The sequence below is a fragment of the Capsicum annuum genome, chromosome 7, assembly GCF_002878395.1.
Source record: "Capsicum annuum cultivar UCD-10X-F1 chromosome 7, UCD10Xv1.1, whole genome shotgun sequence".
Taxonomy (NCBI): domain Eukaryota; kingdom Viridiplantae; phylum Streptophyta; class Magnoliopsida; order Solanales; family Solanaceae; genus Capsicum; species Capsicum annuum.
In genome coordinates this window covers 334,509-396,053 of record NC_061117.1, presented here as the reverse complement: position 1 = coordinate 396,053, position 61,545 = coordinate 334,509, and the positions used below count along the sequence as shown (strand labels likewise).

Here is a 61,545-nt window from a genome sequence, read left to right as displayed (position 1 = left end):
TTGTGCTGATACAGGTAATTAGACCATATGCAACAAAGTGTTGTCCAAATTTTTGGTGACATGTAAGTGAAAGTACAGGTATTTGAACGGGTTCTCCCGGGCCTTCTCGGCTTCGGGTGCCAGTCCGGCCCGATGGGATTTTGGGGCGTGACAATTTTATTATGTTTTTTTAATAATACAACTATCATTAAATGACTACACAAGTATATATACTCAAATTTATATAATCTCAAAGCATAACTAATAAAACTTATTAATAAAATAAATTCCTAATAAATGAAGTTAAGAATGAAGTTAAGTGAACAATGACCAATAGTCAATTATTGACAATGATAGATATTATAGAATTATGAACTTCGTAGTTAACGTCCATAATAACATATAGTGAAGTTTGGTGAACGCCTTCAACTAGCTTCACATTAATTTATATATGAACTTCATAAATATAGTAAACTTTTTTAGCAGACACTTTATCGAAATAACTTTTCTACCTCACGAAAGTAAAGTAAAATTTGTGTAATTTTATGTTTTTTCAAACTCTATTCGTGAGATGTGACATTTCTTGGATATGTTGTTGTTGGTATAAATATTAAAGTTAAAACTTTTGTCTATGTAATTGGGGAGGTCATTAAACTTAAATGTTTAAAATTAGGAAAAATATTAAAAAAATACTTGAACTTTGATCAAATTTGCAGTTGAGCATAATATCTCATTCTGCCATCGAGAGACTTTAATAACTATATTGGAGGTGCATGAAATAAAATAGACATCTACCACTACCTTTATTAGTAGGTTAAGATTAAATAACTAAATTAAATGTTTTAGGATAGCATTTGACAAAGAATAAGGAATGCAATTATTGGATTAAAAATATGTGGTGCCAAATAATATATTAGTAAACTAATTTTCTTTATCCAAACCAAAACCAATAAAGAAAAAGACTATACTCGACGTCATATATTATTTTTCTAACATTATTAAACAATGTTTGTTTCAGTATATTTTTATGTTATTTTATCCTTAAAATTAATTAGTTTTGGAAATAAGCAATATTAATTGAATTGAAAAGAGTAAGATCAATAAACTATATTAGTAAACACAATTCTTATTTATAATTTCTTTAAGAATGTGTACAAGAGATATCCGATAACTAATATGAGACGAATAGAGTACTATTTTTGTAAAATTACAAATTATATAAAAAAAAGGTTTTAATATCGAAATATATAAGTTGACAAAGTAAACATATATATGTAAAATGCACTAATGCCTAAATCTAATCAACCATTTTTAGTATGGAAGTAGGTAAGCTGTACCATTTGCTACAATATTTGTAATCAAGACCATTTCAAAGTTTCTACCTAGATTTTAATTTTCTTTCATAGAAAATGTACATTATTAAATATCTTGGTGTAATTTAAGTTATATTTTTGATTAGTCATTATATTAGGTGAAAATGTACGTGTAAACTTTAGCTAACATAACACCTCATACGAATACGAACCTCTATCTGCAGATTAAATTATATCGATGATATAGAAAATTTTTATACGATCATTTTCTAAATGAATATAATTTAATTTTAATTAATTTTAACATCGGTATTTGCATCCTCCGAAATAGAATTATGAAGAGCAAATCTTATACTTTAATATGGTCAAACAATTTATGTTGGATAAATTTTGATTATGAAAATGTTTCTATATGTTGACATATAGACTTATTATAGTATCATATTTCTCGAAATTATTTTAGATTTACAACTCTAAATTGTAGTCTTTGTGGTTTAACTAAATTTCCAATATTATATTGATTGATATTTGAATATAATTGACTTCAATAATTCATTCGTAACCGTAATAATATCTCATAATAAATTCTTTCAACAAAAATGGATGATATATATCTATCTATCTATATAGTCTTTGACAAAAAGAAGAAACATTTTAAATTCTTATACCCTCTTTTATTATTATACTATATATATTATATATACAAAAAAAAAAAAAAAAAAACATTAATTTGCTATATTCCTCTTACCATATATCACCACCTAATCCTCTTGCCTTTGTCTATAACTTCTTACCAATTCTCAAACAAACCATACCATAAAATATATAGATTCATCTTAATTATACCTCTATACCAAAACCCTACCTTCTCATTTCTCTCTCTCTCCAAAGCCAAAAAGAAAAAAAGATAATGGAAATGATGAACAAATTACAAAATCATGATCATGATGAATTTATTTTTAGATCAAAACTTCCAAATATTTACATCCCAAATCATCTCCCTCTTCACAAATATTGTTTTGAGAATATTTCTCAATTTAGTTCAAGAACTTGTTTGATCAATAGTACCACGGGTGCAACATATAGTTATATTGACGTTGAACTTATTGCTAAAAGAATTGCCTTAGGTCTACACCAACTTGGCATCGAACAAAGAGATGTCATCATGTTATTGCTTCCGAATTCGCCCGAATTCGTGTTTGCATTCCTCGGAGCGCTGTTCCGAGGAGTGATATGCACGACCGCGAATCCGTTCTACACTCCATCGGAGATAACAAAGCAAGCGAAAGCGTCAAACGCGAAGCTCATCATAACACAATCTCTCTACGTTGATAAAATCAAGCGTTACGCGGAGGAAAATGAGGTGAAAATCATGTGCACGGACGACGATTCCACCCCCGACGATTGCCTTAGTTTTGCGGAGTTGTTGTTGAATTGTCAGAACGATATTCATTTATCTGATAGTGTAAAAATTCTTCCAGATGATGTAGCGGCTTTACCTTATTCGTCCGGCACGACCGGGTTGCCTAAAGGGGTGATGCTAACACATAAAGGACTAGTAACAAGTGTGGCACAACAAGTGGATGGTGAAAACCCTAATCTATATTTTCATAGTGAAGATGTGATTATGTGTGTGTTGCCATTGTTTCATATTTATTCTCTCAATTCCATTTTGCTATGTGGGCTAAGAGTTGGGGCAACTATTTTGATAATGCAAAAGTTTGAGATAAAAGGATTAATGGAGTTAGTGGAGAAGTATAAGGTGACAATTGCACCATTTGTACCACCTATAGTATTGGCTATAGCAAAAAGTCCATTGGTGGATGAATATGATTTGTCATCAATAAGAATGATAATGTCAGGGGCAGCACCAATGGGGAAAGAACTTGAAGATACTGTTAGAGCTAAATTGCCTAATGCCATATTAGGACAGGTAAAATCCTATACAAACTTTGGTTCTTACATTTTCTTTTAATATATATTTAGTATTTTATAAGAGTTTCAATTTCTAGTGTAATAGAAGAATTTTTGCACTCAACTATGTGGCCGGCCTAGTGATTGAGATAGATTTGAAAAAGAAAAAAAATATTAGGCGATCTTTTTACGTGTCTAAACTTTAGTAGACAGATTCATTCTGTTTGAAGGTATTTATGTATGAGTTAACCGATACATAGTGAAATAATTGAGGTGAGCAAAAATTGTTTCAAGTACCAAGATCATAAATTTACCATATAAGATCATAAACGCATTAGTAATTAAAAAAAAAAACACAAGGTACATAGTATAATAAGTCAAAGCACACTTGTGGTATTTTTTTTATTTTAATTTTATACTAACAACGTATATAAGTTAAGCGTTATACTAAATACATACGGTTCGCAAGGAGAAAACATGTAGTAGTATTTAGTTCACCTCTTTTATTTTTAGTCTATCTCTTAAAGAATGACACGTTTATATATTTAAAAATAATTTGAGTTTTTTACTTTTTATTTTCCATGTTATAAAAATCTCATTTTTATGGATTGTTTAATTTGCTTTTAGATGACATGAACATCAAATGTCAACATTTATCAAACAAAACGGCATTAATTATGGCAGAAAATATAAAGCTAGGAATAGGCCATATGTAATGACTATTTATGAGAAGGTAACATTATCATGTGCAATTTGTGCTAAAGTCTTAAACTAATGGTACTATTTATTGAATAGGGATATGGCATGACAGAAGCAGGTCCAGTACTATCAATGTGTCTAGCTTTTGCAAAACAACAATTTGAAGTCAAATCTGGTTCCTGTGGGACTGTTGTTCGTAACGCCGAGATGAAGATCGTCGATACCAACACCGGAGCATTTCTTCCCCGGAATCACGCCGGAGAAATCTGCATTAGAGGTGATCAGATCATGAAAGGTAATAATACTATATGTATTCATGTTCTTAATTCTAGTAAGTACTGATAGAGAAGGCACATAGTATTCATTGGCCCAATTAATATTTGGACCCATTGTTGTTTCTTGAGCCAAGTTTATAAATGGGCCTAAGGAAAAATGCAACAGTTCATTGGCCCAAATATGAATTGTCATTCATTTCCAACTCCATTTAATGTAACAATCGAACTTATATATACTGACAGTATGAAACCCTCAACTATGACTAAATTTGTTACGACACACTCTAACTTCACGGGGTCCCTATCACTCCCCTGAACTAAATTTTAGCATATTTTTGTCAACTTTTTTAGCTGACGTGACACCTTTGATGTGGATCCAATTTTATGAAATAAAGGTGTCACATCAGCACAAAAGTACGCTAATAGGAGTACTGCTGTGAAGTTACGTTGGAGTGTGTCGTCGCAACTTTGATCATAGTTCGGGGGTACTGAATGCTTATCTCGTTATGAAAATACTGAGTTTAATTTGAATGAATACGTACAGGATATCTTAATAACCCGAAAGCAACAGAGGAAACGATAGACAAAGAAGGATGGTTACATACGGGCGATATTGGATACATAGATGATGATGATCAAGTATTTATAGTAGACAGATTAAAAGAATTAATAAAATACAAAGGATATCAAGTAGCTCCTGCTGAATTAGAAGCTATGCTTATTTCAAATCCAAATATATCTGATGCTGCTGTTGTCCCGTAAGTCCCTTAAATTATCATTCGTCGTTAAAAATGATAAAATTAGTTTATGAAAATAATTCATCATGCATTATTGCATGCATGCAGGATGAAAGATGAAGTTGCAGGTGAAGTTCCTGTTGCATTTGTTGTGAGAGCAAATGGTAGTAAGATTTCTGAGGATGAGATCAAACAATATGTATCCCAACAGGTATATAAATAGTATCATTTCTTTATTAGTTCGTTCAAACTTGTGCAAACAGTCTCTTCCAGAAACGATAGGTAAGGCTGAGTGCGATAAACCCTAGCAATTCGGTCCTTTCCCGAACCCTGCATATAATAGGAGCTTTAGTGCACCGAGCGGGCTACCCTTTTTTATTAGTTCGTTAAAAGAAAAACGATATTTGTTTTTAATATTTAGAAATAATTTAAATATATGTCTGAAATGCAAGGTAAGGCTGAGTGTGATAAACCTTGTGATTCGGTCCATCTCCGAACCCTGCATATGTCAAGAACTTTAGTGCACTGAGCTACCTTTTTCATTTGTTCGTTAAAAGAAGAATGATATAGTATATATTTTGTTAGAGTTGTGACCCGAATTTTGTTGATCCAACCCTGAATGTTTCGCGATGCGACCCATGTTTGTGATTTTTATGGGGTCTGTGGTGGTAGCGTAGGGATGTATGGACCTGTATATTTTTGGGCTTAGGACTTATTTGTATGCACGTATTATATAAGTGCATTTAGTGGGTTCTTTTGGGTGTTCTGAAAATACACATCATTGAGACTATCGTCTTCACAATTGTACTCCTCTCCATTATAATGAATTCCTCGGCCTCTGCCCGTTTTTTTTCCCACAAGAATTTTCACGTAAATATGTATGTTCTTGCTTTTCTTTTTGCTTGTGGTTTGCTTATTTTGTCCGATTCGTAACATATTTTTTTTGTAATATTTAGAAATGATTTAATTATATGTGACTAAAAAGGATTATGTTGGACAGGTAATATTCTACAAGAGGATAAATAGAGTATTTTTCACAGAAGAAATTCCAAAAGCTCCATCTGGAAAAATACTTAGAAAAGATTTAAGAGCTAAGCTTGCAGCTGGAGGTTTAGCTAGTTGAATTTTGTTATGGAAATAAATATATATTAGCATATATATGAACTTTACTTTATGATATATAGGTATTTGTATAAATATTGAATGAAATTTGTATTCTGATAATTGTTCTGTATATTGAACCAATACATATTTGCATACATATACCATATCTATGTTGTGGTTGTTGTGGTTTTAAACGAAAGATATGTATAATATTCTCAAATATTATTTACACAAATGTAGAATTTAGTATAGTATGGTCACAGGTATAGAGTTTTCTCTGACAAATAAAATAGTAGAAATGTCACATATGAATTATGATAGAACTTAGCGACTAAAAATCTAAGTTGCAAAATTAGTTCATGAAAATATGATTTGTTCATCTCGCTCGAGTTTGAATGAGTCATTTGTTAAGTAACTCCGCTTTAATCAATCTAATTCAGTCCAAGTAATCTTTCGCCGGATGGTAATAACCAACCAAACTATTACTTACGATCATTTTAACCCTCTTAAATTCAGCTCGCCCAGCTCATTTAAAACCTCCAACTATGGGTAATGATTTACAACGCTTTAATCAAGTCTTAGCTTAAGAAAAAAAATAATCACAAAGTAGGCCACATCGCACTAATGCTTGTGTTATAATAATCTCATAATTTATCTCGATATTATAATATTCAACCAATCAAATGGCTAATCTTATCCAATCGACCAAACAACTTTATTGAAATACTAATTGGAATTGAAATGCTAATTAAGGTTGTGTTTTAGTTCAACTTGTTTAATCTGTCTTTTAACTTAAATCACTTACGTAATGTTAATAATTACAAAATGTTTGGTCTCAAATGGCATATTGATTGTGATATTGTACAAACATTCCATTCCCAAAAATAAATATTTCACCCCCATTATTCTTTAGAATTTGACACATTACCCTCCCAACTTTATGAAGATTACATAATCACCACCACAAGTTTGACATTTTTTACATTTGTTTTGATCCCCTTAGCTTCATGTGGGGTCATTTAGTTGGGAAAGAGTTAAATAATTAATCCGAGATCAGTTATTTTAGGATTAGTTATCCTATCATGTATATGAGATAACTTATCGCATCACTCAGGGGCAGAGCTACCCTTTGGCGAGGGGTCTGAACCCCCTTCGGTAGAAAATGATACTATTTATACATGGTTAAAATTATTTTTTATGTGTATATAGTAGATGTTGAACCCCCTTCGATTTGTTCGCCTTGTTCGCCTGTTATATATTCTAAACCCCCTTAATGAAAATTCTGGCTCCGCCACTGCCATTACTATGGTACAAATTGTGGGATAAATTATCTCGGGACTAACTAATACCTTCAACCAATTCCGGGATAAAATAATATAATTCTGTATTTTATCTCGAGATTATTATACCTTATACCTCACACCAAAGGTACCCTTTATAGTTTAGGGGCTTTAGACGTCGTTGATTTCATTGCTTGTTGTTTTGTCTGCAGAAGCTTCTCAAGCTCAAGCGTTTACTTTTCTAGTTAGAGACCAATGCCTTAGGGCTAAAGTGGAATCCGCAAAAGGACCTACAAACTTAAATAAATATCTAATCAATGCGTTTCCCAACTAGAGAAGTTGTTTTTGAAGTAGCCAGATCGAAACTATGCGTTTTTGGGATCTGCGTGCAATTAGAATATAGATGAAGTGCTCTATAATTTAATATTTTTTTAGGCATATATGAATGAATATCACTTGGTACATTAGATATAAATTTTCTTTAATCTGCTAGCTATGGTTGATTTGATTTACATAGATGAACAAACTTAGGTGCTGATATAATTAATTTTGACAGGTTCAGAAAATGAAGCTACTATTGGAGAGTCATCTCATGTGAGTTTTAATTAGTTAGGTACAATTATATGACCAAATGACAATGAATTATTTTGTACTATTACAATAATTATGTGGATGCCAGTCATGATAAAACACAATCAAGAAAAAAGTTAGGGAAATTAATATTGTCAGAATTACTAACGTACATAAGCTAAAATACATAGTACAATAATTATATACAAAACATAAGAAATGTTAATTTTTGACAAGACGTATCAAAAATGTCATTAGCTAAGAAAACCAGGGGCGGATGCAGCTTACTGTTATTGAGTTCATCTGAACCTAATATTTTTGACATCGGAGTATAAATTTCATTTGTATGAATTTCCTAAAAATGCTTCGTAATATTAAATATATAATTGATCCAATGTTAAAAATCTTAAATGCTGGATTCGCCTCCATAAGAAACGACGTCACAATGAATATTATTATTAGCTATCGAGCAATATAAATAGAGAAACATAAGTAAATGAAATGATCAATTATTTTGCATTTATTCCCATTAAAACTTCAATTATTAAACTATTTATCAAGCTTAGCGGTTATCAAATGAGTTGAAATTTCAAGCCTCAAGGTAGAGTGGTTTTAAAGAAACCACATACTCCCAGATTATTTTGAAGGTTGTTAGAATTTATTTGATTTTTGATATATGTAATTTAAAATATATCACAATATTTCTGTAATTATAATTTTTTTTTTTTTAATCTCTTGTCCCTTAATAGATGGTGCAATGAAAAGATTGTACTTGTGAAGACATTTCTTTTATATGCATGCATGGATAATGACTAATAATGTCTCATAAACCTTTTTTCTCGCACTCTTATTCGGTATGATAATTCAATATTTTGGAGTAATGGAGAAGGAATCTCGATCATTCCATCATAATTGAGTTGATGTAAATCTAATTATGACATTTCTAACACTTGAAAAGTGGGGGTCCTTTTCAAGTTCGTGTAGTCATTTTAATTAAGAAATGACTTTTCAAGAGTAAGATAAGCCAATATAATGTACATATGTAAAATTATATCTCAATAAATTTGGATGTGATTCTAATTAATCCTCAAAATATATAACGATTCACCTATTTATTAATTTTTCCTATTTTGACCCGTCCATTTTAACAATTAAAATTATTTAGGTTGATATGCAAGTCAAATTAATCTATGATTTAAGTTGTCATTAATTTTTTTTCAAAGAAATTCACATAAGTTGATCGTGAAAATAATTTAGGCACTGATATAAGGAAGAACACTACAAAAAGAAGGGCATTTTCCATGACATATATATATATATATATATATATATATATATAAGAGATAAAACAAAGTTGGATTTCAACATCAAAACCACAAAATCCCATGAAGAAAAGAGTGACAGAAAATAGTGGCTGAAATAAGTCAAAAACAAAAAGATATTTGGTATTAAAACATGTTTATTTTTTCAAGAACAACGTACCGTAATGTTTCACCTCACTAAAGTAATTATTGAAGAAAATTAAATAGGTAAATGTCCAATTAGTCACGCTCCAAGTTCATTACATGTATAGTTTAATTCGTTATAACTTAACATATATCACGAATCATGTCACGCTCCAAACTCATTTCATGTATAGTCCGCTATAAGTTATCATATATCACGAATTATGTCACGCTCCAAGTTTATTTCATGTATAGTCTGCTATAACTTATCATATATCACGAATTATGTTACGCTCCAAGTTCATTACGTGTATAGTCCGCTACAGTTCGACAAATTCCACTGTTAATTTTTTATCGAGCTATAACTTATTATTCATCTTTTTATGATATTGGTTAAATATATATATAGTGTTATGAAAAAGAATTGATGTCTTTAATGTTGTCTTGGAATCTCATGGACTAAGTGTATGTATATATATATATATATATATATATATATATGTTTCAAACAGGTAGTATTATATATTAATTATGAGATTATGTTTGTTGTATATGACAGAGACAGAAGTCACCATAATTATAGCCGACAAGGCAAGATTAATTAATATTATATATTATGATTAATATTTGTCACAAACAATTAAGAAATAGTCCAGGTGAGCCCATTCTTTTTTGTTATATAGCTAGAGGGCAAAAATTAATATATAGTGGGATATTGATTATTTTCCTGTTTTTCTACAGCTCAAGGCACATCCCCCATGTGCTTTGTGCTCAGTTTATCTTCATTCCTAGCTAGTGGGTTTGATCAAATCCCATTTTTGACTCACAAAAAAAAAAAATAAAAAAAATATCATTAATATTAATTTGATAGTTTATGTGATTGGAATTTACTTTACTTCAGATCCATAATTTACCTTAAAATTATGATCTTACTTCATTTCTTGATAGTAATAATGTTGCGGAAGATTAATTGTTATAGACCAAATGGGAACGCAAAATCCAAAAGATTAGTTTGATAGGTGGAAGAATTCATTTAGCCTATAAACCCATTATTAGCGTAGCTTTACTTATCCTGCGTGGACAATTAGCATATGACAATCGCCCTCACTTGAGAGTTGAGAACCAACGACCTTGTTGGTCACGACTGACCCCCCTCTTGCGTCTTGCGCCTAGGCAACCACTCCGAGTCACGGCTGACCCCCTTTTTTTGTCCAGGCCACCAATTCGAGTCACGGTCCACAAGCCCCCTCTTGAGATCCAATGACCACGTTGGTCATGACTGGCAACCCTCTCTTAGATCCAGCCACCACTCCGGGCACACAGGCTATCACTCCGAGTCGTGGTATCAACTTTAACACAATTCAAATTCCACTAATTTCTCTAATTTTATATAAAGCTGCAATTCAAATCCACTACAAATATCAATTAAGATACAATTAACAAAAAAGAATCTCGTACAATATAATTAGGATGTGATTTGTGGAGTTTAATCACTAATTCTTCAATTTATAGTGATAATTATATCGATACATTTTAATTCTCGAAATACAATGTACTACTATTAGAATAACAATTTTATGGCCTGACATTTCCTAGTAACTATTTAATGAATCTAGTTGATTCTTGTAAAGCGTAATTAAGCAATAAATATTTAGTGTTCTAGCACCCGTTAGATCTGACACAAATTAGGTATAATTATATAAAAAATGTTTTAAAATGGTATAGAATGGATAAAAGCACCCCTTACAACCAAGAAGATAGTTGGGTGTTTTGATTTTCAAGCGAAACGCTTTAGTTTGACAACTATATAATATGTGTGTTCGAACTACCCATCAAACATTTACAATTCCTAAATTCTGAGTCCGCCACGGATCGGAGTGGACAGCAAAGTAAGGTGGAAACACTTGTGTGGCGTACATGCAAGATAATAGAAGGGACCCATAAAAGTAATGGAAGTGAGTTATGTACACTATATATAAGTCACATCTACATTTCCCAGAAATGAACTTGCCTTTTTCTGGCTCTGAATTCTAGTTACTTCATAAATGGCATCAATCACATTACTCCATGGACAATGAGTCATCATTATATCATGACATTATATTCATTATCATTGTGTTATACTGTCAAGAAAATTGATGATCCCCAAGTCATCCTCATTCCTGTCAGTGTATATTGGAGTGTACCTCTTTCTCTCCGTCTCGAAATAAGTGTTGCTAAAACGTTTTAACATACTATTCTATCTCAAAGTAAGTGTCAATATTAATATTCCTTTCATCTCAAAATAAGTATCGTTGACGAATATTAATTAACATGTCCCTCTGTCTCAAAATAAGTATCATTAAAGGGTATTAATATTCCCTCCGTCTCAAAATAAGTGTCGTTAACGGGTATTAACATGCCACTCTGTCTCAAAATAAGTGTTGTTAAACGGTATTAACATGCCTCTCCGTCTCTATCGTTAAAGGGGATTAATATTCCCCCGTCTCAAAATAAGTATCGTTAAAGGGGATTAACATTCCCTCTGTCTTAAAATAAGTGTCGTTAAAGGATATTAACATGCCACTCCACCTCAAAATAAGTGTCGTTAAAGGGTATTAACATGTCACTCCGTCTCAAAATAAGTATCATTAAAGGGTATTAACACTCCCTTCGCCTCAAAATAAGTGTCGTTAAAGGGTATTAACATTCCCTCCGTCTCAAAATAAGTGTCGTTAAAGGATATTAACATGCCACTCCACCTCAAAATAAGTGTCGTTAAAGGGTATTAACATGTCACTCCGTCTCAAAATAAGTATCGTTAAAGGGTATTAACATTCCCTTCGCCTCAAAATAAGTGTCGTTAAAGGGTATTAACATTCCCTCCGCCTTAAAATAAGTGTCGTTAAAGGGTATTAACATGCCACTCTTTCTCAAAATAAGTGTTGTTAAAGGGTATTAACATGCCACTCCGTCTCAAAATAAGTGTTGTTAAAGGTTATTAACATGCCACTCTATCTCAAAATAAGTGTCGTTAAAGGATATTAACAGTCCCTCCATCTCAAAATAAGTATCGTTAAAGGGTATTAACATGCCACTCCATCTCAAAATAAGTGTCGTTAAAAGTTATTATCATGCCACTTGAACCTACGTTACAATCCCTTAGAAATATCATTTTATTCATTTTGAAGAATTCGATACGAATAAAACAATGTCTCTAAAAAGTGTGAGCAATATTCAATATTTTCCGTCCGGTCGAATAATTTTTGAGGTCCATACATTATTACTAATTTTATATAATTTCGATATTTGTAAATTATTTTCTGTTTTCATGTAATTTCTAAATTTTTATGTGCATTTTCAACGGAAAAATTACTTGACTCATTGTCCATTTACTTTGAATTAAAGATAATATGAGCGAATTAAGATACTCATTTGATGTGAATTTTTTGGATTTTGTTATTTCTATGTACTTACATATATCTTTGTTGTGATTTACAATTATAATGAATTTGTCCAATTGTTGTCAATTAGCAGACAAATCTTGATTTTTAAAAGTTGTTAATGCTAAGATTTTGTTGGGAATTAAATCCAAAACACATCCATCAATTAATGTAGTAAGACTCCACTCCATTGAACTATTATGAACTAAATTACTTTAACTTTAAAGAGGAAAAATGAACATGACTTGCTTAATTAAAGTTAAAGCACATGTTCCTAATCAAATTATAACTAGCTAGACCCCCTTAAATATATATAAGAGGGTCCTATTAGGGCTACAAATTAAAAGCAAAGAATACTATTACACGACACATTGTATTATGGTACTATTAATTATGGGCAGTGTGGTCAGAAAATGAAACATGTTTAGGACTACATGGTACAACATAATGAGTTTGCTATTGCACCTCTACACCATACATAAAATTCTGCAATGAATTATTTTATTGCAGAATTTGTCCAGTCAAAGTTGATTATCTTAATCACTAATTAGTTTCTTTAATGGGAAAAAATCAATTGCAAGATGTTAGATCACTTAGAAGCCTATATATTAATTTGTCCATTAGGTGATAACTAAAAGGACCTAATTAGCTAAAACCAAAGTTTTGATTGGACTCATGATTAGATGGCCTATTCATATAGTTTCACAACTAAAAGGAAAAAAACAAACGACTGTTACGTTACATTAGTGAATGTTATGATAAGCAACCCACAAGGAAAAATCAAGTAAGGTGAAAATCCTTGACGAAAAAAATCACGAGCAGAGGTAGATGAATTTCACTATAATAGAGAGGAGTATAATGAGGAGAATGACATATTTTCTGAACATTCAAAAAACGACCCACTAATTACACATATATAATATGTGCTTATAAATAAATCATAGGCCCAAAAACATACAGGTCTATACCGCCCTCCGGGATCGGGCCACCACAGACCCCATGAAAAATCACAAACATATGGGTCGCACCGTAAATTTTTCAAAATCGAATCAACAGAATTTGAGTCACAAATTCAAACAGTGAAGAAGAAACGTAACGTAGTGGGGTGACAATTATTCCTTCATCCCTTAATGAGAGGTCACGTTTAGTGTCTCTAAATAATAAGGAGTTATCTTCGTTAGAAAGTATTTTTTCACTAAATATAAAATTTTTCGATATCAATTTATATTTAGTCAAATTTCAATAGAGATATTACATTAAAATATTATATGAAGTTGTAGAGAACATGGGAAATTTGATAGGACCGACAAGTGAGTCGAATGCTGCTTTTAGTGGAGCTGTGGAGGTGACAACAATTTGATTCCCTACTCTTTTTGCAGCTATTTTGTCTCTCTCTCTTATTCTTAAATAAAATAATTAAATAAATAATGAAAAAATACAATTTTCTTCTCTTCTTCAATAGTTTAAACTTTTATTAAATACTTACTAACATTCATCAAATGGAATTAAAAAGAAAGATTTACATATATATATGCTCATAGTTAAATAATTTTTCCACTATCATTAACTAATACATTATGTTACTATGTTATAAAATTTTATGTTTGTTTTAAGTTATTACTACATATGAAGTATTTTTCTATCAACTATAGATCGGTTGAAAATTATTAAAACCATTTAAGTTAAAAGTAATAGTGTTCATATTTAATACGATAAATCAAATTATTTTTATATAAGTCAATTAAGCAGCTAGCTAGGAAGAAGCGTGACGAATGAAAACTATTAAAACAAGCATATTGTAAACATATATACAATATTAGTATAAGTTTCTTTCTCTCGACCAAATATGTAATTTTCATTATTAGTAGATCCACAATAATAGTTTTATACTATGAGCATATAAAAATAGTAAATCTTTAGCTCTTCTTCTTTCTCTCTCTATTATTACATACACATATACACTCATAATTTCCCTATATATACATTTGGTCCCCCTTCACTTCCCATAAACCTAATTTCAACTCACCAATTTCACTAAGCAAATAATACTCACAACAAAAAAACCCTATCAACTTCTTCTTCTTCTTCTTGTTCTTGAAATTGTTAGCCATGAGTTATGAACCAAACACAACCTTAAACCTAAGCCTATCAAGAAATGAGATTTTACTTGATCAATCTTCGTCATCGTCGTCGTCGTCCCCCTTAAGTCCAAATGAGCCACGTATTTTCTCATGCAACTATTGTAGAAGAAAGTTTTATAGTTCACAAGCTCTAGGAGGGCATCAAAATGCACATAAACTTGAAAGAACCCTAGCCAAGAAGAGTAGGGAGATGACTACATCGTCCCTTCTGCCTCATTCTGGTTGGTCCAATAATAATAACAATAACAACAATAATAATAATAATCAGACCAGTGGCTCGTTGAGCCCTAGTGGTCCGAGCCATGGCGGTCGTGGTTATGGTTATGGTCATGGTGCTAGGTTTGTTACTAATAATGATATAATGAGGTATGGAAGAAGAGAAATGGTGATAAATTATGGCTCTATGAAAAATGGTGAGAGTGTTCATCAAGAGGATTTTGGTCACCTTGATTTGTCCTTAAGGCTTTGATCATCATCACTTTTTTTTTTTTTTTAATTTATTTGATTTTTACTTGAAGAAATTATTGTAATTTTAATCTCCTTTTGATCCTATTTTGAGGTGGTTAGTTAATTAATTAATTCTAATCAAGGGAGGTTGAGTTCTTAAAATTGATGAATATGCATCATGTGTTAGTGATTTTGACGAAATTCATCTTTAAAATCCTATAGGATTCCCCAAAAATTGAGTAAATAAAATTCTTTTAGTATTGACTTTGTTGTATCCTGAAAGAAAATTGCTTTGTTTTTCCAAAATTCATATATAGGAACATCTCCGTAAGGAAATTCGATTCAAGCATCATAAAGTCCTTGATTTCGTTCTTCTTTCTACATTTCTCTATAATATGATCGGTATCCGATACGACACATTGTTGTTGTATTAGCTAGGTTGTGCACAAATCGAATCAATTCGAGTATTCAAATCGATTCGAAGAGTTTGGTTTATTCGATTTGAATTATACAAATATGAATCGATTTACGAATTCAATTTTAGAATATCTTGATTTTCGAATTGAATTTGGTTATGGGTGTTTGCAATTCAAGTATATGGTGTGTATGATTCAGGGGAATGGAGAGATTGACGATGATGTCACTCATCGAAGTACTGGGCTAGGGTGGATGAAATGGAGGCTTCTCGCTTTTGGTATCTAGTGCGACAAAGAGGTATCTCCTAAACTCAAAGACAAGTTCTACAGAATGGTGGTTAGACCAGCTTTGTTGTATGGAGCAGAGTGTTGAACTGTCAAGAAGTCTCACGTCCAAATGATGAAGGTGACGGAGATGAGAATGTTACGGTGGATGTGTAAGTGTACTAGGAAAGATAGGATTAGAAATGAGGTTATCCGAGATAAGGTGGGAGTGGCTTCCGTGGAAGCCAAAATGAGGGAAGTGAATTTGAGATGGTTCGGCATGTGATGAGGAGGGGCATTGATGCCCATGTATGGAAATGTAAGAGGTTGACTAGGGGTGAATTCAGGCGAGGTAGAGGTAGACCGAAGAAAATATTGGAGGGAGGTGATTAGACATGACATGGAGTAGCTTCAGCTTACCGAGGACATGACCCTAGATAGGAAGGTGTGGAAGAGGCAGATTAGGGTAGATGGATAGTAGGAATGAGTGCGTCAATGCTAGTAGGTACGAGGATTTTGTTATTCGTGTTAATAACTATAGTACTAATATTATTTCAAAATATTGTATTGTTTATTGTATTACTTAGTGAGTCCTGTTTATGATTATTGGGTGCGGTAATTTCTAATATTGTATCTTGTACTTTTACTATATATTCCTTTTCTAAATTGTTTTATCTTGAACAGGGGTCTATAAAAAAAACTTCTCTATCTCACCTCTGAGGTGGTGGTATAAGCTGCGCACACTTATCCTCCCCAGACTCGCTTAGTGGGACTATACTGAATATGTTGTTGTTATTATTGTTGGTGGTGTGTATGTGTATTGGAAAGTAGATGTATTGGAAAATAATATTTTTAGAAAGAAAATGAATGGGCTAAGACACTTGGGCTACAGTGAGTTGCATAGAAGTGGGCCTTGTTCATTAGAAACAAGCCCATATGTTTCTAGTGGCAAGAGTATTCAATATACAAAAAACATACAAGAAGAAGCCAATGGAATTCAATAATATCAATTCTATTATGTATATATAACAATGTAATTTTAATTTTATATATACAATAATATAGTTTTTTTATAAAAAAGGTTGAGATGAAATTCTTGCGGTGCCCTTAGCTCTACTAGATAACCACTCCCTTAGACTCGAACAACCTAAAAGAGGACTCGAACCTCCCCGCTTTTTAGAGCGAGCCCTCCTAGACTTATTCCAATCCAAGATAGAGTTATAGTATAGCTTACGGGTTTTGTAGGATTTTGTAGCTCTGATCTAAATTTTGTATGATCCATAAATACAGATTATTAATTTAAAAACTAAAAAACATAAAATCGTGAATCCATAAAATTCTAATCATGATTTCGGGTCTGATTATTTCCCAAATGTTTTTTCGATAAAGGCATAAGCTTTTTGTAGTTATGGAGTAATTATATTTATACATCTTTTTCCTAGTGAATTGGTCAACAAGTTCCTTAGTTGGTGGTGTGAACAAAGTTTAGAGAAGTGAAGGAACCAACAACATAACTTGCTGGCTAGTTTGTCGATGCTCATTCAAAATTTAAATTTTATAAATTCAATTATTTGAAATGTCAGAATTCATATGATTTTATGATGTTCAGTTAAACTATATCGAAGATAATATTAATTAAGAAAATCACACTTTAGTTATTGTTTTAATATTAGAGTCAAACTCAAATGTTTTAGTTAAGAATAAAATAAATATTTGTATGCTCGCATAGAGTGCATCGCCCAACAATCTTTGGTCTTATGCTTTTATTAACGTGTCTTATCATAGTAAACACACGTCAACATATAGCTAGTGAAACGTGTAGTAACAGTCTCAATAAATAATGCGATTCAATTAATCAAAAATAGAACTCCAAATTTCACCATCTTGATAAGAAAAAAAAAAAAAGTTTAGGCAATGACACTAGTAGATTTACAACTCTCAAATTCATTAATCTTTTGCATTCTAATTCCTTTTCTCTTCTTCAAATTCAAGAAAACAAGAAATAATAATGCCCTTTTGTCAAGTGGTAAAATACCAAAATCATATCCTATTATTGGTTCCTATTTTTCCATTTTGGTAAATCAGGAGCAACGAGTTCAATGGATATCTGATATTATCCTTAGCACCCCTAAACTTACTTTCACTCTCATTCGACCCCTCAATTTGCATTCTATTTTCACTGCCAATCCATCTAACGTCCAACATATACTCAAAACAAACTTCTCTCTTTACCAAAAGAAATCAAATAGTGTTCTGGCAGATTTTCTCAGGAATGGCATTTTTAACGCCAATGGTGATATATGGAAGTACCAAAGGAAAGTTGCTAGCCACGAATTCAACACGAGGTCCTTGAGAAAATTCGTTGAAACTGTCGTTGATACTGAACTCTCCGAACGTTTGATTCCAATTCTTGCCAATGCTGCTGCTGAGGAAAATGTTCTTGATCTGCAAGACATTTTACAAAGGTTTGCGTTTGACAACATTTGTAAAATTGCTTTTGGTTATGATCCTGGCTACTTGTTACCGAACCTGCCCGAAGCAGAATTCGCAGTTGCATTTGAAGATTGTGTTCGCCTAAGTAGCGAAAGATTCGCGCTTCCCTGCCCAATTATCTGGAAAATGAAACGCGCTCTTAATATTGGATCGGAAAAGAAATTGCAGATAGCAGTTCAACAAGTACGTGAATTCGCGAAAAGAATAGTGAGAGAGAAACAGAGGGAGCTGAACGACAAGTCATCGCTCCATTCAGCTGATTTGTTATCAAGATTCTTGAGTACAGGGAATTCTGATGAAGATTTCGTTACTGATATCGTGATAAGTTTTATATTGGCAGGACGTGACACGACTTCAGCTGCATTAACGTGGTTTTTTTGGCTGATTTCAAAGAATCCAGAGGTGGAATTCGAAATCTTGAAAGAAATTGGAGAAAACGCAAATGATTCAGTGGTCTTATACGATGAAGTGAAGAGCATGATGTACACTCATGCTTCGCTATGTGAAAGCATTAGATTTTACCCACCCGTACCAATGGATTCAAAAGTGGCAGCGAAGGATGATGTATTGCCGGATGGCACTTTTGTGAGAAAGGGTACGCGGGTGACTTATCATCCTTACGCGATGGGAAGATCGGAGGAAATATGGGGAAAAGATTGGGCTGAATTTAAGCCAGAGAGATGGTTGAATAAGGACCAAGTGACAGGGAATTGGACGTTTGTGAACAAAGATGCATACTCATATCCTGTGTTTCAAGCAGGGCCAAGAATCTGTTTAGGGAAAGAAATGGCGTTTTTGCAAATGAAGAGGGTGGTGGCTGGTGTTCTGCAGCGGTACAAGGTGGTTCCGGTGGCAAAGAAAGGGGTAGAGCCGTTGTTCATATCGTATCTCACCGCTAAGATGAAAGGTGGTTTCCCTGTTACTGTTGAAGAAAGGATGTAGGAATACCACAACATTTAACCTCACATACTCTTATTTATAGAAGTAAGTATTAATTATAATTAACAACATATTAGTCTTCTTTTTTCTTTTTTTTTTTTTTTGCAATATGTGAAGTTGGATGTTGTTGTAAAGTTTTATTTATTAATATGAAGTTTGAATGATTTAATTTAATATGAAGTTGGATGCCCTAGCTCCGTTAATCACCATTGATGTAGCTACATTGATCCAAGATTGATCACTCGAGCATCCTACGTCAAAAATTATATTATGCATGTAAAAAATAATATTACGTATGTATGTCAAAGGTGTGTGTATACATACCTAAATTTTAAACACCCTTAACAAAAGGTAAAAGGTTAGTTTGTTGGTGCATCGTCCATGCACGCCCTCTTAGACATTTATTAGTATTTCAAAGCATCATTAAATAAAATTAATTTAATAAAATACACTTTTAATTAAAAATAATTTTAAGGAGTGTATGTACCAAGTCAGCAATCGCCAGGTAAAATGAACAAAGGATTATTTCCCACATGTTTTCTATAAAGACATGGATGACATCTCTTCTTGATGACTAACTTACTTCATCCCAAAGATATCAAAGATGGAGACATTTAATTTTCCAGTTTCTTAACTAAAGATTTTGAATTTGTTCATAATGATCAAATTATATCTGATTTTGTTTCCACCTTCTCAGTTATTCTCGATATAATTTTTAAATATTGAATTTTTCGTTATTTGAATCATCTGTTCCCGTTATTTATAATTATTTATCATTTAATGAATAACTGATAAAAAATCCATTATATAATTGTACTCAATTTTGATCCCCGAAAAAAAAAAAAAAAAACTTCTTCAAGTATATGGACTATCTAGAAAAATATGAAGTAATGGGTGACGTTACGTACTTTGGATTATTTCTTTTCGAAAGAGAAATGTAGGGATTTTATATTTGGAACATAATCAATTTTGATGGTCGGGTTCACACGTGGGAACTTTCATTTTGTATTTTATATCATAAGAGTAACTATAGTTGGACTATATGTCTTTTTTCTAGTGGATTGGTCAACAATATCCATATTTGGTGGTGTGAACAAATTAGAGAACTGAAGGAAACAACAACATAACTTTGCTAGCTAATTTACGTAGCCAGAATCAGAATTTGAATTTTATTAATTTAAGTTCATTTTGATTTTATGGTTAATGGTTAGCAAACCTATTTTTCAAAATTTATTAATTTAAACGAATCAACAATTAAAGTACTAGACGCCACATACGTTAATGAGTTTCAGCTTTCAATAGATTATTATTTTTTAAACTATTGAAGAGTATGCAAGGAAAAAATGTCTTTACAAGGTTGCATCATGTTCTTATATAATATGTTTGGAAATTATTTTAAAGAAAAGTAGACGTAATTTTGAAGTAGACATAAAACATTTGGATAACAAAACAAGTTATTACAAATTAATTAATTAATATTGTTTGGTTAATTAAGCTCCAATTGTATGGAGTTTAAGGAAATTTTGAATTTGGAAGGGGTCAAACATAGAGAAAAAAATTCACATTTCTTGACGTGCATGTCAGCGAAAGTCACACTTAGCTGAAACATTATTGACAATTATTTTAAAAGAAGACATTATGATTAATTAATTCCTTTCTTTTCATATAAATAAAGTGAATTACTAACCTGAGTTGTGATATAGTAGTGGAATTATTTTACTTTTAATCAGAGGTCTCGACTTTAAATTATAGGTATCGAGATAATTCTGATGAGAACGCTATCCCTAAATAAATTCAGTTTGTAATCTGAATTAATTAAAATTTCAATGTGAATATCAAAAATCGTATGAACCTAAAAATAAACAAATAAAGTGAATTAGCTGCCTACGGCCTACGTTACATCATTCCATATTTGAAATTTATACCAAGTCAATATAATAATTAATCCATCACATTATTGGCTATGGCTATGACTTTTTTCCTTCTGTATTAAAGCGTCTATAATGACATAAGATGCGTGTAGCAATTTCACTAATATTATAATGATAATGACATTCCAAAATGTTGTATAAATAATCATTCATCATTCTCAACTTCAATTCATTATCAATTCTAACTCTTCTTTCCATTAATCAGAAAAGAAAAAACCAAACTCCAAAATGGCACTAATAGACTTGCAACTCTCAAATTCACTACTCTTTTGCCTTGTTCCGTTTCTCTTCTTTCTCTTGATCAAATTCAAGAAAACAAGAAATAATAATAGTAAAATACCAAAATCATATCCTATTATTGGTTCCTATTTTTCCATTTTGGCAAATCAAGAACAACGAGTTCAATGGCTATCCGATATTATCCTTAGCACCCCTAAACTTACTTTCACTCTCATTCGACCCCTCAATTTCCAAACTATTTTCACTGCCAATCCTTGTAATGTCCAACACATGCTCAAAACAAACTTCCCTGTTTACCAAAAAGGCGAATTTTCAAATAGTACTCTATCAGATTTGCTTAGTAATGGCATTTTTAACGTCGACGGTGATATATGGAAGTACCAAAGACAAGTTGCTAGCCACGAATTCAACACGAGGTCGTTGAGGAAATTCGTTGAAACCGTCGTTGATACTGAACTCTCCGAACGGTTGATTCCAATTCTCGCCAATGCTGCTGCTGCTGCTGAGAAAAAAGTGCTTGATTTACAAGATATTTTACAAAGGTTTGCGTTTGACAACATTTGTAAAATTGCTTTTGGTTATGATCCCGGATACTTGTTGCCTAACCTACCTGAGGCAGAATTCGCAGTTGCATTTGAAGACTCCGTTCGCCTAAGCAGCAAAAGATTAAATCTTCCCTATCCACTTATTTGGAAAATGAAACGCGCCCTTAATATTGGATCAGAAAAGAAATTGAGGATTGCGGTTCAACAAGTACGTGAATTCGCGAAAAAAATAGTGAGAGGGAAACAGAGGGAGCTGAACGAGAAGTCATCGCTCGATTCAGCTGATTTGTTATCTAGATTCTTGAGTACAGGGCACTCTGATGAAGATTTCGTCACTGATATCGTGATAAGTTTTATATTGGCGGGACGTGACACGACTTCAGCTGCGCTGACATGGTTTTTCTGGCTGATATCGAAGAATCCAGAAGTGGAGTCCGAAATCTTGAAAGAGATTGGAGAAAAAACAGACGATTCAGTAGTCTTATACGATGAAGTGAAGAACATGATGTATACTCATGCCTCGCTTTGCGAAAGCATGAGATTTTACCCACCAGTACCAATGGATGGAAAAGAAGCAGTGAAGGATGATGTCTTGCCAGATGGTACGTTAGTGAAAAAGGGTACGAGGGTGACTTATCATCCTTACGCAATGGGAAGATCGGAGGAAATATGGGGGAAAGATTGGGCTGAATATAAGCCAGAGAGATGGTTGAATAAAGACCAAGTGACAGGGAATTGGATGTTTGTGAGCAAAGATGCATACTCATATCCCGTGTTTCAAGCAGGGCCGAGAATCTGTTTAGGGAAAGAAATGGCGTTTTTGCAAATGAAGAGGGTTGTGGCTGGTGTTCTGCAGCGGTTTAAGGTGGTTCCGGCAGCGGAGAAAGGGGCGGAGCCGATGTTCATATCATATCTCACGGCGAAGATGAAAGGAGGTTTCCCTGTTACTATTGAAGAAAGGAAATCATAACAAGTCCTTATAGCCAAAAAGTGATCAAAAGCAGTTTTTACAGTATGCTTTTTTTAATTGTTTTGCTTTTTTTCAACTATGCCAGTACTATTGATTGTAAAATTAGTATGTGTACTAGTTTCAATTCTATTTTGTTAATCATCATTCATGTGATATAAAGTTATATATAACTGATTTTTGTCTGTTTGGACGGGATTGGATTGAAAAAGAAAAAATTAAATTCAGAATGTCATATTGTACAAACTATATATGTTAATGATTGGCACGAGTCGATAAGGTATTAATCCATTAGATTAAAATTAAACACCAAACCTAACTTTCAAACAATTAATAGCCAAAGGTGTATGTCTAAGTGTTCAATTATATAAAGTAATTAAAGAAATTGAGTTAGCTAATCCATCCTTCATTTAATGTCTCTATTGGGCTTTTGGGTCGAGCTTAGTATCTTTTCCATTTGACAAAAGAAGTGGGCTTTATGATAATAACCTTCTGATTTTTGATGTGTATGGGAACCTTTCATATGCAAGAGATAATGTTTGATGACCTCTTAAATTTGCATGAATTGGCCCAATATTTCTCTTTTTCAAATGATCACTATACACACATTAGCTTTGGATATAAATGACACTAAAAGAACAAGAAAATGAGCCATGTTGTATGTATATTGATTGTGTCTTTTTCATCCTTCAATACATCTCATCTCATCATTTTCGGTGTTATTTTTCACCCCACCCCGAAATCTTCAACCCCATCACCGTCCCCGCATATTATTCACTACAAAAAGAAAATGATAAATTTCGGAGGTTAATACTGCAATTAATTTGCTGAAAGAAAATAGCGGAGGCTTATAACCTCCGCGTATTGCAGTTTCAGTTTCTGCAATTTACTCCTTTTTGTAGTGTTTGTCTATATACTAATGTGTTTTTCAGATAATATTTTTTGCTTACGTACCGATCGAACACAAGAAAATAAGTAAAACAAATACTTATTTTCTGTAAAAAAAAAAAAACATTTTTCTTCGTACCCAACACACCCTATATGTTATATTTTTTGTTGTTACTATATATACATATACACACTTAACCACTCCAATTTGCATACATAGCCACATTTGCACTGCGCAAATATATGCACACAAATTGGTCATGTCCCCAAAATCGTTTCTTATACGTCACATCCTAAAACAAGAAACATTAATAAATAAGAGTATGATTAATTAAATAAATTTATATATAATTGCAGCTTATATAATTTTGATCAATTGCAGCAATTGTCTCCCCTAATATATAAAATGAAATTTTGCATGTGCATGAACGTGTGCTGTGGCGACTAATTAGGAAGTCGATCGAGCAATTCGTTTATATTAACATAATATAAACACATTATATTGTATTATATATATATATTTCAAGGTAAACCCCAGATCTAAACACATCACAAACAAGATTCCAAATATATTTATAAGTGATTTTATCCTGTGGATTTACATATGATCTCAGACATAGCTTACAGCTGAATTATAGGATGGTGTCTCCTTTACATTTTACGAAGTTTCCTAATATAATTCATAACTTGGAGTTTATGTATACCAACTAGAATTAAACCTGGAAATTATTACAATATTACTATATGAAGCTTCAACATATCACACATGTGGACATGGTTCGGTTTATGTAACGTTGGTTTAGTTTCTATTCATAACATCATGCTATCACTCTTAAAGTAACTACAAATAAATCTTTATTTAAAAACAAAATGGTGGGGGGAATTAGGATTACAAGGTAGGAAATGAAACTCTTCACCAATAAGGTTAAAATTTATTTATAAATTTATTTATGATCATAATAGAGTATTTGATTCTTTCAAGATATTTCTTCTTCCATGCTTGTTAGTATTGATAAAAATGTTTGACCTTATTAAGATTTTTTAGATAACGTTTTTCTTTTATATACTTGTACTTACTTCTTTTTTGATGTTCTTTGACTATTAATAAAAATAAAAAGTCCACTCAAGAGTAATATGAGAGGTCCAATACCTCAAATAAAAGGAAAAAAAGTTCAATAGTCAAATAAACTAAATTCTCCAATTACAAATAAATGATTATAAGCAACAAACATTAAGCAAACAAACATCTATCACCTCTTAAAATTTACATTTTACATGGCTGAAAAGATAAAACATGGTCAAAACTGTATGATATTACAAATCAAATATTCCTCTTTTTTATTAAAAAAAAAAAAAAAAAGAAAAAAAAAATTACACCGCCATTTACCTAATGGGAATTGTACTTAGTCAACCATCTCATGAAGAGTGAAAACTCATTAAATAAGTTTCTCTCATCTACACATATACTACCATTTATACCTCTCTCCCAACTTCCAACAAAAAAATACATTGCCTTTCATCATTCTTTATCTTTCTCTCTTTGCTCTCACATTATTATTTTTGCTAATTAACAACAATGATTAATGGTAAAGACATATATGATGTTCTTGCAGCTATTATACCTTTATATGTTGCTATGATCTTAGCTTATGGTTCTGTTAGGTGGTGGAAAATCTTCACTCCTGATCAATGTTCAGGTATTAACCGATTCGTGGCGGTTTTCGCTGTTCCTCTTCTTGGTTTTCACTTCATTTCAACTAATGATCCTTATGCTATGAATTACCATTTCATTGCTGCTGATTCCCTCCAGAAAGTTGTTATCCTTTTCGCGCTTTTCATATGGCATGTTTTTACTAAAAGAGGGAGTTTAGAATGGATGATTACGCTTTTTTCGCTGTCAACTTTGCCAAACACTTTAGTCATGGGAATACCTTTGCTTAAAGCAATGTATGGTGATTTCTCAGGGAATCTCATGGTTCAAATTGTTGTAATGCAAAGTGTTATATGGTATACCCTTATGTTATTTATGTTTGAATATAGAGGTGCTAAGTTACTCATCGGGGAGCAATTCCCTGAAACTGCTGCTTCGATAACTTCATTTAGGGTTGAATCAGATGTGGTTTCACTAAACGGGCGTGAACCATTACAAGCTGATGCTGAAATTGGTGAAGATGGGAAACTTCATGTGGTTGTTAGGAGATCTTCTGCATCTTCAATTATATCATCTTATAATAAAGGAATATTGCAATCGAATAACATGACTCCAAGAGCTTCGAATCTAACTGGTGTTGAGATTTATTCAGTACAATCATCAAGAGAACCAACTCCAAGAGCGTCTAGTTTCAATCAGACTGATTTTTACGCCATGTTTGCTAGCAAAACAGCTAGTCCGAAGCATGGCTACACGAATAGCTTTGGCGGAGATGTGTTTTCTTTGCAATCATCTAAAGGGCCAACACCACGAACCTCGAATTTTGAAGAGGAGATGTCAAAGATTGGAAGCAATAAGAAGAACAGAGGAGGTATGCTAATTAAACTATATGACCGTCTCATTTCTCTATGATGATTCAAATTTTTATTGTTTTAATTTATATTACATCTCGACAGGCAGGAGTATGAGCGGGGAGCTATACAACAGCGGTAGTGGATTGGTACCGCCTTTGTATCCACCTCCAAATCCAATGTTTGCAGGACAAAGGAAAAAGGAAGTAGGAAGTGGAAGTGGAAGCGGAGCACCAACGCCAGTGCCAGTACCAGTACCAATGCATAATAATAACAATAACAGTAAAGAACTTCATATGTTTGTTTGGAGTTCAAGTGCATCTCCAACATCAGAAGGTAACAATAAACATGTAGTCAACAGAGGTGGTTCAACTGAATTTGGAGTTGTGAATGCATCAAAGGCTGTTCTTCAACAAGAGATAGCTGCAGCAAGAGGTAACTATACAAAAGATTACCATACTTAATCTGTCCTTTTCACCTTTTTGGCTTCTTGTAAGTACATTATTCTTGTTAGTACAATCACCATACAAACTGTTTTGTTTGCATACATTGATTAACAAACCTACCTTCTTTGGATCCAACTAATTCAGATTCACATCGAAAAGTCTCATTTTTCTCTATGAGATCACCTCTCAGTTGTTATTATTTTTTCTTGTTAGCGTGCGTACTTATGTTGGCGTATTGTTGAGTTAATTGACAGAGAATGCAGCAAATGGAGAAAAAGAAATAGAGATTGAGGATGGTTCGAATAAGTATGGAGGTTCGAAGAAAGTTGGTGGTGATGAAATGGAAGGAGTGAAGAAAAACAGGCAGATGCCTCCTGCTAGTGTTATGACAAGACTTATTCTTATTATGGTATGGAGGAAGTTGATAAGAAATCCAAACACCTATTCAAGCTTGATAGGACTCATTTGGTCCCTCGTCTCATTCAGGTCTTCGACTCTCTGAACTTTCCACCTTGTTGATGAGGGCTCGATTCCCTACTCGCCCTTCTCCACGCCCCTCAATAATAATAATTAAAGACTTGGAATTAATTCATGTCTCCATATAGTGAGTTGCATTTATTTTGTATTGCTGGAATGATGTTTGGCTACCTAAGTGTGTCTCTCTAGTTCAAAATTATATTACAACCTATGAAGTACTATTATTGATTTGGTTTACTATTAATAATATTGCAATAGGACCTTTTTTCTTTTGGATAAAAATTAGTTTACTACTTTTTTGTAGTTATTTTGCATGAAATATTTCTCAATTTTTCTTGTTTAATCAAATACTGGAATTTTGAAGTCACTTTTTTTTTAACATTGTAAGTTCAAAATTAATGTGTAGGTGGAATATACAAATGCCTTCCATTGTTAAAGGTTCAATCTCAATTCTATCAGATGCTGGTCTTGGAATGGCTATGTTCAGTCTAGGTACATATATATATCATTCTCTTTCACTCTATTACAAACAAAAAAAAGTTCCTCTAAATAATACCATATATTATACATTTAATTACTTACTTATACTAATAGCTTTGAATATATATAGGTCTATTCATGGCTTTACAACCAAAGATCATAGCATGTGGAAAATCAGTTGCCACATTTTCCATGGCAGTTAGATTCTTAACAGGACCTGCAGTTATTGCAGCTACTTCTATTGCTATTGGCCTTCGTGGTGTATTACTACATGTTGCCATCGTTCAGGTATATATTATACGAGTTTAACTTTTATATACTGACAGTTCAAAACTGACATTGTCATGATTTATTACGATTTGCAGGCTGCTCTTCCTCAGGGCATTGTTCCCTTTGTGTTTGCTAAAGAATACAACGTCCACCCTGATATCCTTAGCACCGCGTAAGTTTAAATTTAAATTTTGAATTCGTATGTCAAACGTCTATTCAAATTAATTTTTTTTTTATTTTTTTTTAATTTGTTGTTTGGCAGGGTTATATTTGGAATGTTAATTGCTTTGCCAATTACAATACTGTATTACGTACTTCTTGGGGTGTAGACATCATGGGAAAGAGAGACAGATAATAAGTTCAATGGATTCAACATACAATGGAAAGACAATAGGAAACTACTATGTGTTCCCTGCATGTGACTTCTTATATACACAAAAAAAAAAAAAAAAAAAAAACTGATCAATTAATTTATTTTGATTATATTCTTTCTCTTTAATTTTGTAGTTTTAATTTATAGTTAGGTAGGAAGAAGAACGTAAGTGGTCATCAATAGAAGTACTAGAAATATTATTGATGTTGTATTGTTACTTCATTTATGAATGAATATCAAAGTTATGCAGCTAGTTTAGATCTAAACGTTTGACATTATTGTTGTGTTCTTTCATTCCAACGGCGTGATAACTAATAAAGTTGCTGCCATGTGACCAAGAGGTTACAGATTCAAGTCTTGAAAACAATCGACCATTTACAGAAATGTAAGGTGAGACTTCATGCGTACAATAGATTCTTAGGACTGAACCATTCTCCGAATCCTGCATATAGCGGGAGCTTAGTGAATCAAGCTGTCCTTTAATTTGGTTATCATTATACACCGTCAATATAGAAAAATTTTATGCCATTATCATTCACCTTTTCAAGATCACTTGTTCTGTTTAAGCATAGCAATAGAAGTGAGTTGATGGTAAACGAATGATAAATAGAGTAATTTATTACTACTAGCTACTTCCTTAGTTCATCTTTAATGGTTCACTGTTAATATGACACATCCTTTAAAGAATAATAAACAGAACGACAATTTTACTATCTTATTATTACCCTTTAAATACGATGAATATAATGTCTTGAAAAACAACTATAGTTAATGATAAGTATAATTATGTGACAAAGTTTGAATTTTAAAAGTCAGATGAATTTTCTTTTAGTACCAAATATTTTTACACGACCATATATATATATATATATATATATATATATACACACTAAGTACTAAAGGGAAAACAAGGATAATATTACGATGAGAGTCTTTTTTTTAAAGTTAATGCTTTGGGAAAACGATGAAAATAGAAGTCAAACGAGGTGGATTTCATTTTCATTTTCATTTTCATTTTTTGCAGAAATTTATACAATTTATTATACTCCAATGATATTGGCTTTTCCTTTTTTTGACCATATAGTATAAGTTTGTTACAAATATTTCTACATGCACGTGAAAGCTTAATTGAATAATAAAGGATAATCATACTGGGAAGAAGAGATATTTAGCTTTGCATTCTTCCAAGATTTGCCTATTATTTATAAATTCCTTTTTCTTTTTTTTTTTTGGGTTCTGAGTTTGAAGCATATTATGATATTTTTAATTTGCTATGTCATGTGATACCTTTAGTAGGAAACTGGTAATTGAACACTTTTGAATCTAATTAAACTTTACTCAATATTTTTATAATATACTCTAAACATCAATTTTCTAATTACAAGTTGTTTTGTAGTTGCAAAATGGCGTTTTACTTAGGGCTGGACATATTTTGGTTTAAACCAAAAAAATCAAAAAATCAAATCGAAATTTTAATTTCGATTTGATTTTTCGGTTTTTCGGATCGGTTTCAGTCTTCAATTTTTGAAATTCGATTAAACGGTTTGGTTTTCGGTTTTTCTAAAAAATAATTCGAATAAACCGATTAACCGAAATTCTATAAATAATTAATAATATATATTTTATTATATATATATATATATATATATATGTAATATTTAATATATAATAAAAATCCTAATAACTAATAAGTAATAGCACGACACATACAACTAACAACATACATCAGTCCAACAGTCAAACAATCAATCGAACCATAGACCGTCGGCGAGATCGTCGTCTGTACAGCAATACCAGAGCCAATGACCAGACGACCATTGTGGGTTGCAGCCCGCAGTGTCGACTGTGGTCTTTCCGACTGTTTATGCAAACTTATGCATAATGAAGTTATATATTATGCTAAACTTATGGTTATATCATTTAGTTTCATCCATGTTGAGTTATTTATATCTGAAAATGAAAAATAGGTTTGAATTTTTTTTTTTTTTAAAATCATTAATTTTAAATTTTCAGCCATAACAAAGAGAGGTTCACTACTTTAATCTTCAAAATCGAAATAAAAATCCGAAATAACCGAACCGAATTTGTAGAAATTGAACCGAATTTATTTTGGTTTGATTACGATTATCATTTTTGTCAATTTGAAAATCAAAAAACCAAGCCGATATTAAATTATCAAACCGAATGCCCATCCTTAGTTTTACTCCCCTTGAACTCAATTACATCCTTAAATATTACTCCATGCCTCAAAATAGTTGACACGTATAGATTTTATACATCTCTTAAAAAAAATGAGCAAAATAGACTAATATGACCCTATTATCTTTTTAATGTTGATTATATAAAACTTCTTCAATTAGTATAGGAGTAGTAAATTACTAGAATAGTGTTGAAAAAAAAGTTTAATTATTCCTTGATCTTTTAAATATGATAATTATTTTAAGTTAATTTTTTTTTGAACAAATTAAATGTGTCAATTATTTTAAGACCATGGGAGTATTAACCTTGTGTTATCTAAAGTGATCACTGAAATTTGTATATTCATGGCACAAAGTTCATTGCAATGTAATACTCCCTTCGTCCCATTTTACTCGTCTCAAATTGGAATGACATAGCTATTAAGAAAAATAATAAATAACATGTCTAGTTTATTATAGTACCCCTATTAAATGATATTTACATTTTAATTTAAAGAAAAAGTAATTAATGCAAAGGGTAAAATATAAAAAAAAAATTATTTTGTCTTGACAAATAAAAAAGGACAAGTAAAATGGAACACCAGATTAGAAAATTTGGGACGGAGGGAGTATCACATAATATTTGTTCAATTTCTACCCATTTTATCATTAACATTAAATATGTTTCATTATCTAATGCATTTCTCAAAACATTAAATTTATTATATTCAAAAAATAATATATATATATATATATATATATATATTATATTTTATTCGTTTTTTGATTTCTCAAGGTATCCCTACAGCCGGTAGTCGTGAGACTAATTCTCCGTTCCTACGATCAGCGCACTAAACGGTAGGAAACTGGCCACAGAGTTTTTTCAATTCACCAGAGGTGGGGATCGAACCCCCAACCTCTTTCTTAAGGGATGAGGTGCTGAACCACCACACCAACTTTTGTAGTTAATATATTAAAGTTATTACTATCATTTACTGTTTTTTAATCTATGTGACAATAGAAAAATGAACAAGTAAAGACGGACGAAATAATTTTTTTTTCTTAAAATCTTGTGATTTAATTAAACTAAAGATATGTATAAGATAACAAAATAATCTTTAACTTTGTGGTATTAAACTCTAATTAGTCAATGACTTAATTTATTCTTATGGATTATAATAAGTTGAAAGAAGAAGGCGTTTTGTTGAATCAAATTATTTTATTATGAATTTGTGTACAAGCATGTGATAATGTTTCTCCAAGTCTACCAATATGGGTTGTGGTGCAACGGATGGAGTTGCTCCACCCTTAATCAGAGATCGAGGTTTTGACCCTGGGCATGGAGAAAACTCTGTTGGGAGTGCTAACCCCCGAATGGAGCCCTACCGAACGCGAATTCAGATTAATCAAACTCCAATGCGGGTATCAGACATCGAATGGAAAATAAAAAAAAAAATTTCTCCAAGTCTCAACATGTACTAATTAATTTGGAGCCGTTACAAAGAAAAAGGATGCATTGTCCCTTTGTTTAACTTCGATATCCAACTCTATTTTAAAATTTAAAATGTGATAACTAATATGAGACGAAAAAGTCATTATTTTTTATAGCGAATTATTATTTTTACTTTATTTAGGTTATTATTTCTTTCGTTCATAAATATTTGTCCACTTTTGACTTGACACGTATCTTAAGAAACAATAAGTTGGAACTAATTTTACTATATCACCTTTTGAATATAATAAATTTTTTGTTTTGAAAAATACAATGAATAACGTATTATATTTAATATCAAGGGTAAAAGTAGATAAATTATCTATTGATTTCGGTGCATTACCTACAAAGGTGTAATGTACGTAGCAGCCTTACCTTGCACAGGGTCCGAGGAAGGGCTCCACTACAAGGATGTAATGTAGGGAGCCTTACCTTACATTTCTGTCAGAGGTTGTTTTCAAGACTTGAACTCGTGACCACCTGATCACATGGCAACAACTTTATTAGTTACTCCAAGACGATTTATTATTAGACATCAAATATAGAAAAATAGACGAGTTGCGATGAATGAAGGGGGTATATACCATGCTTAATTATTATGAAAAAAATAGATCTTTGTAATGTGGCCTTTTGTTTGTTTCTTGGATTCACACTTGGTCAAACAAAGTTGCTACCAAGCACTTGCAAGATCATTTGTTGGCTTTGTCAAATTTGGTTGGCTAGTCCAATATTGCATGCAATTTGTTTCTTGTCAAATTTGGTTGGCTAGTCCAACATTGTATGCAAGTTGTTTTCTTGTCAAATTTGATTGGCAAAGTAGTGTGTTGATGTCATTAATGACATCAACGTAGGTTTGTTTTGTGCCTATAAATAGAGGCATTTCCACCCTCTTTGGAATATACCATTTAGAGAAGAACACCAACATTTGAAGAAGATTTAGTTGTGTTTGTTTTCTTCTTTGTAGAGAGTTTTTGTAAGAGAATTGTGTTGAAAAATATTTTGAGTGAACCTCTTCTTTGGAGTGATTTTTGTGAGGTTATTCTTTTGGGCATTTGGGCTATTAGAGTATTTAATTACTCTAATTTTGTACTCTTTTTTGTATCTTTGTACTCTTTTTTGTTCCGTTGGTGTTTAATGAAGTTGTTTCTCTTTTAGTTGTGGACGTAGGTCAAGTTGATCGAACCACGTTAAATTTGTGCCTCCTTTATTTTCTCAACTTATCGTTATTATCGATTTGTTATCATCTTCAAACGATTACTTTATTTAATTCCGCACTATCCAAGATTCTCGATCTTAACAATCTTTTATATAGTTTGGCACATTAATCAATCACTTTTGAGGGTATAAAAGTTTGAAAACTCAATATGAAACTAGTGTGGAAAATGAAGGATGAAATAGTCGTTCCATTTGACTCTATATTTTGGGTTTTCCAAAAGATTTTAGTGAGTGGATTCTGTTTAAGACAAATCCAATAAATACTCTCATTATTGTTGGGTTCGAAATCGAGAGAGCGTCATGCGGAAACTATTAATTGCAAACTATGAGACGATAAATAAGATGAAATGAAAAATAATACTAAAAACATAATTTTATTATATGATTTGACCAATTGGCCTACATATAAAACTTAATATTAAAAATTCTAAAACTTATTAGGAGAAATCTCCCCCTAAACAAAGGCTCTTTGACGACTACATTGTGGATGCTGATGTGTTGTGGTATGAGAAGAGAGTCTTCTATTTATAGATGTCCAAAATCTTTCATCCAAGAAAAAAGTTAGCTAAATATGAAAAAAAAATTTATATTTTTCTTTAAGAAAAAATAAAAGTATTTATGGTTACTTTTATTTTCTTTACAAGAAAAAGTAAAATTTAAATTTGGTAAGAAAATCGGGGAAAAAATCCTGGAGTAGGAAATTGTATTATTGACACATTATTAGTATTCTTCAACCCTCACGTGGACAGCAAAAGAAGGCGGACTACATCAAGATTTGACATCTTTGCTGCTTACTAAATAAATAATCTCTCCGTTTAAAAAATAATGATCTATTTTTCTTTTTAATTCGTTTAAACAAGAATGATCCCTTTCTTTTTTTTTATAATACTTTAATTTTAACTTTTCACATGACATGTTTAGGACCACAAGATTAAAGAATATTTTGGTATATTTGACGATACAACTTTAATTTAAGGTCACAAGATTCAAAAATTTTCTTTATTTTCTTAAATTTTGTGTCAAATCAAAATAGGTTATTCTTTTGAAATGGAGGGAGTACAATTTGCATAATTAGAGATTGACATGACAAGTATGTATGTATGTATAGCAAAACGAATAAGTCATTAGGCAAAATTCATACGCAGCGACCTTAAGTACAAACCATTTTTCACTTAGGCACCTCAAGTGGATATTGTTTCATTTTGACACCTCAAGTAGGTATAAAGTGTGCCACTTTGACACCTTTTACTGAATCAACAAGTTTATATTGTATATGTGTATTATACATGCCTGATGATGTGAAAAGTGACAAATAATATGCCGACACGTGTTATTTTTTAAAAAATAATTTTTAAATCATTAGTTAATTTTTTATTAAAAAAAAATCAATAATCACCCCTTTCCCCAATAATTAATTTTAAATAAAAAATACTCAAATAATTTATAAATAATTAGTTTAAATAAAAAGTACCCCTCCCCCCAACCTACCCACACCACCAACCTTCTTCTTCAAACACCCCACCCATCCACCCCCACCCCACCCACCCCATCAGTCCGCCCACCCACCCACCCCAACCCCACCAGTCCACCCACCCCACCGCCCCTCCCACCCCCTACCCTTTCGTCACCCCACCCACCCCACCAGTCAATTTTTAATTTTTTTAATTGATTTTATTTTATTTTAATTTTTCTTCACGGATTTAGCCTTATTTTTTAATTTCTTTCATCAATTTTACTTCGATTTTCAATTTTCCTTCATTGATTTTTCTTGGTTTTTATGCTTCGATTTTTTTTTTTTTTATTGATTTTGTTTGAATTCAATTTTTCTTTACTGATTTAGCTTTATTTCTTAAACATTCTTATTTCTTATAATTAAGCATTCTTATTTCTTGATTTAATCATTCTTGTTTTTTGATTTCTTCTTTCATAAAAGAAGTAAGATTCTTGATTTGACCATTTTAGCGTAAGAATGTGTTAAGGAAAAAAATGGTGGTAAGTTAATGGATTAAAGAAAGAAGAAGAAGAAAAGAGAAGAAAAATAAAAATTACGAAAATGCCACCCAAACGCACCTTCAATGCCAGGGACGGATCAAGGATTTCAGTGAGGGGGTTCAGTAGGACATATACGAACTAGTCGAAGGAGGTTCAACCTCTACTATTTATACATAAAAAATAATTTTACCATGTAAAAATAGTATAATTTTCCGACAAAGGGGGTTCGGATGAACCCCTGGACCGTATGTAGATCCGCCACTGTTCAATGCGTGTGTCACACGCAACTAGCCAACTCAACAAAAAGTGCCAAAGTGACACACTTGAAAGCCACTTGAGGTGCCAAAATGGAACAATGTCCACTTGATGAAAGATGGTGCGTACTTGAGGGTCATTATATTGTTTTGCTTGTTGCACTACAAATGAACTATTTGGATATACAGCTTTGAACCACAGGTGGTGGGTGATACATAAAATGTTCAATAAGCATGTTAGCAATGAACTGTTACAAATTTTTAGAGTACAAATAATGCCGTAGTACGTGGTTAGTGAATTGCTCTCCATTCACAAAATTTTTACTCTACACAGATTCATCACCGCCACTTCCATCTGCATTTTCTTTGCCTAGCTTTGATTTCGATAGAGGTTGTCTGGACGATGTTTTAGATGACTGCTGCAAGTTGAGGTAAGTGTAGAACGACATTCCAACAAGAGCGGTGATTGCTCCCAGTATGCTAGTTGGACCCGGATTTGAACCAAAGAGAAGAAATCCCCCGAGAAGAATGACACACGTTTTAAACTGTCCAAGTACGACATGGGTTGTTGCAGATGTTGCCCTAGAGGAAAACAAAAAGTGCATAATTACAGCCATACTCGCAAAGGACTAGGCATTAAAAAGGGCAGCCTGGTGCACTAAAACTACCACAAGGGTGTATTGTATGCAACCATACGTTGCATTTCCACTAGAGGCTGTTTCCAAGGCTTGAACCCGTGACCTCCTGGTCACATGGCAGCAACTTTACCAGTTACTCCATGGCTCCCCTTCCAAAGGACTAGGCATTGCATATTGTAAAAGAGTCCCACACCAAATGAAAGCAGAAAATTGTGAATGCCCAAAGCACATACCCAAGAGCTAGAGCACCGGACCACTGAAGCAAGAAACCAAGAACAGCCGATGCACCGATGATTGTTGAGTTGTAAAAGTTCCAGTTAAATGAAAGGACTCCTGGAGGATCAAGTGAGGGCATCAACATCACCAGAAAGAATAACGTAATCGGGGTTGTCTTCCACATTAGCCTGTCACCAGAATTCAAAATTTGAGGTTAGGTGCTAAAATCTACCAAAATACAATCAACTGATTGAAAACGATAAAAGAAGCAAATTAGTTTAGGAGCATACGCCAGGGCAGTCCAATTCTCCTGCTGCTGGAGATTGGACCATAGTATTTTATTAACTGCACTTGGTGCTATCCATGCTACTGCAATGCAAGCACCAAAGAAGTGAAACTGCAAATCTGTCACCGTAGCAACAGCAACACCTACTGATACAACAGTCAGTGCAAGCACCTGAAACATAAGGGGAAGGATCGTTTTCCTTAGACCAAACGGAAATCATTGGGTTGTATAAACTGACCATAGTAATCAGTTATCTTAAAAGGCTTACCGATATTAAATAGAAAATAGAGTTCTGTCTACTGAAAGCAGGATAAACTAGTGGTTTAAGCATATCTATAGGTTGCAAAACCAAACCGGTAAATAGATGACACATGCACGGATCTCTGTCTCGGCTTATGATAGACTAGGATCTTCTCTACTATTCGTCTTTGCCAATCTATTCTTTGATGAAAATATAACATAAGAAACAAGTCTCACCTAGCAGATTATCTCATCTATATATTAAAAATAACAGTTAAAGCATTTAAGTGAAATCTTGCTCGCACGGAGATTAACTGTAACAGCATATCAAAGTATGAGGTAGGAAATTTTTCCCAAGAATATTAACGTCATAAGCAAAGAAAACAATGCATGAAGCAACTAAACCTAGCTCTCCACTAGGCTACCAGCATACACTATATATTGTCAGTAAGAGGCAATTACCTTGACGAAAGAAATTTTCTTCCGAAAGAGAACAAATTCAGCTAAAACGATAGCTGGAGTTACTGCAATCTTTGCCATCTGGTAAAATCCTACACTGGAAATATATGGTGCTTGTTAACTATCAAGAAAGAAGACCTCATAAATTTCAGAGGAGAAAAGATTATGAGGCGGCGGAGTAGGTCACATAGGTCTCACCTATTATACTTCAAACTCACATTTGCAAGCCCGGTAGAAAGTGACATAACTATACCAAGAGACAATAAGGATGTATATTTTGTTGATTTTGATGGCGTAGACAACGAAAGAATGGAGAGAGCGTTAAGAATAGCCATTATCAACCAGCTACAGACGTAATGTAGGAAAGAGAGGAAAATTGGATAATTAAATCCAACTGTAACAAGAACCTGGAAGGGAAACGAGGAAAGAAAATGTTATGATCTCTAAAATATGTAATATCTGCTTCCACTTAGAGTAAGGTCAGAAAGACTAACCAATTTGTTCATCAAGATAATACTAACAGAAACAAAAAAATTGAATGTCAAAGCAACAGTAGGCCCCCATAAGGTAGTTTGTTGACGCTTTCCACCTCCAAATGCTCGTAACTTGCTAAACAAAGACGCCCGTACCTCCTCCAATGCTCTTCCTGCATCAAGAAAGAGGAACATATACAACCTTTTCTTCCATATGAATCAATATTATTCCATTCCAAATCCTTCCTGATACCTCCTATATCGTTGAACAATGGACTACTAGACCAACAACATCAAATATCTTGCAGAAAGAGCTTATGTATTTCATAAAGTTTAGCATTTTAAGTGTAGATTGAGGATAGCCATTCATACGTATCGCTTAGAACAGTTAGCTCAATTGAAGATTTTGTGAATACAATGACTTGACAGGAGCAAAGCTAAGGTTACTACTTGTTCCATCTAAGTAAAAAAAAAAAACAAAGTAAACTGCGCGAATATGTTTGTCCATAGCGGGAGCTTTAGTTCAAATGCCTTTGTAGTTTACATAAATCTATCTGGTTTGACATAAAGGTAAGGAAATACACAAGAGTTGAGAGTTGGTGGGCACAATTGGTTGCTAACAACTTGGATTATATTACTATTTCAATATTTTCTTTCACTCACACTATAAGCAATGTTCTTTCTTGCTTGGGCACTTTACTCTTTCCTTAAGCAGCACTCCAACATGTCTATTTTTAGGGGATCTAATGAATTATTTCTAAAGGAACTTCATACTAAAACTGCAGTTGCCTTTCCAATTCCTCAATTGCAAAATACCAATCAAATCTCTCAATAACAGAATGTAAAAGAATGGAGCTTTAGACAATTTAGGAGAATAAAAATGTAATCTTGGGAAAGATTGATTGTACCTTTTTCACCAGCATCACTGTCCTTCCTCTTGAGTATTTTTCTAACATCTTTTCTCATCAAGAAACCCAGCATCTCTCTATGGGAATGTCCAAAGAGCAAAAAGGACAAGTAGAATGAATATGAGTTTAGGTACAACTGACCAAGCGTACAAGTACAACTTGAGTGTTTTTAAGAATTGTTTTGGAGTAAATCACGGGCATGCACCGACAGATTGACAGACGCAGACAGTTGAACATCATTAATTAGAAAGCAAATACAACATTAGGGGTCCACTTCCCTGTGTTTAAGACATTATTAGCTCAAGTGATTACTCCCTCCGTCCCATATTACTTGATGGCATGTTACGTTGTGTCATACTCCCTTCATCTCAAATTTTTTTAATTTGATTTCTCATTTTAATTGTCTTTTTTCATTAATCAAGAAGAGACAATTTTTATTATTACGCTTTTTTTTTTGAAGTTTCAAAGAAGTTTTAATGAATTAATTAATAAAATTATCTTTTTATTTATAATTTCTCACGATATAGTAAACTAATATGACAGGAGGTAATACATCCTTGCTGCTTGCTTGTCAAAAATGGACCACCTTCGAAATGTGGTTTTAGGTTCAAACAAATATCCTCTAAAAATTTTGTGGTAAAACTCATTTTAATTAAAACACAAAAATCATAAAATGGACTCCCCTGGTACCTATAACTCCTTTTCTAACTAACAAACTGACATTTGGATGGACAAAATCTAGACATGGTGGTCAAAACACCTCCATTCAATATTCTTCCTTCACAAAAACATGCTCTTTAATTTATTTATTTTTCCAACTTCTTCTTACAACAAAAAAAAAGTGAATATATAATTGAAAACAAGATGTTCTTCCATTGTCTATCTCAATACTTGCATATAAGCATGTACATATTGCCAAAAATCCAGATTAGTCGGACTTCAATGTGGGTAGAGGACACCGGAGGGGAAACCCAAAAAAAAAAAATCATGTGTAATCAATGGATCCTGGGAAATAAGGAATATAACATTACTATCTAATTTTGGTACAAAAACTGAAATGATGCAACTTCAAAATGGACACAACTATACTCATCTCATTTCAAAATGTTAACACTTTCTACATTTAGTGCAGCACATATTGCCTCTTTTATATCGAACACTGCTCCCCATCTGGCTTGGGATTTCATGTAGCCCACTGTTGTATTGAACACTGTATGATCAGCCTCCCCCTGGAGGCGTTCAGGGGTTTTGCATCGCCTGCTTAAGAATCAAAAGAATGAAACAAGCTCATTGTTGAAAGACCAAAGTGGCATAGATTAGCTCATTCCATGCGTCGGGGACTCCCGGTAGACACCAATGACTACAATCTTGTTTTGCCTTTTTACCAACCTTCCCATACACCGATGGGTGGCCATCCTTACGGAAATTTGTTAAATGTGTTACGTTTAAAAGGACTACTGGCACCTGCATTTCCTTGATCACCTCCTCCACGATCTTCATTTTCAAAGGGTAGTTTCCAAGGATAGCTCCTTTCAAAACAGGTTCAGTCTCTTTATTACAACTTCCACCGGAATCCCAATCTCCGCCTCTGTTTACAAAGAGTAATTTTACGAATTAAACCATGTTTGACAAATCTGTAGAATATCATTTCCTGATTTGCATGAATCCATTTTAGATCATACAACAAAATGGAAATGGTATTTAAGGCCAATGTTGATGAGAATAGCTATAGATGTAATGAAACGAGCTATTCCTTGGACAAACCTCAGCATTTGGTTTCAAATTTTTCTATTGTGGAAGCAACGGTAAGTACCTATAGTGAGCTGTAGAGTACCCTCGATATATAATCAACTTTTCACGACTCATATTTTCATCAATCCACTTAGCCCAGGTCTTCAATGCTCTCCTATAAGCTTCAACGGCATCAAATTTGGGGTATATGCGGTCACCTTCTTTATAATAATTTTTCCTGCACCAACAAAACCGTCATTTTACATATCCCAGCAGCTTCATTTAGTCAAAGTAGAAAAACAGGAGACTGAGAATATAGAAGATTAATAAAAGATATTGTGTCAAAGAGACCGGTAAGTTCATACGGATTATAGCCTTGAAGTAAGCTATAATTTTCTCAGGTCACGATAGGACGATAAATCAAATGATCCTCTTGCTCAGAAAAAAGATCCTCAGATAGTAATCTCACTCAGAAAGCGCGGAAAAATGAAGAGATATTATGATGTTCTAATGGCAACGAAAGCATATATGGTGCATCTCAGCAGAGATATTGTAAGAAGGAAAAAACACACCCCCTGGCAGTCTTTCCATGAGTCCACCAATGCCCTGTATTGAAGATAAGAATGTCAGCTCCCTTCCAACGATTAGCTGTTTTGTCGATGAGATCTATTGATAGAGTTGGATTTGAGTTTCCTTGAGGATTGATACGTACTCCTTCTCTAACAAGGAAATGTGAGCGCACAAATTCAACTGTGCAGTTATAATCCTGCAAAACCGTAATATTTTAGTCCCCACTGCTCTCTTTTCTAAGAAGCTTTTGCAACATTTCATCATTTTAAGTTATAGAAGTATAGACAGAAAGGTCACTCAACTCTCTTGCCTTCAAATAATTGACCACATAGATAATAGTTAACTGCTCAGATATATAAAATCTCTCTCCCTCGACGAACACACATGTACACATATAAAGAAGAAATCTTCAATTGATAGAAATGGCATCAATTTAGCTAGATTGAGATCTTAATAAATGCATATGCGAAATCACCTCAAATTTGAAAACATAGTAGCCTCTTCCTTTTGTTATCTTATATCCATGGATCTCGTACATTTTACTCTTATTAGCAAGGCCTTCACGAAGAAGGCAAAGGAGAGATTCAAACTGGTTCCGATTCATTGAGTCCCCAACCAGCATCAGCCTCTTTCCTTTCAATTTCTCCAAAAAATCTGTTGGACTAAACCTACAAAAAAATATAACTGGTTTAAGGATACAAGTTCTATAAGCAGTCCCCTGAATCGACAAATGACCGGCTATTTATCAGTGAGATGAATAAGTTTTATCATCATACGAAGCAGCAGAATAGTCTGGTTTTTCGTTCTTGAGACCTCCTTCCATTTGTACTATCCTCTACGTACCAGACACACTTCCAATAGTTGGTTCCAGTATGATTACCACTAATATGGTAAAAAAACAGGCTATTCATGGGTTTCTAATCAAAACGGCACAAGCAGAACTTCCAAACTTGGATTACAAAACCATCTCTTTCAAAAATGCAAATCTTTCACTGAAAACCAGAAACTTTAAGGCCACCTTAGGAGGAAGAATTCCTTCTGTCAAATGATACTAGAATTTATTCTGGAGAACACACATTGCACTTCACCCCCCATTAAGACTAAGTACCCTACTCAAACCTATAGCTACAATCGAAAATATTCAAACATATAATCTACCTTTCTTTTACAAATAATAGTAACAATAATGATGATGATCATCATCTCCTTTGCTGTTCTTCTAATATGTAATCTCCCTTTTTCTTTACAAATGCACTTCACTCTCCTTTGTTGTTCTTAAAATATATAATCTCCCTTGGGTTGGCAGAAGACTATATACCGTGATCAAGTTGGTAACTTAGCACAATTTAGGAAAATCAATAACGAAAAGTATAACAACCTCCTTGACTATACTAGAAATGGGAACACAAATGTGGAGCTGTCAATGCTGCCCCTTTCAACAACAACATACCCAGTGTATTCCCATCAAGTGAGGTCTGGGGAGGGTAAAGTGTACGCAGTCCATACCGCTACCTCAGATGAAGTAGAGAGGTTGTTTCTGGTAGGACCCCGGCAATGCTGCCCCTTTCACCAGAGAGAACAAGTATACGCTATAAACACTATAGTATCACATCTCAATAGTGCTATTATTTAAGGAAGAAATGAGAGATCAAAGATATTACCAATTATGGTACAAGAATCTTGGTAAGTTAAATTGGCATTACAAATGAAAAGTAGTGACCAACCTGGGAAGATGACATCCATGTGGCTTCCATCTCCAGTTAAGATAGTGTGCGTCGGGCCTACCATTAGTCTGACAATCAAAAGCCTCATCAACAAAAGGGCAATTCCCTGGCTTATAAATTGGGTGCTGCTTCTCATCATCTTTCACCCAACTCCCCTTGTAAAGATCACAACTTTCTGATCTTGAATTGAGTTTTTGTGATGTAATTGGTAGTACTGTTGTGTTCTGATACAAATCAAGATCAGATTTTGGGGTCTCAGTGGAGGTGTTGGTTTCTGGTAAAATGGGTATGGGCTGCTCTAGTCCTCCTAATTGTGTGGGAGATTTCGTTGACAAAATAGGAGTTGGAGCAACTGCAACATTACTATGATTAGATTTTGAGAAAATGGGAGTTGCAGCAACTGCAACTGCAACTGCAACATTAGTATGATTAGATTTTGAGAAAATGGGTTCCAAGACAATAGTAGGGGAAAGGGAATCTGTGTAAAGAGAGATTTCATTTTCAGGTTGAACAATTCTCGTGCTGTTGAAAAAGAAGAAGAGAGCAGTTGAAATTATTAGGAGGAAGAAGAAAAGGAGAATGGAAATATTAGTATAACGACGTGCCATTTGGAATTTCAGGCACATCAGAATACTACTAATCCTATTGGGGCGGCATTATAAGACAAAACACAATCAATGAATCTGGTAATCTTATAACTTACTATATTTACACTTTTCATTCTAAACCTAAGCTATTTTCGAATCCTAATTGTTCGTCATTTTAACTAAAAATAAATTTTCCTTAATATTTGATTTACACATTCATTACCAAAGATTGAAGGTGTGAGAAAGGCTGGCCATAAATGGTTTTAGATGGGGTAGAGGTAGGCAGAAAAATATTGGAGAGGAGGATGCGGATTAGGATAGGAGTTCAGCCGTTATAGAAGGGAAGAGCGCTTTGTTTGTATATGTGCTTGAAGTTTCTTGTTCGTGGCGTTTCGTGATGTTTATGATTTTGAATAGATAGTTTATAGCACTACCTTGTTGTGTGCTCTTATACTTTTTGTTTGGTGTATGTTATATGTCTTGAGCCCAAGGTCCAGTGGCGGATTCAGGAATTTTCTTCAGGGGATTCGAAAAATAATAAAAATATAAATGTGTGAATAAGCCAATGAAATATAATTTCAAGGAACGTAATAGTATATAGTCTATAAATATAAAATACTTAAACTTATATTTTAACCTATTTTAAAGTTTTTTTTTAGGCTTATACTTAAACTTATATTTTAACTTATTTTAAAGTTTTTTTTTTTTTTTTATATAGCAGGTGAGGTCTTTTTTTTTTAATAGCTGTAGGCTTCTTCTTTTTTGTTCTGTAGGCATTCAGCTGTAGGTTTCAGTATGGGGATCGGACCCGTGACCAAGCTTGAAGTAGTGCCCCAAGAAGTAGAGATTGTACCACTGAGCTATCCAACAATCTTGTGTCAGGTGGTTTAAAATTAATATATGTATATAAATATAAATTTTCTACCTTATATTATACAATGTAATTTTTTGCCGAGGGGGTTCGAACCCCCTCGCCACTACGTAGGTCCGCTCCTGCCGGGGTCTATCGAAAACAATCTCTCTACTTCATCTGAGGTAGTGGTATGAACTGCATACGCTTTATCCTCTCAGACCCCACTTTGTGGGGATACACGAAATATGTTGTTGTTGTTTTTGTTGATTCATTACCAAAGATGAAAAACAAAAAAATAAGTGTTTGTAATTTATTCGTGTACAGATTCTTATACATCGTCAAGAACTCTTTTACCGTCATAAATTTGTGGTGTCAATTTGTTTTCCATAATAACACTTTTTGCTATCCTTATGCCGAGGATTTTTCGGAAACAGTCTCTTTACCTCAATGATAAGATTTGCGTACACTTTATCCTTTCGAAACCTCATTTATGAGATTTTACTGTTGACGTCGTTGTTGAATTTGTTTTGCGACTGTCTGTCTATACGTCTTCTTCAAATGTCACATCTAAAATGACCATGTAGATAACTTTTAAGTAATTATCCCAAGTATTTGAAATGTCAAATCAACATTGGAGTGGTAATATGTTTCTAATAATTATTCCTCAAGTTACTATATACTAATAAGACTTATTTTGACCCTTCTATGGAGAGTGATTTTGGTGACTATTCCGAAATTAGGAATGTTCAATTAATTAGGCAGCAATTTTGTTTCTCAAGCTGTGGTAAAAAGATAAATATTGACCACATTTTACTCATTTCAGCTTGATAATAATCTTCTATGAAAATCCATTAACATATATTATTCTAAGGTGATAAATATATAAACTTGTCGTGATTAACTAATACTCCACTAAATTAATACTATCTATGTTGCCAATCATGACCTCTAACTCCATGTTAGTTAAATAATTAAAATGACATTGATCATTATTTCTAGCCTAATTAATCTCTTGTTACCTAATTAAACTGATACTAATACAAGGAAGCAAGCAAGAAACTCCCTGTGCCTCCATTACTTTTCCTAGATATTATAGTTTATTCTATTCAAAACTCATAAACAAAACGTGATAGAATTAATATACATCTATAAATATGTATGTGCATGCATGAATAATGTAATTACAAGTTAACAAACATGGCATTAGATCCAATTGTTTCTTCAAACTCAAGTGCTAGGAGATGGACAGATCGTATAAGCAATGCACTTCAAAAAGAAGTTGCTATTGACTTTAATCTTCTTCCTCCTATATGTGTCCTCCAGGTTCCTAAAACACTAAGTCACAAAAAACCAGAAGCTTATACTCCTCAGCTCATTGGTATGGGACCTTATCACCATTTAAGGCCTGATTTATATCAAATGGAAAGGTACAAACTTGCTGCCATCAAGGATATTCTTGAGCCTGATCAAATTCTCAATTTCAAGAACCTCTTGATCGATAAACTTAGAGAGAATGATCTTGTTGTTCGTGCTTGTTATAACAGGTTCATGGACTTAGATGAGGAGACTTTAGCTTGGATAGTAGCTATTGATGGTCTATTCTTGGTTAACATTCTCTGTTCAGCGTATGGGAATAACGTGCATGATGAACATGAAAATAATATTGATGATACTATTTTCACACGAGACTTTATGATGCTTGAAAACCAAATCCCCTTTGTGGTCATGAAGCAAATCAGAAAGTTTCTCCGTCTCTCTTCCCCTCAGGATAGGGAAGACACCGAGTTGATTTCCATGTTTAGGCGCTTCTGTGAGATGCATTCTCCACTTCCTTTGCCTGCAAAGAGTGAGTACCATAGAAATAATGGAAAAGAAACTCGGCCTCTTCATTTGCTCGATCTTATGTATCATTTGATCCTTGATGATCGTGTTGATTTTGCTTCGGTTCCTATTCAGATGTCATCCATTGTTTTCAAACATGATGATAAAGATGAAGAAGATGTTCAAGATGAAGATACACATGAAAAAATTATTCACAACTTTGAAACAATCTTGGAGGTGTTGGAGCCTATAGGACCAAGAAATGTGCAGAAACTTGTAAAGCCCATTAACCAGGTTGTGGAAAAAGTGCCATGGTCAACGATTTCTGGACTATTTAGGGAAGGTGTAGAAATACATGGAGACGGAGAAAGCAAGAATATCAGTACTATCCCTTCAGCATCCCGATTATGGTGTTATGCCGGGGTCAGATGCATCCCCATCCCTGAGGGTATCAGTAGGATCAAATTTGAACAAGCTTCTCAAACGTTATACCTTCCTGTGATCACCATGAACACCGGCGCAGAAGTGTTACTTAGAAACTTGATGGTCTATGAAGCTGCCATGTCGAAATCCAAGTTCGAATTTGCCAGATACATCAATCTAATGAGTGGGGTTGCAGATGCTATTAAGGATGTGAAGTTGCTAAGGAAAGCCGGTGTTATCAAAGGGGATTTGACTGATAATGAAATTGCCACTTTGTTCAGTACCATGCAAAGGTCATTTGTAAGGTCTAATGGAAGTTCTAACGTGGCGATCGCCATGGAGGAAGTCAACAAGTACTACGACCAGAGGCTAATCGTTAGGGCTCGTAGAAGATTGAAGAAAAACATCTATGTTTCTTGGAAGTTTTTGCCTGTTGCTATGTCAATATCCTTTGTCTTGCTTCTACTGTTCCAGACATTTTGCTCTGTGTATCGCTGCCACAATATTTGGGGCAATTTTAGAGTCTAGAATGTTGTCAATAATCCCAATATTAGTATGTAAATTCTATTGTATATTTCTGTCACTGTAAATTTATGTTGCAAACATCCACATTTTAGATACATATCAATGATTGAATTCAATATACATATGTCCAAACCAGAAGGCATTTTTACTGCACAACAGTGCAACTGTTTCCAAGCTCAGTTAGAGCAAAATCAGCAAAGATACCCATCAAACTTGACAGCACAAACATATCCAATGCGATGCTACTTTCCCTGACCAAGCTGCTTGAACAGGTCCATTGCATCAGTTAGTTTGCCTTCTTGAGCATACGTTACAATCAGTGTCGTCCATGATATCACACTTTTCTGTACAATGAATGAGATCATTGCTTATGATAAAATAAAATGCATAATCCACCCTTAATACAACTCCGTGAACTTACTTTCTCACATCTAAAGACAGAACAATTTCTCAGTAGTTGAGCCAACTTTTGCCTCTCATTCATTACTACAAGTCAATAATATACTCAAGATACTCGCCGCAAACTTTTTGGTTAAAGAAATACTCCGTAGTATCAATACTTTCGAGCCAATTGGTCACACCTTGTATCCACCATCCAGGGAGCCACTAACAATTATGAAGAGATTGTATGTATCTAGCTATTTCTTAATCTAATTTTTCCATAGCATACATACAATTTCTTCACATCGAACAAGAATATTTTTTTGTAGATTTACATTGATAGATCTTTTTCTTTTGCAAATATGAACTTGTAAGTCAAATTTTACATTTAGAGACAAAAAAATGTGGACTTCTCAAAATGTGGAATTTTGTGACAAAAAAATATTTTTCAATGTATATTATAGTAGCTCACCTCAGCATATGGGCTTTTCAACATGAAGAATTTGTAAAATAAGTTCTTATGAGTTAGTAAGCATTGATTTAAATATTATACAAGTAAAGATCTTATACAAGCTGTCTATGGAATTAAAAACTAATGTTGTGCACAAATAAAGAATTCTATTCAATAATTCTGCCGTCCTATGTAGTGAAGACTGAAACAAAGTATTTTGTCTTTGGTTTGTGCTGGCATGGCAACTCTGGATTTTCCAATCCTTTCGATTCTTCCCATATATGTCTGTCTGTCTCTCATGTACAAGGTTTGTGGACTTTTTGCTTTCTATCTTCTCTTTATTCATCTCATGCATGTTTGTGATCGATGACTGTTCAGCGAATGTTAGCTTGATCGACAGCTTTCTTACTTGAAGTACAAATTGTCAAGTGTTGACTTATATTTGGCATGGCATGATGCTGTACTTGCATAATATAGCTCTATTCATTTTTTAGCCTGCCTGATTAACTTACTAAATTGTCCTTTTGTGGATACAGTGTGATATCTCCATCGCCATCAATGAACAACTCTGCATCTATACAGCCTTTCTCGGGCTTGTTCTTTTTTCTTGGAAGCCTAGTTATTCTTATTATCTTGCTACTTCTCATACTCATCCTATTGAAGTTTTTCAAACCAGGAAAATTGAGAGCTTTGATTAGTCTCATACCTAAGCGTCCTCCAGGTTTTGTTTTACTGATCCATGCCCTTCAGAATTTATTATAGTTGTTCGTGATTAAAATTTTTTTTTTCTCAAATGATACAGGGACTAGTGAAGCCCTTAGTGTACATCTTCGTACAATAAGCTACTTCAACTTCCATACATTGGAGAAGGCTACGAAGAATTTTCACTCAGATAACCTGCTTGGATGTGGTGGATTTGGTCCAGTTTTCCTGGTAAGTTTGATGTGTCTTATCGGAAGGAGAGCCTTGGAGTTACTGGTAAAGTTGCTGCCATCTGACCAGGAGGTCACGGGTTCAGGCCTTAGAAGCAGCCTCTTGCAGAAATGTAAGGTAAGGCTGCGTACAAATACAATAGATCCTTGTGGTCGGGCCCATCCTCGGACTCTGCACCTAGCGGGAGCTTTAGTGCGCCTGACTGCCCTTTGTTGATGTATCTTACGACTTGTTTAAATGAGAGACTAGAATCCTTTTTTATATATATACCGAGCTTAAGAGGATGATGACTTTTACAAGGTTGAAAATTAGCATACTTAGGTGTTCAATATTCTAAATAAGGCACTAATGTTTTCCTTAGGGGAAGCTAGGAGATGGAAAATTAATTGCTGTCAAGAAGCTGTCTCTTGACAAATCGCAGCAAGGGGACCGGGAGTTTCTTGCAGAGATGCGGCTGATAACAAGCATACAGCACAAGAACCTGGTCCGCCTTCTTGGCTGTTGCTCAGATGGGGCTCAAAGGCTTCTCGTGTATGAATACATGAAGAATAGGAGCTTGGACCAAATATTATTTGGTATTTATATCTCTATTTCCTTATAAACTTGTTATAAGTTGTTGGTTTTTGAGTTCTGAACTCGGGGCTGAATATAAGAAACTTGAATGTTCGTTGTTGTGCTGCTTCTCATGGAGTATTATTATCTTATTTGGCTCCAAGATTGAATGATATATTGTAGACCCTTGCTCTCATTCGGAAATGTGAGTTGTGTGTATTTTGACCTGAAAGCTCTTCCCACTTGGGTACTCCAGGTACTAGGAGTCGAATTGTTTTTGATAGTTGTCTCTTACACTTTTGACGATGACAGTAGCATGTAACTATTTGTAGTACGTCAACTTTGGGATACAAATTGTATAGCACTAAAAGAATAGTAATAGGGATTCAACAACTATAACTGCCCGCAGATAGACAAAAGCTACTAGTATAACGTCTCCAGGGTAATGACTTATCGAGAATGTTCTTCATTTTCTGGGCTAACCGGTTGCTATGTTTGTGTTTCACAGGAAAGAGTGACATATTCCTTAACTGGAAAACTCGGTACCAGATAATCTTGGGGATTGCACGGGGATTACAATATCTTCACGAGGATTCACACATTAGGATTGTCCACAGGGACATCAAAGCCAGCAATATTCTGCTGGATGACAAATTTCAACCAAGAATCGGAGATTTTGGCCTAGCCAGGTTTTTCCCTGAAGATCAAGCATATCTCAGCACTGCATTTGCTGGAACCTTGTAAGTAGTGTTTAGTTTCTCAAGATAACACCTTTAACTATGACGCTGTTTGGAGACGAGGTGTGTCACAATATTTAAAACTTGTCATTAAGGATAAAATCGAAAGTTTAAGTTGGAATTTTTTCGACATTTGGAAGGGGGTCATTCTAGTTTGAAAACGAGGGTCAGATGAACTGGAATAGGGAGAGCATATGTTAATATATGGTCTCTGGATTCTTTTAGAATGGATGAAAACTCGCAATGAAGTGGTTGTAATGTTCGTTCTGACAACGTGCCTTCCACAAAAAACTCCACAGCAACAGAAACTAATGCTAATACAGATAATGGATCTGGTTCTCAACAATAGTAGCAGGGAACCGACTGTTATTCTTCACGACTAACTGTAAAATGGAATAACAAAGATCTCTACATGAACTTTTAAAACAGCATTAAGTTATAAATAGGATCAACATCTTCTTTTGTTTTCCTGGATTTTAAGCCTTTAATTTGGTACTATTATATATTTTCTGCGGCAGAGGTTACACAGCTCCTGAATACGCGCTTAGAGGAGAATTGACCGAAAAGGCTGATATATACAGCTTTGGTGTTCTTGTGCTAGAAATTATCAACTGCCGGAAGAATACAGATCTTTCTTTGCCTTCAGAAATGCAATATCTCCCTGAATATGTACGCTGCCTACATTTTATTTTTCGCTATGTTATAATGATGAAACAGGAAAAAAGGCTATCTGTCTACCATTTATTGACAATATTGATTGTTCAAGTACAGGCATGGAAGCTATATGAGAGGTCGAGATTAGTTGATCTAGTCGATCCCAAGATGAAGGAAGATGGGATCGTGGAAAAGGATGTGATGCAAACGATACATGTGGCTTTCTTATGCCTTCAGCGTGATGCAAATTTAAGACCGCCAATGTCTGAGATAGTTGCAATGTTGGTACACAAGGCTGCACTAGTCGAAACATCAACTAGACCAGCTTTCTTAGATCGAAAGCAAAGGAAGGACGTCAAGATTTCTTGGGATGCTACAATACATGGTTTGCCTTCTCCTCTGCAGAATGATTCACCTTCCCTCTCCCCACCACAAAAGTAGGGTCTCGAGCTGGTTGGAAACAAGAAGGGCGACTTTTTGAGACAATTACTATTAGTTGAACGACCATCTGAGAGGTGGTCTTGATTTTTTTATTTAATTTTTCTTGTGTTGTCGATAGCATTTGTGCATATGTAGAAACAAAATCAGCCAAGGTGCCTTTTCTAACTTTCTGTAGGGATGAGGAGTTCTAGTTTCCACTGTGTAAACATGAGTGCAAAGTGTTATTGGTGATTGAAATTGCAATGTGAGTGTAATTTGTTGATGAGGAAGTCCCACCTTGTCAGTTTTAAGTCAAAAGAATCAAGAAGATAGACAATTTTGTGAATGTCCATGTACTGAATAACTTTTTTCCAGGCAAACAAATAAGGATTTTCTCAACAATTAATACTTTCTTTGGAAAATTATCTCCTAAAATTTTGATTTTATTACTAATTATTGGACACATGTGTTACACAAATTTGCATGTATAAGCTACAAACTTCAGCATACATGCATTCCCATTTAAGAAAAAGAGTTAATACATAAAAATAACCTTGACATCAAATTATAACTTTCACCTTAAACTTTGATAGTGCACAAATAGGACCTTTAACTATTCAAAACCTGAACAAATATGACCTCCGATTTTGCAACCCCATGCGTGAGTCTCACTCGCGCCTACGTGGAAAGGTAATTCAATCACACGGTGCCACATCGTTAAAAGGGCTGACTTGGAGAGAGGTCATATTTGTGCAGTTTTGAATAATTAAAGATCATATTTGTGTACTGTCAAAGTTTTGTTTTTTGTGTTAAAACGACGTCGTTTTTATTATTATTATTATTATTTTATTTATTTTATAGTAGCAACACCTAACTTATTTTTTTTAATTTTAAAAAATTATTATTATTATTATTATTATTATTATTATTATTTTATTATTTTATTATTTAGCAGCACCTAGCTTTTTTTAATTTAAAAAAAACAACCACTAGCAGGGTTCAAAACTGCACAGTAGGCTGAAGGAAGCGCCCAAAAAGAGCAAATAACATCACTGGGCTATTTAAGTGCTTTGTTTCATGTGGTTCAACATTAATATACATACATAAATATACATTTTCTATCTTATATATATACAATATAATTTTTTTACCGAGGGGGTTCAGGTGAACCCTATGGTAACCACGTAGTTTCGCCCCTCATTAATTTAATAACGTAATAATGCTAATTTAATAATATTTTAATTACGTTAATTTGATAATGTTAATTTACTGGGGCAGTTATTCAACAATTGAGAGAAGTTGTTGAGATAAATATCCCAGTTACCAAACAACTATCCCAATTGTTCGAGCAACTTAACTTTTTTAACTTTAAAAAGTTGAGGTCCCCTTTTTTTTAATTGAAAGCTTGGTAGGTCTCTAGACTCATTTTTCTCAAAAGGCACACGTTTGGTGACGGAGGTGTGAGCAAACTTTGATTCCTAGTTCGGCGTATCTATCATCTAATCTAACTATACCCAAAATCTGAAAAAGGTCTTCTCACTAACCCTTTGCAAGCAAACATAAATCTCCTATTGAGCATCAAATCAAATAAATCAAGAAGAAGAAGAAGAAATCTAGCAGTGATGGCGTATGTGGATCATGCTTTCTCAATTTCAGATGAGGATATGATGATTGGGGGTTCTACTGCTGCTGACAATAATCGGGGACCCATCAAAGAGATCGCTCTTGCTGTTTCCCTTCTTGTCTTTGGTACCCTTGCTATTCTTCTTGGTGTTTTCATGGCCATCAATAAGGTCGGCGGCGATACTGCTCATGGTAATCTTCAGCTGGGGGTCTCCCCCCCTTTCTTGTTTTATTTCAATCCTATATATTTTGTTGGTAACAATCTCTGAATATTACCATTGCAACACAAAAACAACTAGTCTCTAGTGTTTGATCGTCTTCTAACTAAGGCGTTCAGCACAACTTGACCTTGTTTGTATCTGCTCTTGGAGTTTCTTGTTCGTGGTGTCTATGATTTTGGAGAGATAGTTTATATAGTAATACCTATCTATCCAAGTGGTGTGCTTTTATGTTTTTTTGTTTGTTATTATGTTATATGTCCTGAGCCGAGGGTCTATTGGAAACCGCGTCTCTACTTCATCTGGTGGGGTAGTAGCATGGATTCTGTACACTTTACTCTCCCCAGACCCCACTTTGTGGGAATACACTGGGTATGTTGTTGTTGATGTTCTAACCTGCCATGTATAGTAGAACATTGTTATTTCCTTTTGTTAGTCTTAAATCTTGTAAGGTATTGAGACATGAAAATTGTTCATGTACATCCGTTTCCTTGGGCCTGATGTTTGTTAGTCACATAGGGTTTAGTGTTATGTAGCTTTAGGTCTATTGTTTGGGCATGTCAAGCAGCTGCAGCAATAAGTATTATATATTCCTTGTTATTTCAAGACAATACTTGTCTTGCCATTGTATGCCTTTTAACTTTTGGTGTAATGCAGGGCTGTTTTTTGCTATACTAGGTGGAGTTCTGTTTATACCAGGGTTCTACTATACACGCATTGCATACTATGCTTACAAGGGTTATAAAGGTTTCTCCTTCTCCAATATTCCTCCCGTCTAGAGTTATGGATGGTGTTTAATACGTTGTACAGCTAGGTCTTTCTAGTCATTTACTGTGTTCTACTCTACCTAGACAAGTTTGTAAACAAATTGAACCACTGTTGCTTCTTTTAGTGCTAATATGTTACCTGAGAAATTGGAACCATTGCTTGCTAAACTGTATACTCCTTAAATCAGCCTCAGTGTGGACGATGTAATAAATACGAGTGCTTGTTAGTTTCTGATGTTTTTCAATATAAACCCTAGCGTTTTTCTTCAAATCTTTGGGATGAAAGGTTTGCCTGCATAGTTTAGCAGACAGGACTATTTCGTTGTCTTAACTGATTGGAGAGCACAAAGTAATTTAGTCAAATGCTGGCCTGTAATATATGCATCGACATGGATACACAAGTCCATTTTTCTTGTTGTGCGGGAGAGAGATATTATTCCTATAATTAATACCATTGTTGAAATTATCCCCTCCAAAAGATTATTGTACATTGCCAGATATTGTCTTTAGTTTGTAACTTTTTGGTATGCATCTTCTTGATGCTTTTGAATGAAATTTCATAGCTTCATCCCAAAATATTAGCCCCTCGAAATAAAACAACAAAAATTGCAAGGCATATCTGGAAATTTTTTGTGTTATATGGGTGGTGTAGAGTCTTAAAGGGTGTGATGCTATGGTAGGTGATCTATTTGCTGCATTCAGAAACCTATCATACAGTCATAAGATAGATGAAATATTGTATCTACTGCTAGAGCAATATATAGCAAGATCCTCGTATAAATGTATGTTTTGTGATTCACCTATCTGTTTACTTTGTCAAACAACTAACCTTAAGATAGTTGAGGTGCTAGTGGGAGGTAGGAGCTAGCTACCATTTGGAATGGCCAAAGTGTATGCTGTCATCAAGGAAAATTTTGGCTTAAGAGAGTTCTTTATGTGAAAGTCTAACCATGAAAGTGTCTTAAGTTGGCTGCATTACGCCTGTACAGTGTTGGATACTGTGTTGCCTAGCCAAGTTTGTCTATTACAGTCTCAGATTACTCTTTACTTTTTTTTTTTTTCGAATATGGGGAAAAATAATTGGGTGTCATTTTGTATGATGTAAAATAACACAGTGGTTGTTTGGTGCCATGATATTAAATACCAGTGTGACTGTGATTTGTCCAAACTATGATACTGAATGTTTAGTTTTTCATCCTTTCTAGTCACACAATTTTAGATTCGTGAAATGTGACCCTATGGAAATTGCAATTTGTTTACTATGTTTCTCGGACGATAAATTTTAGCTGGGATTTGTAGACTCAATAGTACTTTTCTTCACGAATAACTTTCGTTAGTATAAAGTACTTTTTGTCAACAAAAGAAATGGCTTAAGCAAGCAATTACCAAATTTTATTTTACATTAGAGATTTAAAATAAACTTCAATTTAGGTATTTTATAACGGTACACTTTGTATCGACATTTATATGATACTCGGTTTAATTCTTTGCACGTGTTAAAAAATGTTAGCTCTTGATTATTCAAGTCTACAATTCGATAAGAGTGTGCTCCGATCAAGTTAATTCTTCAATATTTACTTAAATTGCACGTGTGGATCGGAATGACAATGGGGCGGCCCACAAAAGTTTAACCCACTCCGGTCTTGCATAACAACTCTTTTTAATTCCCCCACACCATAATATGAACAAACATTTTGGTACATTTGATTGACATATAATTAAGTTAAAGATTACACAAATACATAACTTATGTTTCTAATATTACAAAAAATCTCAACTCCCTAAATATTTTTTATTTCTTAAACATCGTGTCAAGTTCAAATAAACCAAACAAATTGAAACAAAAGCAGTATGTATGTATGTATTCTAATCACGTTTCCAAATGAAATCAGATGAATTAGTGAAACAGAACCTCCATAACCAAATTATATAAGTAATGAATAGATCTGCGTGTTATATGTTGTTGTGCACCTGTAAAGTGCTTTTGGTTTATTCATTTATCAAAAGGAAAACAAAACTGATACACAAGAGCACTAAACTTATGCAAATATCTCAAAGAGCATTTTTACCTTCACATGTGCTTTATAATTACTGTATCATCGGCTTTATCGTAGGTGCTTCACTCCAAATTCTTCACACTAATATTTAGTAGATTGGACACCAAAATGACAAGTCAAAACTAGAAATCCCTTCTTTGAAAGAGAAACTTTCTACCAGTTGCCCAGTAACAAAAGTACATTGCTTTAGCATCACATCAATAACCTCAGAAAACTATTGTTAGCTGCTGCACCAATCACCATAGCAGCTAAAAATGTATGACAAATCACATTCCGATACATTTGAAAAAAAAAAAAAAGAACCTCCAGTGCATCAGTACGTCTTGTCTATACCACATAACGCCTTTCAGGAATAGCACTGGAAGCAACAAGAGGAGATAAATAGCACATCCCGACAAGATTTTACCTTCTCCTTCATCATACATTCTCTACTTTGCTGGCTACAGCTTTTGCTTTTTCTTCGGCCTGGTTCTGTGCACAAAACATTTAATAAGTATGCAACAGAAAGGGCCGAAAACAAACGTCTCGCGGAGCAATTAAAAGTGATCCAAACCTGAGTAGGAATTAGAAATACACCAAAAAAAGTATAGCCATGGCGCTGCACTTAGATTTGCAGGTATGATTTAAATCGGAAGCAATGTTTGCCTCATTGTTTATTTTTTTGCTAGACATAGAGGCACACTACCAAACTCATGCCATAAGTTGATCCAAATTTTGGTCGCCAAGGGTCTATCGGAAACAGTCTCTCTACCTTCGCAAGGTAGGAGCGGCAAGGCTGCATACACACCAGACACCACCCTCCTCAGAACCCGCAAGTGGGATTACACTGGCTGTGTTGTTGTATAAAATCAAAAGATGATTTTCTTTTTTTGGAAGAAAAAATACTTTGCCTAGCTAAGTTCTGACATACTATTTATGATTCTGGTAGAAATATCAATCAAAGGTAGAATTAGAAGAAAATGTAAGCAGACACCAAAATAAGAACTCTCAATTATTCATCATTTAAACATTAAGAAGGTCTCAAACAATTAATGATTCATGTAGAAAATTCCTGACCAGTTAAATGTTAAGTTTCTAACTCTAAGGAAATAAAGCAGTTCTTGATCCTTTATTGAACAAAACCCAATAAATGCTAACGAAAACAAAAACATGTCGCTCCTAATGGCATGTTTTTGACCACAAGTTCAAAGGTTACGTTAGATATGTGTCAAAAATCTTTTCTTTTTAAACTCTGTACATTGCCATATAAACTAAAATGGATGTACTACAACATAAATTTACGTTATTAAAACACATAAGAGGCCGCCCCACCCCCACCTCTAAACTCCCAAAGAATCAGCATCACCCTTCGCCATCACATCCCCAAAAGAAAAGTATATGAAGATAAAAGAGGCATGGACTTAACCATTTGGAATATATTTCAGTGGCTGGAGTAAAACAAAAATCAACACTTTGAAGCGAAAACAAACCGTGTGAGAGCTGAAGGAAAACATTCATGAAATGGAAGTGGAATGAGCTCCAAGCAAGACAGTCACTGGTGTAAAACTTACACTAATTATGTTCTTGGTGAAAGTTATTAGCATCTGCAATCAATCACAATCTTCCCTATCTACCCATCCCCAATTTTCTCTACTATTGACAGTAGATACCAATTTCCACATTAATCTCTTAGCTAAGTTCCAAGGAGTTGCTTACAAGTATGTATGTGATATAGTACGGGATAGTATCAGGTACAAAATCAAGATTCTCTTTGCTAAATTTTACAATTTTGAGGAATCCACACACATTGCACAACAGCTGACACAGATATCTCAAGACAAAAGAAGGATACTATATAAATTAGATCTATTGGATGTCAGACTTTGAGAGTTCGTGAACAATACAACGCCCAAGAACATATTGTCCTTTAGACTCTGCCCACCACATTTATTCACAGAACAAGTTATTCTTCACGGCCCTGTAATACCTCAAAAGCAAACATTTCACTATCTACCGTTTTCTTCTGGAAGAGAGGGATATAACAGAATGATCAATGTTTGCAGTCTCCATATGTTAGAGTCCACTATAACATTGGTCGGCTAGCAACAGTTTGCACAACTGCATGGGAAGGTCTCAAAACATCTACTTAAACATTCTACATGAAGTGTTACAGCAGTTTCAGAAAAGAAAAAAAGAACAGTATTTTTACATTTTCAGTTTTCTTTAAGAACTAAATCGCGTTTCAAATTTAAGGAGGTAGAAAAGCCAAGAAACTTTGCTCCGCAAGGTCAAGGCATCGGATGCCAGACTGGCTTGACCAGGTATTGGGTCGTGACAACTTTCAAGAGATTTAAGTAGGGGTTTGTAACTGGAAAGCACCAGCAACACTTGATCCTAAATAAAATGTTTCTAGTTGCAGCAAAAGACAGCACCACCGTGTTGTTTTAATTAGGATTGATTATGCCTAAGAACAAACTAAAATCTGAAATTTAACATAACTAGGAAAAAAAAAAGATACATCATGTTTTCTGTAAATACAAAACTTATAAATCGTTTGGTTGGGAAAGAGTTATCCGGGGATTAGTTATCCCAACATGTATATGAGATAACTTATACCATCACTATGGTGTAAATGATGGGATAAATAATCCTGGTACTAACTAATAGTCCTTCATTATATCCTGAGACTATTTATGCTTATACCTCACACCAAAAGACAAAAGATTAGCTGATGAGAAAGTAGAAACAAGCAGATAAATAGTATAACCATACACCCCAACAACACCAAGCATAAGAAAGAAAGAAAGAAAGTAAGAAAGTAGAGACTTACAATAGTTTTGGTGTCATAGTAATCAGCTAATGCCCACTGATACTTTGACTGATTCAACCCAAACCAGTAAGCCACTTGTTCATCCAAACTCTCATGAGCTATAAAATAAACATCTCCAAACTAGAATGAGTACAATATTCACACTAACATTCAAAGATTTATGAACAAAGCTACCATCTTTCTATAAAAAAAAAATAAAAAAATACTATTCAAAAGGAGGGAGGGGGTAGCAATTACCATTTTGTAGTTTAGCAAGGGCGTTGGAGAAAAACCCAAAAGTGGAGTTAGAGGGTTTATCATACTGCATTGGGGGAGACCAAACCGGACAAGACGACTTGTCGACCACCGGTTGCGGCGGCTGAGCTGAACCGGAGTTGGGAGGAGGGGTCATGAAAACCGTGTATGGCCCGATCTTACCGATCCGAGGAGGAGGAGGAGTACATTCACCCATATTTACTACAAGCAGCAGCTGAATGGATGATTATGATGATGATTCTCCATTTTATTTTGAGAAAAGATATAAAATATGCCAAAACTTGTCCTAAACTTTACCACTTTAATTTTGCAAACATTTAAATATGCTCTAAATAACTTTCGAGTAAATTAAATATCATCCTTAAATTATATGAGTAATACCAGATTCATAAGGTAGGGTAGATTGCACCTGTGTGGCACATCAGCTTCATGTCATCAACGTATGTGTCATGTCATGTCAAACATTGATTTAGCTCGAAAACGGCCCGCGCCCGTTTGACCACCCAAATGGTCCCGCCCACACAAACGGACAACACTAAGCCCCTCCCTGGCATGCCCCAATCGATTTTTGGCCTACAACACACTTGGATCTCGAGTCCACCCTCGGAACCGTGGCCTATAGCACACCAATTTGACCTGAAAATGCCCTGTTTTTCCCGTTTGCCCCGTTTTACTGCAATTGCCTTAGTCATTCTCTTATATAGTGTAGTCCCCATAGCAATAGGCCTCGGTTTAGTGAGGTTTTGTTTTTTTGGGAATCATTGCTAGAATAAGGATTGAATTGCATCTAGTTTTCTCCTGTTTGACTTCAATTACCATATGGAAATGGAGATCATCCAACATTATGTTCCAGCACTGCCCCTGAATTAATCAACCAAGTAGAAGTTGAAGTTCAGTTGGAATCAATATAGTCTAGTAGTTTTTTTACTATGAAGAGCCCCCTATTGTTGATAGAGAACTTAACCATCCAAATGGCCCCACCCACACAAACAGACAACACTAGGTCGTTCCCTAACCTCTCTGGCACGCCCCGGTCGATTTTCGCCCCACGGCACTTTCGGACATAGGCCCACCCCCGGAACCGTGGGTTATGCACACCAATTAGGCTCGAAAACGCCCCGTTCGCACCATTTCACCCATTTGACCATCCAAATGGCCCCACCCATACAAACAGACAACACTAAGCCGCTCCCCAAACTCTCTGACATTCCTTGGTCGATTTTCGGCCCACATAATGCCCAGATCCCGGGCTCACCCCAAGAACCGTGGGCTATAGCACACCAATTTGGCCCGAAAATGCCCCGTTTGCACTTTTTGCCCATTTGACCACCCAAATGGCCACGCCTATACAAACGGACAACAATAGGCCGCTCCCCAGTCTTCATGGCACCGTTTGGTCAATTTTTGGCTCACAGCACGCCCGGACTGGGGGCCCACCCTCGGAACCGTGGACTATAACATACCGATTTGGCTTAAAAATGCCCCGTTTGGACTGATTTACCCGTTTGACAACCCAAATGGCCCCGCCCACACAAACAGGCAATACTAGGCCGCTCCCTAACATGCCCCGGTCGATATTCGTCCCACAACACACCTGGACCCCGGGCCCACCCTCAAAACTGTGGGTAGCATACCGATTTGGCCCGAAAATGTCCCATTTACACCGTTTCACCCATTTGAAAGCCCAAATGGCCCGCCACACCCAAACAGATAACACTAGATTGCTCCCCAGCCTCCCTGGCACGCCCAAGTCGATTCTCGACCCATAACATGCACGGACTTTAGGCCCACCCCCGGAACCGTGGGCTATATCACTGATTTGGCCTTAAAATGGCCCATGCCTGTTTGACCGCCCAAATGCCCCCACGCAAATGGACAACACTAGGCCACTCCCCAGCCTTTCTTGCATGCCCCGGTCGATTTTTGGCTTATAGGATTCCCGAAGTTCGGGCATACCCTAGAAACGTGGGCTATAACACACTGATTTGGCTCGAAAATGCCCCGTTTGCACAATTTCTCCCGTTTAACCACACAAATGACCTCGCCCACACAAACGGACAACACTAGGCCGCTTCCCAGCCTCTCTGGCATGCCCCAATTGATTTTTGGCCAACAACATGCCTGGACCCAGGGCCCACCCCCAAAACCATGGGCTAAGCACATCGATTTTTCCCAAAAATGCTCCATTTGTTGCCGTTTTTCCCGTTTGACCACCCAGATGGCCCCGCTCACACAAACAGATAATACTAGGCCACTTTCCAGCCTCCTTGGTACGTCCCGGTCAATTTTTGGCCCATAGCATGCTAAATCCTGGGCCCACCCCCGAAATCGTGGGTTATAGCCCACCGATTTGGCCTGAAAAAGCCTTGTTTGCATCGTTTCACTCGTTTGACCACCCAAATAGCCCCGCCCACACAAATAGACAATATTAGGCCACTTTCCAAACTCCTTGGCATGCCTCGATAGAATTTTGGTCGAAAGCACGCCCGAACCTCGAGCCCAACCTCGGAACCATGGGCTATAGCATATCGATTTGGCTCGAAAACT

The 61,545-nt window shown here is 34.4% G+C and overlaps 11 protein-coding genes across 14 annotated transcripts; 8 read left to right on the top strand and 3 right to left on the bottom strand.

Moving 5' to 3' along the window:
* The first annotated feature begins 2,067 nt into the window (after positions 1 to 2,067).
* Positions 2,068 to 6,185, top strand: LOC107877487 (4-coumarate--CoA ligase 2). Its single transcript, XM_016724135.2, has 5 exons — positions 2,068 to 3,225; positions 4,002 to 4,200; positions 4,725 to 4,938; positions 5,026 to 5,128; positions 5,918 to 6,185. The coding sequence occupies exons 1-5, from the start codon at positions 2,203 to 2,205 to the stop codon at positions 6,038 to 6,040; spliced, it is 1,662 nt and encodes a 553-aa protein (XP_016579621.2). The 5' UTR covers positions 2,068 to 2,202; the 3' UTR covers positions 6,041 to 6,185.
* Positions 6,186 to 14,576: 8,391 nt separating this feature from the next.
* On the top strand, positions 14,577 to 17,030 carry LOC107877486 (zinc finger protein 2). Of its 4 annotated transcripts, none has more exons than XM_016724132.2 (2): positions 14,577 to 15,292; positions 15,942 to 16,632. In XM_016724132.2, the coding sequence occupies exons 1-2, from the start codon at positions 14,848 to 14,850 to the stop codon at positions 15,956 to 15,958; spliced, it is 462 nt and encodes a 153-aa protein (XP_016579618.1). In that variant the 5' UTR covers positions 14,577 to 14,847; the 3' UTR covers positions 15,959 to 16,632. The 4 variants fall into 4 exon arrangements, with proteins under 4 accessions (XP_016579618.1, XP_016579616.1, XP_016579619.1 ...); XM_016724130.2 differs by lacking the exon at positions 15,942 to 16,632 and adding an exon at positions 16,691 to 17,030 and having other exon boundaries at positions 14,721 to 15,292; XM_016724133.2 differs by having other exon boundaries at positions 14,723 to 15,245.
* An 804-nt stretch (positions 17,031 to 17,834) lies between these two features.
* Positions 17,835 to 19,641, top strand: LOC107877484 (cytochrome P450 94A1). Its single transcript, XM_016724129.2, has one exon. It carries the CDS (start codon positions 17,921 to 17,923, stop codon positions 19,439 to 19,441), a length of 1,521 nt encoding a protein of 506 aa, XP_016579615.2. The 5' UTR covers positions 17,835 to 17,920; the 3' UTR covers positions 19,442 to 19,641.
* A 1,872-nt stretch (positions 19,642 to 21,513) lies between these two features.
* LOC107877485 (cytochrome P450 94A1-like) lies at positions 21,514 to 23,314 on the top strand. Its single transcript, XM_047415042.1, has one exon. The coding sequence runs from the start codon at positions 21,598 to 21,600 to the stop codon at positions 23,122 to 23,124; it is 1,527 nt and encodes a 508-aa protein (XP_047270998.1). The 5' UTR covers positions 21,514 to 21,597; the 3' UTR covers positions 23,125 to 23,314.
* Positions 23,315 to 25,454: 2,140 nt separating this feature from the next.
* Positions 25,455 to 28,810, top strand: LOC107876987 (auxin efflux carrier component 2). Its single transcript, XM_016723785.2, has 7 exons — positions 25,455 to 26,531; positions 26,617 to 26,946; positions 27,212 to 27,443; positions 27,841 to 27,926; positions 28,045 to 28,202; positions 28,280 to 28,356; positions 28,447 to 28,810. The coding sequence occupies exons 1-7, from the start codon at positions 25,586 to 25,588 to the stop codon at positions 28,511 to 28,513; spliced, it is 1,896 nt and encodes a 631-aa protein (XP_016579271.1). The 5' UTR covers positions 25,455 to 25,585; the 3' UTR covers positions 28,514 to 28,810.
* Positions 28,811 to 35,844: 7,034 nt separating this feature from the next.
* On the bottom strand, positions 35,845 to 39,169 carry LOC107877483 (nucleotide-sugar uncharacterized transporter 2). The gene is made up of 7 exons (XM_016724128.2): positions 38,908 to 39,169; positions 38,021 to 38,172; positions 37,725 to 37,933; positions 37,530 to 37,623; positions 36,832 to 36,998; positions 36,559 to 36,729; positions 35,845 to 36,269 (listed from the first exon to the last, which is right to left on the bottom strand). Exons 1-7 carry the CDS (start codon positions 38,978 to 38,980, stop codon positions 36,014 to 36,016), a joined length of 1,122 nt encoding a protein of 373 aa, XP_016579614.2. The 5' UTR covers positions 38,981 to 39,169; the 3' UTR covers positions 35,845 to 36,013.
* Positions 39,170 to 39,757: 588 nt separating this feature from the next.
* LOC107877482 (protein trichome birefringence-like 5) lies at positions 39,758 to 43,769 on the bottom strand. The gene is made up of 5 exons (XM_016724127.2): positions 42,933 to 43,769; positions 41,684 to 41,876; positions 41,211 to 41,404; positions 40,721 to 40,876; positions 39,758 to 40,495 (listed from the first exon to the last, which is right to left on the bottom strand). The coding sequence occupies exons 1-5, from the start codon at positions 43,556 to 43,558 to the stop codon at positions 40,195 to 40,197; spliced, it is 1,470 nt and encodes a 489-aa protein (XP_016579613.2). The 5' UTR covers positions 43,559 to 43,769; the 3' UTR covers positions 39,758 to 40,194.
* Positions 43,770 to 44,292: 523 nt separating this feature from the next.
* On the top strand, positions 44,293 to 47,390 carry LOC107876289 (putative UPF0481 protein At3g02645). Its single transcript, XM_047415041.1, has 2 exons — positions 44,293 to 45,799; positions 45,917 to 47,390. Exons 1-2 carry the CDS (start codon positions 45,570 to 45,572, stop codon positions 47,142 to 47,144), a joined length of 1,458 nt encoding a protein of 485 aa, XP_047270997.1. The 5' UTR covers positions 44,293 to 45,569; the 3' UTR covers positions 47,145 to 47,390.
* A 785-nt stretch (positions 47,391 to 48,175) lies between these two features.
* Positions 48,176 to 51,560, top strand: LOC107876986 (putative serine/threonine-protein kinase). Its single transcript, XM_047415039.1, has 6 exons — positions 48,176 to 48,694; positions 48,776 to 48,906; positions 49,268 to 49,481; positions 49,967 to 50,198; positions 50,714 to 50,864; positions 50,967 to 51,560. The coding sequence occupies exons 1-6, from the start codon at positions 48,532 to 48,534 to the stop codon at positions 51,288 to 51,290; spliced, it is 1,215 nt and encodes a 404-aa protein (XP_047270995.1). The 5' UTR covers positions 48,176 to 48,531; the 3' UTR covers positions 51,291 to 51,560.
* Positions 51,561 to 52,669: 1,109 nt separating this feature from the next.
* Positions 52,670 to 54,148, top strand: LOC107877481 (transmembrane protein 230). Its single transcript, XM_016724126.2, has 2 exons — positions 52,670 to 53,084; positions 53,768 to 54,148. Exons 1-2 carry the CDS (start codon positions 52,892 to 52,894, stop codon positions 53,887 to 53,889), a joined length of 315 nt encoding a protein of 104 aa, XP_016579612.1. The 5' UTR covers positions 52,670 to 52,891; the 3' UTR covers positions 53,890 to 54,148.
* A 1,895-nt stretch (positions 54,149 to 56,043) lies between these two features.
* On the bottom strand, positions 56,044 to 59,356 carry LOC107877480. The gene is made up of 3 exons (XM_016724125.2): positions 58,981 to 59,356; positions 58,744 to 58,841; positions 56,044 to 56,405 (listed from the first exon to the last, which is right to left on the bottom strand). The coding sequence occupies exons 1-3, from the start codon at positions 59,192 to 59,194 to the stop codon at positions 56,352 to 56,354; spliced, it is 366 nt and encodes a 121-aa protein (XP_016579611.2). The 5' UTR covers positions 59,195 to 59,356; the 3' UTR covers positions 56,044 to 56,351.
* Between the last annotated feature and the right edge of the window lie 2,189 nt (positions 59,357 to 61,545).

Excerpts from the sequence above, each read along its gene's own strand:
- LOC107876987 (XM_016723785.2), top strand. The coding sequence starts at position 25,586 with ATGATTAATGGTAAAGACATATATGATGTTCTTGCAGCTATTATACCT. Across the intron at positions 28,203-28,279 it reads TACATGTTGCCATCGTTCAG|GCTGCTCTTCCTCAGGGCAT; the intron begins GTATATATTATA and ends TACGATTTGCAG. Across the intron at positions 28,357-28,446 it reads CCTGATATCCTTAGCACCGC|GGTTATATTTGGAATGTTAA; the intron begins GTAAGTTTAAAT and ends GTTGTTTGGCAG.
- LOC107876289 (XM_047415041.1), top strand. The coding sequence starts at position 45,570 with ATGGCATTAGATCCAATTGTTTCTTCAAACTCAAGTGCTAGGAGATGG. Across the intron at positions 45,800-45,916 it reads GATTTATATCAAATGGAAAG|GTTCATGGACTTAGATGAGG; the intron begins GTACAAACTTGC and ends TTGTTATAACAG.
- LOC107877487 (XM_016724135.2), top strand. The coding sequence starts at position 2,203 with ATGGAAATGATGAACAAATTACAAAATCATGATCATGATGAATTTATT. Across the intron at positions 3,226-4,001 it reads CTAATGCCATATTAGGACAG|GGATATGGCATGACAGAAGC; the intron begins GTAAAATCCTAT and ends TTTATTGAATAG. Across the intron at positions 5,129-5,917 it reads AACAATATGTATCCCAACAG|GTAATATTCTACAAGAGGAT; the intron begins GTATATAAATAG and ends TATGTTGGACAG.
- LOC107877486 (XM_016724130.2), top strand. The coding sequence starts at position 14,848 with ATGAGTTATGAACCAAACACAACCTTAAACCTAAGCCTATCAAGAAAT. Across the intron at positions 15,293-16,690 it reads TTATGGCTCTATGAAAAATG|GGGTCTATAAAAAAAACTTC; the intron begins GTGAGAGTGTTC and ends TATCTTGAACAG.
- LOC107877481 (XM_016724126.2), top strand. The coding sequence starts at position 52,892 with ATGGCGTATGTGGATCATGCTTTCTCAATTTCAGATGAGGATATGATG. Across the intron at positions 53,085-53,767 it reads CGGCGGCGATACTGCTCATG|GGCTGTTTTTTGCTATACTA; the intron begins GTAATCTTCAGC and ends GGTGTAATGCAG.
- LOC107877482 (XM_016724127.2), bottom strand. The coding sequence starts at position 43,558 with ATGTGCCTGAAATTCCAAATGGCACGTCGTTATACTAATATTTCCATT. Across the intron at positions 41,405-41,683 it reads ACTATGTTTTCAAATTTGAG|GATTATAACTGCACAGTTGA; the intron begins GTGATTTCGCAT and ends ACGGTTTTGCAG. Across the intron at positions 40,877-41,210 it reads CATGGAAAGACTGCCAGGGG|GAAAAATTATTATAAAGAAG; the intron begins GTGTGTTTTTTC and ends TTGTTGGTGCAG.
- LOC107877480 (XM_016724125.2), bottom strand. The coding sequence starts at position 59,194 with ATGGGTGAATGTACTCCTCCTCCTCCTCGGATCGGTAAGATCGGGCCA. Across the intron at positions 58,842-58,980 it reads CCTTGCTAAACTACAAAATG|CTCATGAGAGTTTGGATGAA; the intron begins GTAATTGCTACC and ends TTTATTTTATAG. Across the intron at positions 56,406-58,743 it reads ACTATGACACCAAAACTATT|AACCAGGCCGAAGAAAAAGC; the intron begins GTAAGTCTCTAC and ends TTTTGTGCACAG.
- LOC107877483 (XM_016724128.2), bottom strand. The coding sequence starts at position 38,980 with ATGCTGGGTTTCTTGATGAGAAAAGATGTTAGAAAAATACTCAAGAGG. Across the intron at positions 38,173-38,907 it reads CAGTGATGCTGGTGAAAAAG|GAAGAGCATTGGAGGAGGTA; the intron begins GTACAATCAATC and ends TTCTTGATGCAG. Across the intron at positions 37,624-37,724 it reads GTGAGTTTGAAGTATAATAG|TGTAGGATTTTACCAGATGG; the intron begins GTGAGACCTATG and ends ATATATTTCCAG.
- LOC107877484 (XM_016724129.2), top strand. The coding sequence starts at position 17,921 with ATGACACTAGTAGATTTACAACTCTCAAATTCATTAATCTTTTGCATT.
- LOC107877485 (XM_047415042.1), top strand. The coding sequence starts at position 21,598 with ATGGCACTAATAGACTTGCAACTCTCAAATTCACTACTCTTTTGCCTT.
- LOC107876986 (XM_047415039.1), top strand. The coding sequence starts at position 48,532 with ATGAACAACTCTGCATCTATACAGCCTTTCTCGGGCTTGTTCTTTTTT. Across the intron at positions 48,695-48,775 it reads CATACCTAAGCGTCCTCCAG|GGACTAGTGAAGCCCTTAGT; the intron begins GTTTTGTTTTAC and ends CAAATGATACAG. Across the intron at positions 49,482-49,966 it reads CTTGGACCAAATATTATTTG|GAAAGAGTGACATATTCCTT; the intron begins GTATTTATATCT and ends TGTGTTTCACAG.